Source organism: Polistes dominula, unplaced genomic scaffold (assembly GCF_049000335.1).
Source record: "Polistes dominula isolate Pdom_NZ unplaced genomic scaffold, Pdom_raw_medaka contig_24, whole genome shotgun sequence".
NCBI classification, from domain to species: domain Eukaryota; kingdom Metazoa; phylum Arthropoda; class Insecta; order Hymenoptera; family Vespidae; genus Polistes; species Polistes dominula.
The window spans coordinates 1,808,234-1,861,768 of NW_028301150.1; the positions used below are offsets into that span (position 1 = coordinate 1,808,234).

Below are 53,535 nucleotides of genomic sequence, written 5' to 3' on the forward strand. Positions count from 1 at the left end.
GGGATGACCTAGGTCTAACATTCGCATAACGCATGCAAACTATCTTTCTATCTTTCTCTCTCTCTCTCTCTTTCTTTCTGGTTTTATTTTTTTTTCCATAGAAGGAACTAGACTACGTCACGTATCGTAAAGAAACACGCACGCGTCCTTTCTAATTTAATAATAATTTCAAATGGTACTAGTTTGTAAAAAGGGGGTAAAAGTCATATATACATATACATATATATCATATCATATCATATATGTATTATACATATATATATATATATATATATATATATATATATATATATATATATATATGTATATATTATATACGTTACCATTTCGAGTTTTGCACGCTCTGATTGCACTGGAACATGTTGAAAGAAATACCGGCATTCTACGGCTGCATACTGACCGCTACTTCCGCGTACACTGAAAGAAAGAGATAGAACGATAGGATAGACTATAGAAATTACGTGTTGCAAACGTAATCGTCATAGTTATCATCATCCTTTCTTCATATTCGTCGTCTTTGTCCTATCCACCATCTGTGAGAATTTGATACTATTCAAACATGAAATTAACGAAATATTTCTCTTTTACTCATGCGTGCAAATGTTAAGTATTCGATATATTCGATTAAAAGGTACTATGATTAAATTGGAATATGATAGAACGAATAGACTAATGTAAGAGGCAAGGGAATAGATGGAAAACTCTATTCGTGAGGGTACAGAGGGAAAGGAGGAGGAGGAGGAGGAGGAGAAGGGGAGGGGGTATGAGGGGGGAGAGATTACGCGTGACCTAGGACAACATACCGCGCGACCTGCATGCCAATCGGTTCTCTTACTCTCGCGCGTGCACTCCACAGCTCGTTCTCTCTTTCTTTCTTTCTCTCCTTTCTTCTTCTTCTTCTTCTTCTTCTTCTTCTTCTTCTTCTTCTTCATCTTCTTCTTCTTCTTCTTCTTCTTCTTCTTCTTCTTCTCTTTCACTTCTTTCTCTATCTCTCATTGGTTCTCCTTCTTGGGGTTCTCTACCGGCAATAGACGACGTATCGAATGAAATTCTCGTTCCTTGATCGTGACGCATCGTCGTGATTTTAGAACGATGAGAGAAAGAGAAAGAAAGATAAGGAAAAAGAAAGAGAGAAAGAGTGAGTGTGTGTGTCGTACGAGTAACGTTTGATGGCTATCGAACCCGGGGCCGGCAGATTTTGGCAGGCAGGCATCTACCGGGGCACGTACCTTGCATAACAATTGACCTCCACGAATTTGAATTTGGTTACGTTAGCCACGAGTAGCGAGACTACTATTCGCTAAAATGTCCCTGTCCTCATCATCCTTTCTTCTCATCGAACGTATCGTCATTCTAATAAGCTACTTCGAAAATATCGATACTAACTTTTTTATTTCTCTTCTTCTTCTTCTACTTCTACTTCTTCTTTCTTCTTTTTTTTTCGAAGTATATATATATATATTGGTGGATTAATAGAAAAAAAAAGAAGAACGAAATACGAACGTCCTTGAAATACGAAGATCGAACTAGCAAGAACAGAACGATCGATACTTCCTACGATACGAATATGTTTTTATAACGAAGGTTTTTTTCTTTTTTTTCTTTTCATCTTCATCCACGTATCTCTATTTTGATATAAAAAAAAAAAAAATATTGATATTACTTTTTATTTTATCAGTTTTTCTCTCTCTCTCTCTCTATTTCTTTCTTCCTATTGCTGTCGCATTTACGCGAGTACATGCTTACACTTACATGCATACACGTACGTGTTTGTAATTGTGTATACTTATATTTACGTTTATTGAGCTCATCTTTCTCTCTCTCTCTCTCTTTATCTCTCTTTCTCTCATCGTTTTCAACAACCAACCACTACATTTGCAACATATCTTACGTAGGATGGACCAAGTGTGTTACATTGTAGCACGTCGGCAGAATAATAATAGCCGAGCAGTATATAGACAAGCAAAATAATACTACCGCGATTAAACGTTAAAACCCGTGAGATCGTACGATCTTGATAAATGCATACATACGTGTTGTAATGGTTAAACGTTGTAGATCGATTTGTCGCATAATAATTTTTATTTAATTTCCTCCTTTTTTTTCTATTTTCCTTCTTTTTTTTTTTTTTTTTTTTTTTTTTATTCATTCTGATTTTCTCATTCGATATCAACGATAAACGTTACAGCATACTAATCGATACGAATAGATAATCTCATTCGGAAAAAGATCAGATGAAATTATTAATTGTAATTTAAGTATTTTTTTTTTTCTTTCAAATTAATGATATTCAACGAGCTTCATCGCAATTTATACAAAGAAAAAAAAAATAATAATTTCGAAGATAGTAAGGTGGATGAACATAATGGACTCACCAAATGTACCGGAAACGTATTTAATCCCTCGTTATTTATCATCATTCTTATTTAACGAAACGATTATAAAAATCCTATGCCTTTAACTAACCATCAGTTTATAAATTTCTTCAATAATTTTTCTCTACCCGTTCTTTCTTTTCTTTCTTTATTTCATTCTTCCTTTCTTTCTTACTTAATTCTCGGACGTAGAAAGAGTCTGAGGGAGACTCATCTCCTTTTTTTTTTTTCTTTTTTCATTCTCTCTCCTTCTACTTCTTCTTCTTCTTCTTCTTCTTCTTCTTCTTCTTTTTTTATCTTCTTTTTTCAATTTTATTTCAACTCCTCTTCTTCTTCTTCTTCTTCTTCTTCCTCCTCCTTCTTTTTATTTTCTTTTTCTCAATCCTTTCGGTGGAGGAACAGAGATTCGGAAGTTCGTTCACCTCGTTTGGTTCCCTCTCCTATGGGAGCTGCTTATATATAATAGAGTATATATACTTCAGCATATATATATGTATATATAAATACATATATATATATATACACATACATATATAAATACATATATATATAGTTGTCTAGAATAACGCGTAGCCTGTCCTATCCAAGATCACGCTCGACCGAGGCTTGCACGTCGTCCTCGTCGTTGCTGGACCGACCGGAGTTTAATTCGACATTCCTTGGATGATATTCCTTTACCACACCGCACCACCCCACCCCACCACAACCCCAAGCCCACCTCACCCTACCTCACCAACCCCAGTCCAACTTTTACCATCGTTTTCTTGCACTTCGTTACTTTGCTGTGTTTGTCTCTCGACCCTCGAAAAATCCTCGTAGAAATGTCCTATGTCTCTCTCTCTCTCTCTCACTCACTCTCACTCTCTCTCTCACACATTCATTCATTCTCTCTCGCTTACTCTTTCATTCTCTTTTTTCTCTGTCTTTCTGTCTCTCGTCGATCGAGTTCCGCGCTGTAGACTCTTGATGTCCTTGTACAGTCGCCCGCGAGATTCCTTCTCACCGTGGTCCCAAAGATATACGTACGATCTTCCCAAAATTCCTAATTTGTAAATCAAAAAATAATAGGAAAAAAGAATGAGGAATAATCGTTAAAAAATCGAAGATAAATCGATAGATAAATCGATAATTTATTTTTACTATACCACACTAAATAACCATCGTTGCAATAAGTATGATGATAATAATATTTACGATCTTCCCAAAAATTTTTCATAATAATAATAATAATAATAAAATTGAAGATAGATCGATAGATTGATAATTTATTTTTACTATACCCCACAATATAACATCGTTGCAATAAGTATGATGATGATGATGATAACAACGACAATAAAGATCGTTTTAAATCGTCCTTCGAATTAAATGTGTTAACCTTTCGTGTCGTGCTCACTACGTTCATGTGGATTTGTCAGGAAAATGGTATATATATATATATATAAAAAATAAAAAAATAAAAAAATTTTGAAAGGCCAATATCGACGACAACTACTACTACTACTACTACAACGACAAATTACAGATTAAAATGAGATATCGTGTAAATAATCATATATACGAAGTTTACATTTGCTCAAGGATTAATAAGAACTATAATTCAGTGATTGTTAAATATATTGAACATAACACGTAAGAAATTTCATTGAAGTTGTAATCCTCTACCATCATCACTACCATCATCATCATCATCATCATCATCTTTGGCAGAGTATTTTAAATTCGTCTAACTTAGGTGAAACGATATCACGATTATTATATCGAGAGTCAGTCATCAACGGAGGGACCGGTGGTATATCTCAGGATGTGTTCGATGCATCGAAGGTCTGGCCGGGCAAGCGGCATAATGCCAACCAGTGGCATTTACGCCGGTTAGACCTCCTTTGCCTGAGTTCTCCCTCTCTCTCTCTCTCTCTCTCTCTCTCTCTCTGTCTCTATCTCTTTCTCTTTTTCCTTTTCTCTCTCAGTGTTTCTTTCTCTCTCCGCGAACGTCTCAACCACTCTTTCTCTTTCTCTTTTCCTTCAGTTCTTCTTCTTCTTCTTCTTCTTCTCTTCTTCTTCTTCTTCTTCTTTCGTTCTATCTATCTTTCTCTCTTTCTCTTTTACTCGTGGTAGCAACGCCAGCAGCACCAGCACCAGCACCAGTACCAGTACCAGCAGCAGTAACAGCAGCAGCAGCTTCTTTAGCGTTCCATTACCGGCGTTCCGTGGAATGCATCGGTCTCTCGCAACACCTACGAACATTGCACGATACTTTCGCGAAATCCTTCTTTCAAATCTTTCCCTTTTTCCTCCTTCTTACCTTCTCTTTTTTTGGGGTGGAGGGGAGGAAGGGGAGAACCTACTTTTGTAATTGATTTTAAATCTTGAAATGAACAATTTCTGTGGTACAACATTTACATTAAATGTAAATTCATGTTGATGAATTAAGATACAATTTAATTTGTACATTTTATTCTTCCTTTTTTTTTTTATAAATGAACTCGTTGATCAATTGATATTAATAAAGTTGTCATTTTGCGTGTTAGATATATGTAATTACTGTTGAGTAAATTGAATTTCGTTTATGAGTTTACAACGATAGTACGTCGTGAGGTAGTTTTCGATGCAATTAAATTGCAACGCTTATTATATACTATATACGTATGTATATATATATATATACACGTATGCAGAAGGTATAATAAAAACTTACAAAGTGTGTTACCTTTAAGAAAAATGTATTGGATTTGATATGATTTTATTTTTTATTTTAAATATATAAAACCCTTAAAAAGAAAAACAATAACAACGATAAGAGAGTGTTAATACCGTAACCGTGTGATTTTGGAAAAAGAATTGTGAAAAAACATAAAAATTTAGGGAATGCACCATCACCTTTCCTTCTGGTCTTATTTTTTTTTTTTTTTTTTTTCATGAAATTGTCCGATTACAATAATCCAGTCGTTTGTAGTATCGATGTGTAATGCCCTTGTTGTTCGAAGTTACTTTTACCCCATGAAATTCGTTCGATCCAATCCAACGACAGTAGTCAGACGATGAAAAAAAAAAAAAAAACAGAGGCCAAAAAAATTTTTTTTTTCTTTTTTTTTTTTTTTTAACAATTCTGTACAGACGAAAATTGTGATCAACCTCGAGGTGAATTTTCTTGATCGCGAGTTACGCGTAGAAATTAATTGGGAGCCGTGTATTACTCTCGTCAAACCGGATAGTGGATACCCTCGACGACGCGTGGCACACTTATCACTACGATGTGAAGTAAAGGTAAAAAGAGAAAGAGATAGAGATACATATATATATATATATATAGATAGATATCGTTTGTCGTTCTTGCTATTGATACAGGATCCAATAACGGGAATTATGTTCGCGGGAATAGGAACCTTCTATTGAGATTAAGATTTGTTTCCCCTTGCAAGGACGTTTCTTCGTACGAAGTAAAACAATCCGATACCTTTTAAGGGTATATATATTCATACGACTAATGATAGATAGAAAAAAGAAACAATTATAATAATAATCATAATGATAATGGTAATCGACTTGTAGATATTAAAATAAAACGTTTTTCCCCGTTCATTCGAGATCAGAATGCACAACAAAACATATCTACCGCATATCTTGACATATCGAATGAAAATAAAAAAAAAAGAGATAGATAGATAGATAGATAGATAAAGAGAGAAGAAAAAAGAAGAAAAAAGAAAAAATATAGGTGAACGAGGAAAAGAAGGCAAGGCGTCTAGGTGGTTGTACCAGTGACCGTTAGTGGCCTAAGGTGGTAGAAGTGTTGTCGGTGGTGCGTCGGTGGTCGTGAGCGGATCGCCTTGACAAGAGAATCACGTGGACGCGGGAAATGACTCGTTATATAAACGCGATTATCCTAGTACACGCATACACGCACACGTACACGAGTGAACACATTGCCACGTCCAATCGCCACGCGTCCTGTGACTTTACTACGAACCTACCAACATATCCTGGTCTCTCTCTCTCTCTCTCTCTTTTTTTTCTCTGTCAAAGGATTAAAAATAGAAAATATATTGTCAATTGAATTTCTACGGAAATTGTTGACAACAACAATAAATTTATTATCTTTAGTAATAATCATTTGAAGATATATTTTTCAATTACAAATATGCAAAATATTTCGTATTTAATATATTTATTTGAATTGTTTATTTTGTCATTAATTATATACCGTGTGTTTGAATAAATTAATCACTATTGTCATGTCATATATGCTAAATATGTTTTTGGGAATATAAATACAAATATTCAATGAACTTAATCTAACGAAGTATTGGTATAATAGTAATAGTATTTATGTGAACGTTAATCATTAGTAAAAATATACATATATATATATATATATATAGATCAATTTTTTTTGTATCATGTCAGTACACGAGAGTTCTCTCAATTACAAGTATATATGAAACTCGTTTATACGATTGTGTGAAATCTCTCTTACTATTTATTTATTTCTTTCTTTAGCTAAGGAACTCAAGAGGGAAAATATGTGAGAGTAAGAGAGAGAGAGAGAGAGAGAGAGAGAGAGAGAGAGAGAGAGAGAGAAAGAGAGATAGCGGATAACGCCCCCGAGACGTCGTTTTCTCGCGATAAATGAATGCACTCATGGTTAAAGTCTCCGTTAATAGACTCAACAAGTCTGTCGAGACTCAACAACTCTTCTTTATTTCTTTGTAGTTGTGTTGTTTTTCTAATAGGAAAACTCGCGTCGTTAAACTGTACGTCGGGAAGGAAGAAAAAAGATGAAGAAAAAAAAAAGATAGAAAAAAAAAGAAAAAAAGAAAAAACGAAGCAGCCCAAGGAAAACGGGAAACGACAATGAAATTTCAATCAAGATTCATCGTCTTCGTCTGTTCTCGTGTCGTTTGTAAATCGTTATGAAATCAACTTATACGATAATACCAATGATTTCTTCCATCTTAACTAATGAGTCTAATAATTGTTTTCTTTTCTTTTTTTTTTTTTTTTTTTATTATAGTTTTTCCTCTTTTATTTCTTTTTTTTTTTTCTATATTCGATTGAAGAATGAACTTTCTATTAGAATGAAACAAATGTTTAACCGCATGTATATTGGATTATTTGGTTATATTTGGGTTATAATTTTTTATTTACATTACACGTAAATAAAATATTAATTTGAAATAAATATTTTTTGTGAGGGAAGGGGGGTGGGTGGGAATATAAATATTAATTCACGTTAATAAATTTAAAAGGGGATATATTACCGATTATAACTTCGTTGATGTTAATTTTGTTCATGTCACTGTAAAAATTCACTTTCACTATTTTTTTTTGTTTTGTTCCTAACGCAGTAAAGGAATTTCAAATAAATTTACTATAATTAGGTTTAAAAATATTTTCCAAAAATTATTCGTTCATCCTAAAATAGAATTCATTTGCAGTAACCAATCAACGAAAGGAAAGTTAACACTTGAAAAATATTATTTAATTAATATTTAATAAAACCATTTACTATAACTAAGTTGTATATGTATATATATATATTTGATAAATAATGCAGATGCAAATGAAAAAATAAAAAAAATCAAATATAGAAAATGAAACAACATTTGGATAAGGGGGGGAAAAAAAAGGATAAAGTTAATAAATAATTCGTTTAGAATGACTTGATCTTGTATGGCTCGTGGAAAAGGTTGGGGAATAACATATCGGTAGGGCAAGAAAGTGGGTCAGCTAAGAGCGGCCAGCCAAGAGACGGAGAAGCAAGTTCAGGGGCAAACTGCAGCACGCCGTGGCTCCGTCTCGAAGCCACGGACTATCTCGTGCCTTAGGTTAGGTATATCTTACTCTTTCTTTCTTTCTCATCTTTCTTTTTCTTCTTCCCTTTTTTTTATCCCCCACTTGCCTTCTCATTCTTTTTTTATCTCTCCCTTTGAGAAAAAGAGAGAGAAAGAAAGAAAGAGAAAGAGAGAAAGAGAGAGACTAACCGATCTAACGGTTTTACTCTCCTCTGGTTGCCTAGTTTTACTTTTTTTTTTTATATCTTTCTTTCTTCCTTTCTTCCTTGTCTTGTCTTGTTTTATTCTTTTTTTAACCAGACCCAAACGACCATTCGTGTCCTCCCCCCTGTTCCTCTTCCTCCTCCTCCTCCATCTCTTCTTCTTCTTCTTCTTCTTCTTCTTCTTCTTAGCTCGCGCGTGCACTCGCGTGACGTCCGTAGCAAAAGGGGAGAAAAGAAAAAGAAGAAGAAGAAGAAAAAAAAATTAGAAAGAGAAAGAGAAAGAGGATGAAGGTGGTATCCTATCTCCCTCTCTCTCTCTCTCTCTCTCTCTTTCTTTTCTCATCTTCTTTAACTCTTTCTTCTTTTTATTCTTCTTATTCTTTTTGTTTTTCTTCATCGTAAATGAAACTAGTGAAAGAGGAAATATAGAATGAGATGTTCTAACGGCATTAGAACCTAGGTACACACCTTTAACCACTTTTTCCATCTATATTTAAAAGAGAGAGTAGATTGGTAAAAGTTTCTTTCATCGTGACACATTTTCGGCCGAACTTGGCCCAGAAATAAATACCACACTTACACACACATACACATATATAGATATATATTTAAGAAAGGTGGTGTTGATGGTGGTGATGGTGGTGGAAAGTGTAAGTGAACTTTCTTCCTCTCTAACATTCACCGTTCTACAACTCTAACGATCGTTTTCTATGTGGCACACGACGGCTCAACGATCTTAGCAAGTTTCACGTTCTTCCAACATTTTCATTCTTCAACAGAATAATAATAAGAAGAAGAAAGGAAGAAGGAAGACCTTTCTTAGATATTTTGAAAATTTCCAACACTTTTTTTCTTTTTACCATCTATCGTTTCGTTTGATGAACAAAAATTGTTGTCTTAATTGATGGTGAAAAGGTAGAATCATCGTCAACAAAAATGTAAGAAAATGCAAACATTGATTTGATTTGATCGTAAATGAATTTATTTCGTGAACAAAAATTGTTGTTTCTATGGGGTGGTGAAGAATTTGGGGAGGGGAGGGGGGAAGGAAGATGAGGAATGAAATCATCGTGAACAAAAATGTAAAAAATTTATTTGATTTGATCGTAAATCAATTGCAACATTCACAATAATGAAACGTTCATTGCAAAACAAGTAAGTAGAAGTAAAGAAATAAGGAAGTTACGCGCGTTTAATAAATGATAATAAAAAAAATATAATAAGATAACTAATATCATTTGTTATTAACAAAAAGATGTAAGAGTTATCTACCGACCTAACCGAAGCGACCTCGATGAAATCGTCGCGAAGGACGCCGAGCGAACGAGCAAACGAATGATCGAGAGAATGAAAGAACATTATAGCAAGACTATATGTCAGTACGAGAATCAAAGAGTTATATATTATATCGATTAGCGGATATAAAGTGTACCGGAATAGACATGGGCAGACAGGTAGGTCGGTGGGTTGGTCGTTGGTTTATTGGGTAGGTGGTTTAAAGTAGGTAGAATTACGTGGGTCGTTTTGTGTTGTGTGCAATTTTATATCCGTGTAGATTTTAATACTGATTGATCGATTATTCAAAAATAATCAGAACAATAATCGTCAGCATTATCATAATCATCATCAATAGAAAAATCAACAGACACATACACATACAAATACACATGCACAGAGATTGGTGATTTATTTAGATGCAATTTTTTGGTAGCAAAGATCTCGTTTTAAATATCGAAGGTCGTTGACTGGTCAACTAAGGGAAATTTGAGATTAAAAAATTCATGAGACGAACTTCCCAATGGAGAAATGTGTCCCTGACGGGGACACGCGATCTCTCGTAGTCTTAGTTTGCCATGCTAGGGCGTGGTTTTCTCTATGCACTTTTTATATATATATTTTTTTTTGCTCGCGCCTAGAATGCACCTAGGCGGCCTTCGCTAAGATCAGGATATATTCCTCCGCTCTTACCCCGCATACTTTTGCGTTACCCACCCTCCTCCTCCTCCTCCTACTTTGCTTTTACACACCTCCCCGCCTACACCTAGCGGAACGTTTTCAGTACCGTAGGAGAGAAACCTTTCGGCATTTGACTAAAATCTTTTTAGATATGTTGTTTGTTCGTTTGTTTATAATTACTATGAACTTTAAGATTGAATCTTGCACTCTTGAGATCATTTGTTCAAAAAAATAAGTGGGGATGGTTTTTACAATTCTAACAGGTGAACCAATCGCAAAAATATATTAGGGTGAATCTTATTATTATTATTATTATTAATCTTTGCAAAATAATAAATTTAATATAATACAATTCATTGTACAGTTGTTAACACAATAATATTATACAAATCTAATATTTATGTGAATGTTACGCGAATTCCTTATAAAAACTTTTCCTCGAACAAACTTATCTCATAAATGTCATAGTACTTGATAAATTCATATCATTAATTAAATCTTTTTATGATTATTTTCAGAAGCCAACCAGCGACAACCAGCACTGCCAATGATGGTAACGCAGCCTCGGATTTATTGGTTTACTATCACGATGAGATTTATTTTCATCTAACATCGAGAAGAAAAATTTCATCGGATATATATATATATATATATATATTAGGATAAACGGAATCCCTTCGGCTATAAAATGAAACGGAAAAAAAAAAAACCAAAAAAAGAAAAGGAAAATATAAAATAAAAAATCAAGGAAATGAAAGGAGGAAAAAATAAAAAAAAACAACAAAAGCCATTCGCACTGCCATTCGAATGAAATATATCGGCTAATTATTCTAGTCGTTTCTTCTCGATTATGTTCGACACGAGGAATGTTATGCCTACCTGCGATCATGTGTGTTCCTGCCCTAACTAAGAGCTCGTCGTTACTCGTCGTCGTCAATTATGAGTTCACCATTCATCAACCACGTGCTTCTAATCGGACGTATTGAGGATCGACATGTGTTACTATTCTTTTTTTTCTCTTTCTATTATTATTATTTTTATTATTATTATTATTATTATTATTATTATTATTATTTTTAATAATATTAATATTATTATTATTATTATTATTATTATTATTATTATTATTATTTTTAATAATATTAATATTATTATTATTATTATTATTATTATTATTATTAATATTATTTAAATGATAGTTAAATACCATCGTAAATAGGATTTTTCGTTGTATAGATCTTAGTCGTGTTTTATTAGGCAAGATCGTATCTCTCCTGATAGATAAAAACAAGGTGAGGAGAGATAGGGAGTGAGGAGAGGGGAGAGTTTAGAGAGAGGGGGAAATGTCGCGAGCAGTTACGTGCGATGCTTTTATTAACCTGCAACCAAGAAGCTGCCGGGTGTGAGAGAAGCCTCGTCCTTAACCTTTTCCCTGCTACTTTGTTTTACAACCGTTATTGCGGTCTCTGTAAGCACCTAAGCGCCGTTGTTTCGTTATGTATATGTGTGTATGTGTGTGTGTGTTATGTTATGTTATTGCGCCTGTATTCACTTTACTATTCTCTTACTACTGGAATGAGTGGTACACGCACACACATACGCTAGTAAAAACGACACAACGCGATCGGCAAGCGATTCGAGAAATACTATAACATACAATATATATATATATATATAGATATATATATGTATACATACATGCATACACATACAAAGGATACATACATGTGAACCCTTTTAACTTATAGCTCATACCTGTCACATTATACATAAACATATTATACGCACACATACACTCATACATGTGCACAATAATTATATAGAAATATCAATTAATTTGTCATATTTTTTTTATCATACATCTTCCTTTTTGTATTTTTTATTTTATTCAATCGAATCGAAGAAAATGATTCATCGTAATTATTCAATAATATTCTCGTCGTATGTTTTACGATTCAAACAAAATTGTGTTCCATTTCATTGTTATTATTGAATACTTTTTCATATGAGTTATTTCATTTGATTCTTCCTTATTTTTTTATTTTTATTTATTTTCTTATTTTTTTAATAAATAAAACGTAAGAATCGCGCTTGAGAAGTGTTGTTCATTGACCCGTTCGTTCGTACTCTTCCGATCGCGAAAGCGTACGCGATAGAACACGCGAGAGGATTTATACACCGGCACGAACGTACAACTCACACGCATCTACTCACGCATGCACACACACATACTCAAAGTTCTCATCCCTGAGATGGAAAGAAAAAAGGAGTAAAGAAAAAGAGTTCACGCACACAACACGCATATTTGCATACTTACATACATACATACATACATACATACACACATCACACATCATACATACATACGTAAATACAGGTAAACGCGTGGTCGCACGCGCATAAGATATACGCATACGTATACGTATAAATACATGTTTATAGGTATTTATATATGTATATATTCGTATATACAGGTAAAGGCCGTACGGCAGTACTTCTCGCGTCGTCAGGAAGCAGTTAACCGTGCACCCGTGCATTGTTACACATAACTTCTTTACATCGCGTCTCGCGGTGTGTTGTAACGTGCGATCCACGCGTTTTAAAACCACGACGACCGCGTACTTTGCATTCTTCTCGCAATACGAACATCTTCGCCAAGTAAAAGGCTGCCGCTGTTGCTGTTGCTGCTGCTGCTGCTGCTGCTACTGCTACTCTTTCTGTCTCTTCTTACTTACGCACATTTGTTTATACATTAAACATACGTGTTCGCGAGCTCACACGTATAAATACATCATCGTGTATCTCTATTCGTTGCATTCGAGGTTTTTTCTATCTCTCTCTCTCTCTCACACACACACACTCATTTTTTTTTCTTTTCTAGTAAGAAATTGCGAGAACGATTTTCCATTGGTTTATTATTTTTTTGTTGTTGTTACTATCCTCATGTTTATGTATATTTATATACGTATACGTATGCATATATGATCATCAGACACATACATCTACACACACATACATACATACATATACGAGCAGGTTTGCACGTGACACCACGCACGAATATATACATAGAGGAAAAACACGACAATGTGTACGAGTTACCGTAATTTTTTTTTTTGTTTATATTTTTAAATGACCGGAACGATAAACTTTAATACTTCGGTCTAATAATTTGTAATATTCCTTCCTATCGTTTTATTATTTCCCGTTTTCTTATTCTCTTTGAAATCCCTCTTTATTTTCCTTATCAGTTTTTCTTATTTTATAATCTTTATTATTATTATTATTATTATTATTTTATTATTATTATTTTATTATTATTTTTATTATATATTATATATATATATATATATTATATTATTATTATATGATATATGTATATATATATATCATTGCTATTTGTATATTATTACGCATAATCCATCAATCAGTTTTATCTCTACCATCATTTGTAATCATTTGAACAGAAAAAAAAAAACAAAAAACAAAAAACAAAGAAAAACACAAATCATTCATTTCGAATTAAATTGAAATTTTTTTTGAAAATAATCTAAGAACACAAAAATGATGATGATTTTTGGATGAAAGTGTTAATCTATGTTACTACCTGTGTGTGTAATTTCTAAGCGTAATAATGTTTTGCGCCTGATGACGTTTAATTGTAATTATTATTATTATTTTTTTTTAATGTTTTTTTTTTTTTTTTTTTTTTTTATTAGAAAGAGAAAGAAAGAAAGAAAGTAAAAAAAGAAAAAGAAATGAAGAAAAGAAAAGAAAAGAAAAGAAAGATAGAAAGATGTGTAGTATTTTAAATGTTACTACACACGTTCTAATATAAGAAAAAAAAAAAAAAAAAGACAAAAAATAAAGAATTTTAATAAACAAACACGTATGCATTCAAAAACAATGGTAATATATATATATTTTTATACCCTATGTTTTTTTAATTATTATTTAAATAATAGAGAGAGAGAGAGAGAGAGAGAGACGAACGATCGGCAAAAGATCGCGAGCTAAGATCGTTAGCCGATGATGCGAGGTCAAATTCATTGTATTTATATATATATATATATATACGTATATAAGTGTGTATAAATTTATATGTACATATGTACATGTATATGTGTGTAGTATAAATTTATATGTACATATGTACGTGTATATATAAATGTATATGTATCTTTCTTCTACTTCTCTCTCTCTCTGTTTTCTCTCTCTCTCTCTCTCTCTCTCTCTCTCTGTCTCTCTCTCTTTCTCTTTTTATCTCTGTGTTTCTTGTAGAACGGAGTCGTGTTATATTCGCGGAGTCTGCAAAGTCTTCGAACGTTAATTCCGCCGTGTCACGATTCTTTCGACTCAACAGCGTGACCTTTCTATCTCGCAGCAAACTTGCGCGCGTGCTAGCTCAACGTGGTTCGCGTGTGTGTTAGAGTTTGTTACCTGAGGTTACGTTAAAGAACGAGAACCGCCAAGTCGTTGTTTCTATTATTGACTCGTCCTTTCGCAGTCGTCTTCTTCTTATTCTTCTTCTTCTTCTTTTTGTTCCTTTTATTCTTGGTAGTTGTTGCAAGGTGTGTCTTAAAATTTTTTACTCTGTATAAGATACACACACTGTTAAAGGACTTATCATTATCTGCACTCTTTTCCTTTTTTATTTTTTTTATTTTTATTTTTAATTCATTTCAATCTTAAATGAAATTATTTTTAATTCAATTATTATTAATGTTTTTTAATAAAGTGATATTCAACGTTTACTATTATATAAATGGTAAGTGTATTTATATATATATATATATATATATATATATATATATATATATATATATATATAATAGGAGATAAAAATTAAATATATAAAAAAGATACAAATTTTATTTTTCTATTTGAACGATTATTGTTAGACCAACCTTCCATTGTTTAGTCCTTCAAGGATAACTTAGCGACTTGTCGTGTAATGTCCTCCTATTTCGTTGTCCATGAACGACATCTCGACTTTCTACGATACTAGAAACATTTTCAGTTGGTCTCTAGAGGCCGTACGTTTTAAATTTAAACGTAAAACGCATTGGACATGTTGCACGTACTATAGAAATATGAATAGAAAGGTTAATCTACTCGTTGCAGAAGTAACTTCGCTTACTTTTGCGTTCCGTTAGATCCTTGAAGATTTTACAGTTCTTTCATTCTACTAATACGACGAATATTGAATATCTAAGTTTTTAAATAATCTCGATTTAGAATTATCTTGAAAAATATCATTCACATTGAACTATCGTGTAACATATTTTGGGTAGAACAGAAAATGATTCGTGCACTTATCGTGTCGAAATTTTACTTTGAAATTGCATAATGAATTGATTATTGTTTTCTTTTTTTTTTTATGAAATTTACTTTGGAAATATATAAAAAAATGCACGAACTTTTGATTCATTTCAATAAATATATTTCATATTATTTATAAAAGTCACACGCACCGATGCAAGTTAAGAAGGTCATAATGAAAACAACTTCTTCGAATCGTTTTCGTATAAGTAAACACATGTTAGGATATTTAATTAAATATTCGTACAAAAACAACTGACAAGTATACTTCGAAGAAGACGTGTTTTTCGATGATACTTCATAACCAAGGTAACTCAATGGTAAGTAAATGCATTTCATATTTTTATTTTATTCGTTCAATAAAATTAACTTAAATCGAATTTGAAAAGAATAATTGTATAAACGATATTATTTGCTAGTAAACCAAATTGAATACAAAAACAAAGTAACAGGGGTTATACTCTGCAAAGGAAAAGTGGTTCTTAAAATTTATTTGTACAATAAAATTAATTTTAAATCAACATTTTCTTTCAAATATTAATCTTTAGTAAAAAATCAAATATTCAAAGATAGTAATGGAATTATATAGCAAAAAAATATTCATCGTCAAGGTTACTCAATTTTAATTAATTTATTTAATAAACATTTAGAAATATAAAAATACTATTGTTTGAAATATGATTCTTTAGTTTAACCGAGTGGAGTATCCAAAGAAGGTAATAGAGAGGGGTATACCCTGAAGAGGAAAAGGTTCTTCTTCAAGGTGGTAGGGAACGTCGCGCTACTAATCACGACGTATCGGCGCCGATCGGGCAACGGGGCCCACCACGTGCCATACACTTCTTCTCTTTTGTTTTTGCAGAGACCTGCAGGCATCTCCTCTTCTCGGCACTAGGTTACTAGGTTCTCTTCTCTCTTCTCGAGTTGCTTGCTTGCTTACTTGCTTGGTTCTCTTTTCCCCTACTGCTCCTGCTGCAACTGCTATCCCCACTTATCTCATCACTCCCCACCACCCCCTACTCGTTCTCTCTCTCCTCTCTTTTTCTCTCTTTTCTACTCTTCTTCTCCCTTATCTCACATATTCCGAACCTCTTCCTTTACCTCCTGGTTTGTCTCTTTTACTATACTCTTGTCATCATTATGAACCAAGGATCCTGAAAGGATTCAATCAAACAAACATTATTACTTTATTTCAATACTTCGAATAATCAAACACTATTATTTCATTTTTTATTACTTTATTAATATTTTATATCGATTTTGATTTCGTTAACAAATTGTTTAATAAATTTATCACGAGCATGATTATTGTATGCAATTACTATTATTATTATTACTGTGTATTGATAAAACATTATTATTTTATTTCAAAATTGATATTTTATAATATTATTTTATTAATATTTTGATTTCTATTTTGATTTCTTTTAAAAATTGTTCGATAAATTTACCACGAGCACGATTATTGTATCCATACTGTTACTACTGTGCATTGATTGATTAAGTTAAGAAAGACACGTAATTCTAGATTCTATCAAGAAATTGCGATGATGTTTTTCATTCGATTATCGTTTGATCAAAGGATAGGGGAAAGAAGGGTAAAAATGGGGCCTTACATTTTTCTCATTACATCGTTAAATTGTTCAAGTTAATCTATCCGATCAGACAAAGGTTCTTACAAAATATATAACAACAACAATAACTATAACAAAATTCTATTATTATTTTCTATAGAAACTAAATGGACATACATTTTACGAATGATTGACGAAAGCCTTTAACATTTTCGTTTTTCTTTTTGTTTTTTTATTTTTTTTTATTTTTTTTTTTTTTACGTTCCTCTCGAAGAATTAAGTCCTTGTTTCTCACGTTGCAACCTTCGCGCATCATTGACCAGTATTTTTATCATATAACATTTTAGATATATTCGACAATTATACAACTAACAAAAGTTTTTTCGAAAGTTGCAACAAAATGCACTACCCCCCACCTTCCGTGTAAATTGATTTAAACAGGTCAGTTTGAAATTTACTAAAAAGTTTCTTTGATATATATATATAAATCATTGCATACAACAACGACCTTGCATTCTTTCACATTCATTTCCTTGTTATATATATATATATTTTTTTTTTATATTCTTCCTTCTTTTTATACTTCCTTTTTGTATTTTCTTTTTTTTTTTTTTTTGTACTTTTTATCAAACTTTTCTTTTTTTTCTTCTCTTTCTTCCATTACTTTTCCTATATATATTCACATTGTTGAAAATAAAATTATTACGAATTTATAGGTGTGTTTCTTCTCTTCTTAACTTTCACACGTAAACCGATATAGATCACGAATTCGTCACGGTGTGCCAGTTTACTGGTATTCAACATTCACCGACAGAAAAAAAGAGAGAAAAAACATTTTTTTAAACATTTATTCCTTAGACGCATATATCCTAGATGTTTTCTTCACTAGCTCAAATGTATAGGATTTTTTTTTAACGTGAACCATGGTTTAATGTTGAATAAGCATGACTATGAAACCACATGACCATGGTATATTAATTTTTTTTTTTTTATTATTATTATTCTTGTCAAAACCACATATTCATTATCTTTAAACATTATTCCATGAAATATTCAGATTTCTACTAACTCGTTGAAAAATCTTTAAAAATGTTTGTTCAAGACTGTAATTAAATGATCAATCAATTTTAATGAACATTCTCGTAACATTCGTTTAAATAAAAACAAATCGTCTGTTTTTTTTTTTTTTTTTTTTTTTTTTTTTATATATGAGAACACTTTCCATTAAAATAGAACATAAATTAAACAAAAAATAATAATAATTTATAGTGTTAATGAATCACGTTTATTTCCCATAGAGAAATTTCATCTAGCGGTACTTGTAAAAAAGAAATGAAAAAAAAAAGAGGAAAGGTTCAATTTCGATGGTTGGTTTTTAACGTAATTCCTTACCGTAGTGGGCCCGACCGACCCACTTCTTATGAGTACTATGAAAAAGGAAAAAGAAAAAAAGAAAAAGAAGAAGAACCGAATAGGTTTGTAGAGAACGGTGGTCCCCGAAACGCGGAAGCTGCGCGTAGATTACATGGACCACAGTTAGATGAAGATGAGGGTCTTCAGGAAATGCCAGGAAAAATAAGAAGAGGAAGAAGAGAAAGGTAGAGGAAGAAAAAAATAGATGAAAAAAAGAAAAAACGGTGTACCACCACCATTACCATCACCAGTACTACCAACAGAAGGAGGAGGTGGAACAGAAGCAACGGACAAGATCTTAAGGGCAGCTTGCGAACGAACTTGGCTGACCTAACGGTATTCCGGTAACCGCCCTTATTTAGAGTAAAAGGGGGATGGGATTAAAAACGCGAATGAAAAAAAAAAACTAGAACCCTCAACCCTTCCGTATACTAGGAGTATATTCAATATATTCGATGGAAAAAGAATAAAAAAACCCATCTACCTTTCCCGACCTATCATTCATTTCACCTATACCAATCGTAAAAAGACCCCTTTTTTCTCAAACTATCTTCCAGATTACGTTGGCGTTTAACTCACGGATAAAGGTGAAATTTTTTCAACTTTTTTTTTTTACCAGCTGCTTATAAATTTGCCAGCTGTCTTTTTCGTTTTCCTTTAACTTCCGGCTTTTGGAAACTACGGCTTGTTTCTTTTTTTTCTTCTTCTTCTTCTTTTTTTTTTTAACGATACGATTATTTCATTTTTCTTACATCATACGTTTAACACTAACACGGAAATTTATATATATTTGAATGTTACATTGTAACACAAGAGAATAAGTTTTATAGCTTTGTATATATAATTAAAATTTATTTCGTAGTTGGTTGGAATAAACGAATGGCAAAAAGAGATGACGATGACGACTACTACTTTCAAGGATGAACGTCATTTTTTTTATTGTCTCAATCTTTTTAGTTTTTAATCCTAAAGATTTCCTATATATATATAGATATCTACTAAATGTTGTAAACCCATGAGAAACGAAAATTTCTATGTGTAAGTAAGGTGATAATATAATTGATTAGAATGTCAAAAGATATTTTAAATCGTTAATGATTGTTTTTTTTGCTTTTTCTTCTTCTTCTTCTTCTTTCCCCCAGACCCCCTCCTTCACGTGCCACTTCATCAGTTTACTAGAACATCTTCCTCGAGTTATCACTTTCGGTTTTTAAGGTAGTTTTCTTAACTACCTCCCCTCCCCCTGTCAGTAACGTCCAAGCTACGTAGGAATGCATAAAATCCGTGACGACACCACGAAGGAATCTCCTTTCGAATCCTCGAGGAGCGAGGACGTCGAAGGCTCAAAGGTTCGCTGCTCGTTTCGTTGTAGTAGTAGTAGTAGTAGTAGCTGTTGTTTTTTGTTGTAACACGTTTTATCCAATGAGAATAACGATAAGATTGTTCTCTTTTAATTATTATTATTATCATTATTATTATTATTGACAAAGTAAACTTCGTTTATTTAAAGCATTTCTTCGAGTATTCGGTCATCGATTGGCCTTTGTGTGAAAACAAAACCAAAAAAATAATACGGTTTTAAATTTATTGTTATGTGTGTCGTACGTGTAGGTAGATCAAAAATTAATTAACTTAAGTTAAACATTAAATTACTAAATTATTACTCGTTGAATTTTTTTCTTTATATATATATATGAAAGAAAATTAGATTTTTCTTGTTAATCTATTAAGGTCAATTATAAGTTCCTGCTTTTATTTTTATTTGTATTTTTTTTTTTAAATAATATTCTCAAAATATGTTGTAACAAAAAAGTAAAAATTCCAAGTTAATTTCAACGCAATAAATTAAAGGTAACTTTTGATAATATTGACTTAGGTTAGTATATTAATGCTACTACCATTTACGGTGTAATCGTTTAGAAGAAAATGTTCATTATAATAAGTAATTTAATTAATTAAAAGCTTATTAATTAATTAATTAATTAATTACTCATACCACAACTGATAGATAACATTTAACATAATTCTCTCGTTGATTGGTTATAATCAGAAAAGTAAATTAGAAATTGACAATAATATTCTTAAACTCGGATTATAATAATACTATGTCGTGTTTGTTAAATATTATCAGGATGAGAAGGGGGAGAAGTGGGGGGGGGGAAGTATATAATAAGCGACGATTATTATTTTAATATTATTTCCTTTTAATTATAGATATGTCCTTTTTTTTCTCTTTCTGGTTACTATACTAATGGAAGTGTGGGGGGATGGGGGAGGGGTGATTGGGGAGGGGGGGGGGGGGTTGAGGGAGACTCGTTTAAGTATCATAAAATTAGTCTCTGTTTCGCAGTTTCCTTTATTTTCTAGTTCTACGAAGTAAGAATGCATCGTAAGACGGCGATTGGATGCTCCTCTGCAACCGAGGAGCTCACTGACCCTTGAAAACATGTGGATAAGGAGAAGATTCCACCGGTGTTCTTCTAAGCACTTCTTCGTGCTAGGCCGGCCGATGCCCGAGAGAAGAAACGGCGCGGAAGTTAACGAAGGAAGATATGAGAAGGAGGAGGAGGAGGAGGAGGATGAGGAGGGGGAGGTAAGGTAGGGAGAGAAGGGGGGCGGGGTTGGCTAAGGTGTTAGTACGAAGAGTGAAAAAAAAAGCAAATCCTATCGATGACTGGGTCGAAACTATAATTTCAAATGCTCAATGTGTTTTTACCGATTCATACTAATTTTATTCCGTTTTTTTGTTTTTTTTTTTTTTTTGTTTAGTTCAATCAATCCTTATAGAGACGAAGACGAAATGGTAAAAAATGAAAAAGAAAAAAAAAATTCTTCGATCAATTGCAACGATTGCTTTATGGGACTGTAGGGTGGTGTGGGGTTGGTGGAGTTTCGCTTTATTGGTGGTCTCGTTCTCGAATCGTCCTGAACGAAAAAAAAATAATAATAAATCGAGTAACATATGAGAGGAATCTTTGGTCGAAAATATATGAATTGATTTAATCGTTAGAAAACACGAGGTTCCATTGATCGGTGGCGTAAATATGGCGTCCCATTTTGTAAATCGGCCGTATAGCCGTCTCGACGTTTCGAGATTAGAGTTGCGGCAAGAAAAAGAAGAAACAAAAAGAAAAAAACAAAAACGAAACAAATTCTTTAATGGCGTCTTAACTTTTCGTCATTCATTTGCATTTATTTCCTTTCTTTCTTTCTTTCTTTCTTTTATTTATTTATTTATTTATTTATTTCTTCTACTTCTGCAATATATAATACGTTCGTTTATTTAATTATTTCAATCTCAGTGAATTATTTCTCAAAGTCATTGATATTTATCTGTTAATTTATAGAAAAACTCAGATATTTTTGATTTACCATGGTAAAGAATATTTGTTTGTTTTATCTGAATCGAAATAAATTGTGATTTTACAACTACAACGCGTGTTACATAAAAAAACACTTTATTCTTATTTACATTAGTAGAAATGTAGTAGAAAGAAAAAAAAACAATCAGAGCAATATGGAAGGAAGGGGAAGGTCAGATTAATCTCAAGACACCAACGAGACCAACTAGACCAACGAAAATAAGTTGGTTGACCACTAAAACCTAGCGAAATATAAATTCATGTTATTCGTTTCTTTCCTAAGATTGACGATGATAACCTTCGATATGAATCGGTGTGACACTTTTTGATAATTTGTTGCTTTCTCTCTCTCTCTCTCTCTCTCTCTCTCTCTGTTAATAAAAAAAAACAATGGTGCTCTTAGGAATATTTTTTGTTGTTGGCTCGTTTTAAAATTCGTAACAGCACTACGTGAAAGAAATGTCCAACTATCGCGATCCCCTGTCAGAGATAAAAGGCAAATGATGATCTGCCCTTTTCCATTTGTTTTCTTCTTCTTCTACTCTCGTTGACGATTTACGTTCTGTTCTTTTACCCCCCGCCCCCGCCCCCGACCTCCCCCTCCCTCCCTCTCGTCTAATCGCAAATTTGTTAAATATGGGAAAGTTAAGTGGACTGTTCTTGTTTTGTCTTTTTTTTTTATTGTTGTATTAGTTTACGAGCAACCCATCGGATTTTATAAATGATTGGGGTTGTTAGATTTTGAAAATATTTGTCGGCATATAATGAAGTGGTTAGCCCTTTTGACAAATAGAAATGTTTTTGCACTTGAATGCTTTAGGGTCTTGGCCCACCCCAATTCACCTTACCCCATAAAGATCCTTCTGTATGCGTTGTGTGACTTTCGAAGCACCGTCCTTTTCCTTTTCCTTTCATCCATCCATCCATCCATTTTCGGTATCGTTCAACTTTCTTTACTTTCTCTTCTCTTTCTCTCTCTCTCTCTCGCATTTCTCATGGGACATTATTCTTATTTTCACCATTCTATATATTATTGTGTGTGTGTGTGTATGTGTGTGAAAAGAGAGTCGTTTTCTTTCTTATCGAATTATCGGATCTTTTTTCTTTATCCCCGACACGAGAGGATATAATTTACTATAAAGATATGGTGCTTTCTTTTTTCCTTTCTTTTTTTTTTTTGGATACTTTTGACCACTTATTCTATTTCTCGCTTTTCAGGTAAATAAGCTTTGAATATTTTGCCTTTTGCCGCCTTTTAAATAACGTTATGGTTATGATGATGATGATGATGATAATAATGATGATGAGAAATAGATAATCACGTTAGTTATGTCTCATGTTTAGATATAACTATACTAATGTTCTTAAATGTTCATTTTTATATGAAATATTTTTCTTCATTTTGTTGTTGTTATTGTTGTTGTTGTTTTATTTTGTTTGAAAGGTCACCCGATTGATTCATTCCAATTGTTAAAGTTACGAGATAGGATTAGTATGATAGGATATAAGGTAAGATTTTGATTATCGACAATTCATCGTCGTTCAATTCCTTTCTCCGGGATGTTAGAAGTTAGAAATGTTAACGGATGGCCGCAAGGGAGTAACGTAAACGATCCACACCGTTGCTGAAGAAAAAGACAAGATTAGAAAAATAAAAAAATAAAAAATACTATATAAAAAAGAAAAGGACAAATCAACGGGATATGCAATTCAACGAAGAAGAAGAAGAAGAAGAAGAAGAGTAGAATAAAAAAAAAAAAAAAAAGGAATGAAAATTAAATGTCACAGCGTATCGCGATCGAAGCGGTCAGTCGTTAGCAACAAAATAGCCACACATTTCTCTCTCTCTCTCTCTCTCTATTTCTTGTTTTATTTTATTTTATAACCGAGACTTTTAGAGATGTATATTTATATAAACTTTATTAGATATACTTTATTGCTTGGAATTGTTATCAAGGTGGGTGTTGATATAAGAACTATGTTTATTTTATAAAATAAATTTATATAAAAGAGAGAGAGAGAGAGAGGGAGAGAAAGAAGGAGGAAGAATATTGGTATTACGTTATCATCAAAAAACACATTGAAACGGAGTTGTTTTTTGTTATAACAATTTAATAGTTCATAATGCAACAAGTGCAACAAGTATGAGCAACTACAAAGAGATAACAATATTAATTATTGAAATATATATTAATATAAATTAAATTATAAAATATATATCACCATAAATAAAATTGTAAAATATATATATTAATATAAATTAAAATATAAAATATATATATAAATATAAATTAAATTGTAAAATATATATATTACCATAAAATAAATGATAAAATATATATTAATTTATATTGTTCAAAATATATGTTATTATATTATATTAATAAATATGCTATTATATTATATTAATAATATAATTATAAATATATGAAATAAACTAATATTTCGATTTTTTTATTATCAAGAAAAAAACTAAATAAATTAATTTAATACTAAAACCATTCACTGATCTAAAAAATCATAGTTCAGGTAAATTATATTATCATATATATAATAATTATAATAAAAATAAAATTCGAAATATTAATTATTACCTATTTAATTAAACTCCATGAAATACACTTTGTGCTACTTTCTAATAAATATAATTAATTCTCATAAAAATGATTAAAAAAAAAAAAAATAAGAAAATAAAGTTTTACAAATCCCCTTACTATTAAAATACTATTACACATTTCAATATGATTTATTATCTCGCGATGAAAAAAAAAAAACAAAAAAAAAAAAAAACAAAAAAAAAAGAATTAAAAAAAACCAGGTAAAAAAAAAAATGTAAACAAAAAAAATGTAGCGGTTCTATGTAATACACGAACGAAGAAACGAACAGCTTACGTGATATGTATCGAGAACACATAAAAAAAAAAAAAAAGAAAAAAAAGTGGCAGAGTAGTGTGTAAGTAAAAGGGGGGAATCACATTGGTGAAACGGATTTTGGTTCACGATGAAGAACTTTCTTTTCCATCCCCCTCACCCCGGTAGAGAGAAGAAGTACTTCCGGTTGTGTAACAGGCACCTACACTCATCCTCGTAGCATACGTTGCACCCCCGGGACAGTTTCCTTACTCCCTTCCAACCCCCTCTGTCTCTTTATGCACCTTTTTCTCTTCCTCTTCCTGTCTCTTTCTTTCTTTATTTATTTATTTCTGTTCTCTGTGTTTTTTTTTCTTTCTTTCTTTCTTTCTTTCTTTCATTCTTTCATTCTTTTTCATTTTCTCGATCAGAACCAGTAGCTTACGCCCTGCTTTATACGAATAAACGTGTACAAAGGAACTGCAGTTTTTTGAAGAAGAATTTTTTTTTTCTCTCTTTTTTTTTTTTAATCTTCTCTGAACGAAAGAGAGATAGAGAGGGAGAGAGAGAGAGAGAGAGAGAAAGAGAAGGAAAAGGACAAATCAAACAAATAAAAAAATGAACGGTTCAACTTGGATCGAGAAAAGTGTAAAACGTTTATTTATTTCTATTTGTTTGTTTTCTTTTTTTTTTTTTTTTGGATTCAATAATTTTGTTGTTTTTTTTTTTTTTTTGGTTTATTTTATTTGACTTGTTGCATTCACCCTTTTCCATGTTTGAGTATAAGTATATGTATACGTATACGTAACTGTTGATGAAAGTATCAGTAGGAGAAGAGTAATACAGGAAACGCAGTGGGTTTTCTGAAGAAATCGATAGATTCGATTCTATCGATCGATCGATAGATTCTTTAACCCTATCATCGTAATTATCTGCTCAAGCGAAGTTTAATTATTATTACGATGAAAAAAAGAAAATAAATAAATAAAAATTATTTTCCACATATAATCGTTGGGTTTGAATAAAATAATTGATTGAATTTTAATGAATTTAATAAAAATATTTTCTTATAGAAAATTTAATAAAAAAAAAAGAAAATCTTTACGCCGTAAGGGAAACGAAAGATGTTTAAATTAATTGATTGGAAATAAATCAAAAAAAAAAAAAAAAACATAAAATAAAATAAAATGGGTGAAGTAATAATCTAATGATTTTTGTATTTTTTCGAATTAATTGAATCTTAGAGTTTTTCGAAAGAAAGTACGAAAGCCGATGAACTCGAAAGAAAGTGCATGAAGGATAAGAATCAGGTATAAATATAACGCAACAAGACGTTCCTTGTATATATATATATATATATATGTATTCACACATATATGTATGTGTATGTGTATCTACTATGCGCGAAGTGAATGCCATCGTTAAAGCGTATATATACATTGCGTCACACGCAAAGGTCTTCTTCTTCTTCTTCTTCTTGTTCTTCTTCTTCTTTTCTTCGTTCGAGGTGCGTGACTGGCGCGACCATAAATTTTTGTCTAACAAATGTGGAACGTTTACCTTAACTTTGACTATATATATAATTATTAACTCTTTTTTAGGATTTTTAATTTATTGTCAAACAATCGATCTATATATATATATTTTATACAATAAATTAAATTTTATTATTTTATATATTAAATTTTACATATTAAATTTTATTATTTTAAATATTATCTTATATATCATTTTATATATTAAATTTTATTATTTTAAATATTATCTTATATATCATTTTATATATATATTAAATTTTATATGTATTAAATTTTATATATTAAATATTATATATATTAAATTTTAATAATTTTATATATTAAATTTTACTATTTTGTATATTAAATTTTACATATTAAATTTTATGTGTGTTAAATTTTATATATTAAATTTTATTATTTTTATATATTATATATATATATTTTATCAATTTTATATTTTATAAAACATCACCTAAAATGTTTCCTCCTTTTTTTTAAATATATATTTTTTTCCATACTAATTCATTAAGTTTTGTATTTTATTTTGTATTATTTTGTACAGAATTATATTACTCATTATATTATATTTCGTCGAACGTAATGACGAATATTTTATTTTCTTTCTTTTTTATTTTCTTCTTTTCTCATATAAGATTGTCAAATTGTACTCGTTATTTTCCTATTTTATTACATATATATATATATATATATATATATTTTTTTTTCAACCAAACATAATTTGCAAATCCTTTTCACGGTTAGTAAGAAACGTCAAGTGGCATTACAATGACGAAACTACTTGAAAGATAGACGTTGTAGTTTGTTTTCTATCTCTGTTTCACTTCTTATTTCTTTCTATCTCGTGTCCTGAGAAAGGTCGATATCCTTAGAGTAGAAAATCCTGTGGTCAAGCGGTTAAAGGGACGAGGGCTCCAAAGCGGATTATGTCGATTTCCTTGTGGGGCATTGGAACTTCTCTACCACCATATAGCAATGAAATCTATCAACATTGAAACCCTTTTTCGATTATTATAATATGAATCTCATATGATCCTTCAAATTACCTGGATTATACTTGCAAATCTATTTTATTATTCCTTTCCCCCCCCCCCCCAATCATTCTGAAACTTGTTTCTCTTTCTCTTTCTTTCTTTTTTTTTATATTTGTAATAATAAATTTATAGCAAAAAATATTGCAATGTAAACAAATAAAAAAAAAAATAGTACAAAAAATTTTAGATTTGAGCATCGTTGACGTCACTCGTTTGTGTTTGACTTATTTGTTTTTTTTTTATCGTAATAGAAAAATTTATGAATTATTTGTTTTATTATGTCAGTGAATTAGGTTGCAAATTAATGTACAATTTTTATACTAATTTTACGATAAGTTTTATATCATTGCAATGTTTGCTTTAATAAACATCATCGGGATGCAATTTTAATAAATTGTATATTTAATTTTATTTAATTTAATTAATTAATGGTAGAATTTGGTTTTGTTTTTGTATTAAAATTTCTTCAATCTATGACAGTAAATAATAATTGTTTTATTTTGTTATATAAATAAATAATGTAATAATTATTTATAAATTGTAAAGATTTGCACATGAATATCTTCGCGTATCGAAAACGACATCTGTGCAAACTTGAATTCTACTCATCGACCGTCAACAATGTAGCTATTAACAATTATTTAATAAATCGTAACATCATTATTATTAAAAAGTATAAATATTGTGAGGAAAAATGAAATTTTAAAAATAATTAATAAAATTATTCCAATTCTTTCTTTTGAGAGATTCTTTTGAAAATCATTTATCGATCATTTATCATTTCCTACGTTGCCGACGAACAATAATTTATAAATTACATTAAATTAATTCACGATTATGCGAATATACGTCGCATGGTATTTAAATATAACAAAATTCAATTCATCTAATCATTTTATTCAACGAAAAAAAAAAAATATTTCTTATTACAATAAATCATTGCAATTAACATATGTAATTATAATTAAAAATAATAATAATAATTATTATAATTTATCGCAAGAAATATAAAATTAAATAAACAATAATTTTATTCTAAAAATGTATTCCAACATTTTATACAAAAAAACAAAAACAAAATCTTTACTTTTATATTTTTATTTTTTTTTTGTATAAAAATATTTGTTGTTTTTTTTTGATACAAATAAAACTGTATGAATTTAAGTATATAAATGAATTGATAAAAATGTATTTGGGCCTAACTTGTGAAATTTTTTTCTACAGTCAAATTAATTTATATTAAAATACAAAAAAAAATTAGAAGTATTTTTTTTTTTTCAAGTTCACAATTTTTTAATCAACTTAATATATTATGTTCAATTAATTAACGTAATTTTTGATTATTTGATATCTTTACAGTTTGTAGATTTTGACTAAACTATGATAACCCTAAATACTTGTTGCAAGTATAGTAACATAGGTACAGGCGTTCCATTTCAAAGAACGTTGAATGATTATTTAAAAAGGACACTCAATATTTCATACTACAAACTTGTAAATTAAACAACAAACAAAGAAGCAAATTAAACATAAATTTTTCAACTAAACACATAATACAATTATATTATAAAATTGCATTTAGGATTAAAAAAATGAAAAGAGGACAAGAAATTTTACTGGAGAAATGCATTTTTATTAACAAATGTGATAATAATAATAATAATAATAAATAATTAATGTCACACACGCTGATAACAATAAATATAAGTCATGGTGTAAATCGTACTGTATGATCCATCGAATTTCATTAAAAAAAAAAAAAAAAAAAAAACATTCTATCAAAATTATCAATCGGTTACATTTACCGATCAAAGTTTATCTGACAGATCAAACTAAGTTGATGATCATCGATGATCGAGAGTAATAAAATCTTCGAAGATTTTATTGTGTTTCAAGGAAGTCAAAGAAATAAACAAAAAGTTAATCGATGAGAAAGAGAGAAGAGAATAGAAAAAAAAAATAAAAAAAAAATAAAACCAGAAAATTGAGTGAGCAAAATGTTGAAACACTTATCGAAAAATATGAATTATCATCGTATCGATTAGCGAATGTCAATTGTCAATTGTGATTATTTTGTTATACAAAAAAACATCTTTGGTCTAAACGAATGATGATCGATACGGCCATTGAGCCTAATTAATGAGCTATCAATTATTATCCCTTTTCTTTTTTTAATTTCTTTTTCGTTTAATAATTCGACGAGCTTGCAGCATTCGATGATGAAGAAGATGACAAAGAAGAAGAAACAGAAGACGATGAACCGGAAGAACCAAGAGAACTATAAGAATTGGAACCACTGCTAGGTGAGTAATAACTGTATGCTAGATTTTGTGACTCCACACCATTGGTCGGCGTCCAAACGCGGGAATAAGGGCCAGTTCCTTCCCATGTGTTCGCCGGATCGTAACTCGACGTGGTCGAGGGCATAGGTGGAGCACCGTATGCGGGAGTAGCTGGTTCCATTGACATACCTGAAACGCGAAACAATAAATAATTATTTATAACACCAATTACTTTTCAATGTTATTTTGACGTTTCACATTTACCCATGGGCATCATCATGCCACCCTTCTTTAAAAATTGTACAGCGAGGAATCCAATGACCAACAATATTGCGAGTTTTGATAGAACTAAAGCCTTCAATGCTTTCAATCCAATAATAGCAACGAATATTGGCATAAGTGCTTTTAGTTTCAATTTTAATAACAACAAAAATGGCAATAACAATTTTTTCTTGAGTAATCCACGTGCTTGATTGTTAACAACGTCGTTCCCTTTAAATTCTATATCAAGATCCGCCAAACTTCTGCTAGGTCTATATTTCAAACTGGCATCCACGAAGGGTAAATCCATCCCATAGTCGAAACTCTTGAAATATTTGAAAGTCCTAGCTACAATGGCTTCGTCTATGGTATCGAGAGACCTTGCCTCGGTTATAGTTCCCAACTTTTCGTCGAGGTATTCAAGAATCTCGTGTTTTAAACAACTCGACCAAGATTCCGCTGGTATGCAATGATTCAAAGAATTCGTCAGAAGATCCTGATTGGTTGATCCTAACGTGACAATTCCTGCCACCAAGAAAATCGGTAATATTGCTCTCGTGATCGTCATTTTTTCTTTTTTGTTAAATTCGCGCACCAACTTTGCTAATTAAACAAAAATTTCACTTTCGACGTTGCACACTTGAAAAAAAATTTTCTTTTTTTTAATTGATATGACGAATCGTAAGGAAGAAAAAAAAAATATATATATGTATTTATAATTGTGGGTAATTAAAAAAAAAAAAAGGTTAAAAAATGAAATGTTTTTGTACTACTCGCGTGCGTACGAACGATCGACGATCGAACTGCGACTGACGGAGGAGTGGCCCGCCCCTTTTATTTAATTTGCCCCCCGTGAATCTATGTTATTCGGTCGCGCATGCCAGGAATCAACGATGGAAGGAAAATTATTCAAATTTCACTGGCATAGACCAACCAGTATACCCTATACGTACACGAATAACGCTCCTACTACGTTTGTCGGAATTGTCATCGTCTTCGTCTTCGTCTTCGTTCTTTCTTCTCGCTTCCAATGTCGCGTACGTCGTACACTATGGCATGCGATACCTGCTAGGTGATACACGGGAAACGGAACTTACCCCCTTCATCTTTCTTTCTCTTTTTCTCTTTCTCTTTCTCTTTCTCTTTAACATATGCATTTTCTTTCATCAAGTGTTCTTACTTCAACTTCAGTTGTACCAGCTGACAATAAAACTTCCATCATTATCACTTTAACAAAGTCCGGTTTATTTATTTTTTTTTTTATTCATTTATTTCTTGAAATTTTCTTTAAAAAAAAAAAAAAAAGAAAAAAGAAAATAAAAACAAAGGTTTTCCTTCTACTTTCCCTCCAATCAAATTTTACCTGTCGCATTCGTTTGAGGTTTTTTTTCTTTCGTTTTAAATCATAAATTTCACTAGTTTCGTTAAATTACCAATTATTTCGTCGAGTTTAACAAAGTAACACGAATTGTTCTCATTCATTCGTACGTTCATTCATCGTCACGATGTGAGGTTTGTTTTCGTTAGATGAATTTTATATTACACAAATGTATTATGTTCTCGTTACTTGTACAATACATTCGACTTGTTCTACTTGTTTCATGATGTTTTTAAAATTTTGTATTTTTTTTTTTTATTTTCTTGTAAATTTGTTTGTTTTTTTTTTTTTTTTTTTTTTATTCGACGGGTATTCAGCTTATTGTCAGTTTTCGTGGACACAACGGTGAAAGTGAATTTATATTTGAAAGTGTATTTATAACAACGCGTTGACAACTTTCTCACGTGTAGTAGTGTAGTATGTAGTTCAAGTAAATAGAATTTTATTTTATTTTTATTTTTTTTTTTATTAGATTAGGTATTATTTTATATTTTGTAAAAAAATGAATATATACAGAAAGTGTTTGACGTGAGATATTTATAAAACCTGTTCCACTCAATTCAAATTTATGTAGAAATCAACATAGTTTATTCCATAGAAAAAAAAGTATTATATTTCATATAATTATTAACATATTTTTTATTATTATTTTTAATCACACTTTTCAAGCTTCTTATATATATATTAATCAATACTGTATAATTATTATTTTATCACATATCATAATAAATTGTAACAATAATTCATCATTAAGATATTCATTTAATCAATACGTTTAATACAATATTTTTATTTTTATATGACATCAAAAATAATTCGAAATATTCAATATCAATTGTTTAATTAACATGTGAGTATTACATTCATTAAATTAATTTTCAATTGAATAAAATAATAGCTACAACATATAATTATTGTATATAATATTCTTTATTTCATTTAATAGTGGTAGTATTCGTAAAAATGGTAAAATAAATGATTACAAATAACATGATCTCTGTGCAATGATAATAACAATTTATTAAATAAATTACATCAATAGAAAAGTCACACTTTTGCAAATGTCAAAATTATTTTTTAAAAAATGTGTAAAATAAAATCTCAAAAATAATGTGATTGCAATAATATTACTACTACTAATAATAATAATAATAATAAATAAAATAAAACACATAGAAACAAGAAAGTAGGAAATTTGATAAAAATATAAATAGTCAAAAGTATTCAGCCATAATATAAAGGATGAAAAATAAAATGAAACATATTCAAAAATAACATCACATAAGTTTGCAATAATAATAATAATAATTTATTAAATAAATTCTACAACATAAAAAAAAAAAAAAGGAAAGTAGCTATTTTACAAAAGTCGAGTCGTGTGTGCAGCTAAAATTATTTTGACAAATAATTTAATTTTATTTCTCTTTCTATTTTACGATTGGGCGTATCCCGAGTACGCAAGATTTTGTGCGTATTGCGACGATGGTACTTCTTGTTCTTGATTGGAAAATGATCTGTATTGAGCTTGGTATTCCCAAGGACCATGAGCTGCAAGTGGTGCAGCGTGACTATCGGCAGCTATCTTTTTGCAAAGTTGAAAGATGGCCATGCCGACTGAAATGATGAAACTGAAGAAAGACAATTGTAAAGCGTTCCATGCTTTTAATCCAAGAACACCAATGGCCAAAGGTATAAGTGTCATGGCCTTCAACAGGACGAACACGAGAATAGGTATGACGACTTTCTTCAATTTAGATCTGCGAGCTTCTTCAACGGCACGACCTTGACCGAACTGTACGTCAAAAGTAATCCTATCGTCGTCGATGTTTCTTGAGCTAACTTTAACGGTAGATTCTAATGGCAGTTTGAAGGTTACGTCGTGAGTGGTCAAATACGATTGTACGGTATCGATGAATGATCCTTCACCACGTGCAGACACATCTTCGGCGGGATACGAGTTACGTGTTACCTCCACTGACTCGGATACCTTAATAAAAAATAAAATAAAATATATCAATGGAATGTGATGATGAAAACTAAATCCAAATTGATACAATTATTTGATCGTTAAATGAATTCTTTTTTAAATTACCTTGAAGCTGTCCTTGCGGAACAATTGATCGAGTAAATTGAGAACCTTGAACTTCATGCAGGATACCTCGTCGTTTTTCTGCGTGCACTCAGATTTCGTTTGATCAACCATTTGATCCAAATTGGTACCCTTCCAGAGTTCATTTTTCGCTGGCTGAGCCACGGCCAATGCTATGAACGAACAGATGATTAAGAACTTCATGATGATGATAAGGAATTATTATAAATATATAATATATCCCAAAAGATATAAAAGTTATTAAAAAAAAAGGACGATAGGCTCGCGTTAATTCTCGTCCTCGAAGTGTCTTAGAAAGACGTTTATACCACGACTGATGCCAATGGGTTGGGCATGTCGCTATTTATACGACAGGCCTTTCGTCGAATCGTAACATGGGCAAGTCCAGGATGCACGATGCGTACGTACACTCACTAAACCCCCCCCCCTCCCCACACACACACACCCCACAACCCCACTCCCAACCCCCGCTACCAATTCATTCGGCATGACCACGAATTTTCTTTTCGTTCAGTATGGTCTTCGATTATCGAGGCCTCGGTTTCTATCGTGATTGGAATAAACGATTAACCAATGAGAATTCTCTCTCACTATGGACACTATATCGATAATACATTGATATACTTACGATTTATTTCTACACCCTCCTTGCGATGATACAAATTTGTCTGGGCCAATGGGACAGAACAAAGGGGGAGACCCATTTTTTTTTTAATACACGAATTATATACGCCATGGAATTTGAAACCTATTAAATATAACCCCCCTCATCACTTAAAATCAATTTGCTTTCTATCAACGAACGTCATACCTGATTGAAGAAACCACCCGGAGACCCTCCCCTTCCCTCCCAACCCTGTATTATTCGATTTTCTTTCCTACTTACTTCGTCGATTGACTACTTAATTAAGATTTTTTGTCTGTTAAACCCTTTCTTCGATTTCTAACGAAAGTTTACTCTCGTCTACGTGACAAGATATTCGAAATTTTAATTTTGACATGAGTTTCAACTTTGTTTTTTTAATTCATTCCAATCAAGAATATATTAATTATTATTATCTTTTACCTTTTTGTTGACCTAGATAGGTACGATTATTTAAATATAACACAATTAATTGTAATCGATGTATTAATGTGTTTTATTTTGAATTAATTACAAATAGTTTATATATATATATATATACATATACACTTTTAAATAATTTTGTTCTAATTTTCATCTCTCGTAAATGTTTATTATATATTATTATATTTTATGATTATTAAATTAGTGAAATTTTGTTGATTAAATGTTAATGAAATCATCATCATAAATATATATATATATATATATATATATATATATATATATATATATATATATATATATATATATATATATATGACTATGTATAAAAATATTCGAAACGGAACAATTGAGAACGGAAATATAATCGGGTTTCCGTGTGTTGCAAGGGTAGGAAAATAAATACTCTTGTAACTTGTAGTAAAGAACACCGTTGTAACATTGGCATTGAAGCATCAACGATCATTTTTTATTATTCTCAACACGAGCACGACTTTCCACGCGTCTGCTCCGTTAAAACAACGTTCCTATCTTTCCTTCCCTCTCTACTCCCCCATTCGGTTTTGCCTACGCGTGACAATCCGTCATAGTTGTGTTAATTTCACACCCCCGCCCCCGTTCTAAAAGCATAATTAAAACGTCACTTCACGTCGGTCACGCGGTGAAACAACTTAAAAAAGAAATAGAAAGACCGATGGAATGACCTAACTATCGTAAATGCATGTCGCGCATGAATTTCTCGTACGAGAGACACTTTTGTTTCTTTCTTTTTATTTTATTTAATTTCTTTTTTTTTTACTATCTCTCTGTCCCTTTTGTTTTTTATTTCTATTTCTACTTATTTTATTTTTATTACTTTGAAATAATTAATAATTTCATTATCAACAAATGAACTGACAATTAGAACATTTCGTTCGTTTTTTTTTTTTCATACAAATGACAATTGTTTCAACAAATTTTAATATTCATTTTTCTGCAAAAGTTTGATCAAAATTCTACTCGGTGTTATAGTAGAAAGCAAAAAGAAAACTTATTCATACTTTATTCAATAATTTATATTTTTATTTCACAAGTTTCTTTTTATAAAACCCGACAAAATGGTGTAAAGTAACTTTCTACGATCACGTTCGAACATCATTATAATTTATTATTAACCTTTTTTTTTTTTTTATATTAGTCGAACTTATTCACTTCACTGTATCGTTCCAAATTGTTATATCGTATCAAGGTTAGTTAAAATCACGTTTAGAATCACGTTTTTCAAGTGTGTGCATGCGTGTACACGTATTTTAAAAGGGATTCAACAAAACTTTCTTGACAGAAAGAACAATAATGTGAGCTTTCGCTAGCAATTGTTGTGGAAGGGACGTGTGATTTCGCTTTTTAGTTTCACCTAATCTCGAATTATACATACGTAATACTAAATACATTCTCAAAAAAACAAAACAAAAATTTATTTTTAATTTCTTTGTAGAAAACCATACGTACATTCAAGGTGGAAGAAAAATTGTACGGACGATGAAAAAATGTAACATTTTTTTTTTTTAGGTCTTTTTTTTTTTATTCAATTTTTATAAATAAAAAAATGTAAGAGGACAGGTGAGTCGCATGAATAAATAATATTAAATAAACGATCTAATGAGGTCAAGAGAAAACAAATCAAATAATGTGAATTCCTATTTCCTATAGGCTCTGTATGGACCATGTGCTGAAGTATCCCAATGAGGTGGATGTTCAACAGGTGGATGTCCATAATGAACAACTTCGTATGCAACTTTAGGTTTGGTCAACTTGAATATCATCATTGCACCGCTCAAAACCATTGATAGAAGACCGAGAGTAAGAGCTTTCCACGTTTTCATTGCGATCAATGCTAATGCCAGGGGCACCAATGCGGTGGCCTTGAACTTCAGACCCAAAAGGAAAGGAATCATAACTTTCTTCACGAAACCACGTCCTGAAACATTCATTAAAATTAACGTTAAACAATTTTTCATCGTCATTTTTCAAATCATTGTGAATTTTATTTAATATTTTTACCTTGTCCATTTGATGAATCACTGAGTGGTACAGTTAAAGATTTAGGTACATTTTCGACCAATGATCTTGGTACGATATTTGATCCAACAATTGCTTCGGGTAATTTAGCCTCGAGCGTATGACTGGACAAATAAGCATCAACCTTTTCTAACATCAATGATCGTAGAAGTTCTTTTCTAGCTGGATCAACTATGTCATATTTCGTTGGATAATATTCGTCAGGATTTTCTTCCTTTATATCTCTTGATTTAATTATCGATAAATCATCAGTGATAGCAAGTTTGTCTTGTTTAGCAGCGTCACTCAGGTATGATAATACTTTTGGTTTTACACATGACAACATTGATTTACTATCAGCACACCTGTAACAAATATAAGATAGTTAAATTATTGTGTGGTGTTTGTTTTTTTCTTTTTTTTGTTCAAATGTACTTATTCGATGATTTATTTTCTTTTTTTTTTTCTTATATACTTACCTGTAATAAATATTCGTAAGAACTTCAGCCGTGGTGGGAACATTTTGTGCTTGCGCCAATGCGACAAGTAGGGTTAAGGTATAAGCAAATGTGATCAGGATCCTCATGGTTGATACTAACGATTCGCGAGACTAAACACCGAATGCCACTTCGACACGAAGACAACGCGGTTTTATAGCCGATGGTAGCATACGAACGAACAATGAATTTTGATCAGGAAACAACGACGACAACCATGACGATGACGACGACGTGTTGCTTGCCGAAAGGAAAGAAGAAAGCTTCGTTATCTAGGGTGCCAATGTTTTCACGATTCTCGATTAATTCCTTCCCTCTGAAATAAATTCGTTCTTTTTATTCCTTTTTATGTTTTTATTTTTTTTTTTTATTTAAATATTCGTTGATTCAAGTTTTCAATTTTACGTATGGTTTTAAACAAATTTGATTTTTGTGATGTCTGATGTCAAATTTGTTTGCAAGTATACGTTAATAATATTTTGGGGATAATAATATTTTTTGTTTATATTATTAGCAACAATTGTTTATTTAATTTACTTAAAATTGTATTTTATCTAATTAAAATTAATAAAATTTAGATTTTATATTAATATTTAATTATATTTTATATAATTTTATATTATAAAATGAAGTTTAGTAAAAAATTATTAGTGAAGAATATTTTAGAATATTTTTACTCGTTAATCATACAATTTAATAATAAAATATTAGTGTCAAAGTTTAATATAAAAACGATACGATTTTATTACCAGTGTTGTTTGACCAAGTTATTTTATAGCAGGTGTATTATTATGCTCCTGTTTGAATGCTAATAAAAATACTAATAAATCTACTTTTATTTTTTTTTTCTAATTTCTAACTATTTTTTCTTTTACGACTTCCTGCATTCTAAGATTGTATTATGTATATATATATATTAAATTTATTTAGGTTCATGGTTAAGAATTTGTTAACAAGATCTTAACAATAATTAAAATTCTATCTTCGTCATTCATACTTACATTCATACGATCCCATTCATTAATATTTAGGCTAACTGACCATCATTGCTGCTTTCGATTATTCCATTTAATTGTTACTATACTCAATACCCTTCTTTTTATTTATAATATATATATATATATATATAAAAATAAACCAATTATGAGAAAATATTTGTGTTCAATCATTTATGGATAAAATAAAAATAAAGAAAACTCAAATGAAAACTCAGATATTTGATTAATAATTTATTGTACAAAATGAAATAACAATTCGTATAATTTTCATTTAGAATATCATGTAGGATTATTTATATAATATAACAATTAACAATGTACAACACAAATTGGACAAATAAAACCTGCAAATGTCGAGTGTTCAGAAACATTTTGGGTATGGCACCCGAATACGTAAATGCTAATTTATTTAAATAAGTACTTAAATTAAAATATTTATCAAAATTATATTATAAAAACAATTATAGGAATAAATATTTAAAAAAAAAATTAAAAATAAAACAACATTAAATAAATAATATAATTTACTTATAATTTACTTAATTTATTATCAAAATCACATAATATATCTAATGTATTAGCGATATCTTGTCAAGGCTAAATATTTTTCAATTCATACATTTAACAAACAAATAACGATGATGACGATGATAACGATGATGATGATGATGATGACGACGGTGAAATTAATCATACTCGGCATTGACAGTATTATTATAAACAAATAACGTGAGACATCGCTATAATAACAGTTTAAAATCTAAATATTATTAGATTCTATTGAAACTGATATGTCATTTTTTTTATACATGAATATTTTCACACTTAACATTAATCATGGCAAATATTATTATAATATAAAAAGTTGTGTATCGAGGAACGAGCTTATAACACTTCACTGATAAACACGTCGTGTTTTAACTTTATAAAAAAGTTAATTGGCACGCATGTAAGTTTCTTATGTAAATTATCTAATTACAGTTGAATGATACACACACACACACACACACACACATGCACACCTTTTCATTTATTGCATCATAATAAATAACCACATATGTTATAAAAAAAAAAAAATCAAATAAAAAAAAAATAACAATTTTATTCTGTATTTATGTGACAGGGATACGTTCGTACGCAATCACCATGATCTTGACCTATTCTAGCTGCGCTCAAATATTTATGAAACTTTTGACTTGAAGCACTCTCCAACGTTCCACGTTTCAATTCTTGAGGATCTCTGTAAAAAAAAAAAACCAAAAAAATACACAAAAAATACAAAATGGTAATAATATGATTTTATAAAATATTTCTATTAATTACTCGTAGTATTTAAAAATCAAAATAATACGATGATGAATTATTTTTGTAATTTATTTAAATACAAGCAATTAGCATTGACAAAAGTAATCAATAAAACAAAATATAGATAAGAAAGAAATATAAATGAAGAAGCAATGATTTCTTATGAACGGAACGTGATTATCTACCAATCTCGATGACCCGATTAACGTTATTTCGATTACAGCCTTTCTCCAAACTATACTTATTAACAATCGATATGAAAGAAAATGAAATAAATTTGAAACGTATTATATCAAAATATTTACCTGGATAATTCGTTCGAGACTAGATTACTGTGAGGTGAGTAAACTGTTGGATTTTTGTACATGCTGCAAATGAGCCTCTCACGGCAAGATTCATCGAAGAATCTCAACTGTGCAAAAATCTCTTCCAAACGATTCATAATAGGTCCATAATAATCATCGTCATAGGTTTGTACGTTTGACGATGACGAGACGATTGAATTCTTTGAAGTGGCAACGGACTTATTTATCCTTGGTATAGTTGTTTGTCTAACATTTGCTTGATTTAAAATACCGTAAGTATTTTTCTTGATATTATTTATTGGTTGTTTTAGTTGAACACCCGGTAGATTGTTGACAGACTTAACGGAAGTAGATATACCATTGGGTTCGACAACACGACGATTGTATTTATCGTCGAGGTATCCCGAGTAGGCCAAATTGTGTGCGTGAGCTGAGATTGAAATAGGATATTTGTCGTTGTAGGTGGTGGAAGGTGAAACTACAACTGGTCTGACGTTTGCAGCATATTGGGGAATACCATAAGGATTATTGTAATTAGTTCCTGTTGCATATTCAGTAGAAATTGGATTATTCATTAATGATGCTGGTAAAACACCAGGAACGTGTTTATTAGTTGTATCATCGTATAAATCATCGTAAGGTTCGATACCCCATTCTTTTAATTCTTCAACATCTTTACGATATTGTATATGGGGATGGGAGTAATCATAACCATTCAAATCATCGTCGTGGTGATGATGATGGTGATCATAGTAAGCTGGTACCGGTACCGGAACGGGAACGTGATGATGATGATGGGCAATCTGATAAAAATATAGAGACATTATAGTTTACTTAATAAAGTTATAAAATAATAATAATAATAATTCAAGATTGTCATACCTGATGATGATGATGATGATATTTCGGTCCATGAGACGTATAGAAACTCGAGCATAATTTAAATATATGAGCAAACGGTGGTATTAGGAAGAGTAATAATTTTAAAAACAATTTCTTAGCAGCACCTACTCCAAATAGGAACGGTATTACGAATAAAAATTTCACTTTGATTAATTTGATGATCAATATCAATGCTATAAAACTAAATAACAATTTGTTCTGTATGAATTTTTCTGAAATGAAAAAGTATGTCGATATTATTATTTGCATTTGCATAATAACCTAGATTACAGGTATAATATACTGATGTAATACTTTCTTATACTCACTTATTTTCTTAAATATTCTTCCTTCGTTACTGACACCTCTAACCTCGGTGAAATCTAATCTAATTAATGCACCTGTATCATCGATTTGTCGTGGACTTATCTTCATCGTTGTACCTTCGAACAACATTTCAGGCAATTGAATCTCGTAATCTCTCGTAACTAAAAATTTCATAGCCTTATGCCTAAGTGCATCGGTTATTTCTTCCAAAGGTGATTTAGGTTGTTGTTCATCCATCATTATTCTACCACGTCTTCTCGTACCACTATTAGCATCATTTTGTTGCTTATCATCGCCATCTTCGTCATCTTTAAATTCGCAATTTGTCTTAATAGAATCATCTATCAAATTGTCATCGATACTTTTTCGTTTATTTTCCATTTTACACGTGCCATAATTTAAATTATTTTTCGTAAGCGTTAAACCATCGAATATCGTGATATTATTATACTTATCACTGAAAGTATCGTCCAAATAACTGTAAGCATTCTTTTGAATACACGAAAAGGTCACTTTCTTTTTACAATCCTTCAACAAACCATGCCAAAGTTCGTTATCAGTCGTATTAGTTGATATCAATTGATCCAAATGAAATGTTTTAGCGAATGAATATAATTTATCATAATTGAATAATTCAATTGATCTAGTTGTATCGATTAATATTAAAATAGTTACGAACCAGATTACATTTCCCAACATTATTGATTTCTTAATATGCATTTTTCTAAAATATATTACCTACTTTCTATGTGTAATAATATTCTATAGAAATTCAATGTAATCTCTTTCTCTCAACACTTTTCATTGAAACGATAAAACACACTGTTCACGTTACTTTGCCTTTTTTTTTATTTGAATACTCAAGCAAGTAGGTACAGATCCGTGTATTTGTGTCAATATAATTCCAATAAAAAATATTTAATCAAAATATATAAAATTACACCATAGGTATAGATTAAAATCGTATTAGTGATTATCCATAGTAATAATGAAGTTTCATAATAAACGTGAATCGGCACACTACTTAACATTCTTATCACTTTCGAGACACATATATACTTATTCGGTTTGACTATTACTCAAGTAACTCGGACATCTTCTTTATTACTCTCTCTTTCTTTTTCTTTAGAAATCTTATCAAAAATCTTGCCGATCTCACGAAGACGCGTTCCGTTCAATCTCCCGGTTAAAACTAACCACGAGCTACTACACCGTTCTTGGTTACAATTCACCTGGAGCGTCAAGTATGTCAAAGGCCCTCCTACTCCGTCTACGTACAGCTCCGTGGAAGGTCATTATCGTCTTTCCTCTCCCAACAGACAGACTCCTCTTACGTTCACCTGTATTTTCACGTTAGTTTAATTCAATCGAATTCATTTTATTCTCTTTTATTCTTATGCTCATTATCTTGTCATTATTATTATTTCATATTACATACATTTATTCGAATGTATTGACATTAATCATAATTAATTTATATCAATACTGTATCAATTTTAACAAACATTATTTTATTGTACAATTTTTTTCTCAAACAAAATTTTCATTCATTATGTATGTATCATAAATTTTGTCAATTTTAATGGGTTCAGTTTTACTATATTCATCGTATTCAATTTTTATTATCAATGTAATTTTTTTGAATTACGATGAATATTATGAATTACTTCATCGGTTTATCGTGCTTTTATTGTTTCGTACAATGTGTACATTAATTAAGAACGATCATTTTCTTCATTCCACGCTTACTGGACCCGCGTGTTGCATCAGACCGTTGTACGATACAGTTTTAAACATTTATAAGGGCATAGACCGGTTACCATCTTCTTCAACTAACTATAGTACTCATATCATCTTCTATACTTTTCATTAAATCCTTATTTGTTTTATTAAAAGTCGTCATATCCGTTTGTAATTACAAAATAATTAAGTTTAATTGAGAAAAGTTAGTTTGTATTCTAATAATATAAAATAATAATAAAATTAAATAATTAAAAAAAATAACATAATTAATTAAATAAATAGAAATGAATTTTGTATTTTGAATAAGATTCTTCTCACACATTTTTTTTTGTTTTCTTGAGGAGAAGCAGAGATTTCTCATTTAAAAATTCTAAGAATTTTTAATGGAAATCGTTTGACACAGTTTTTTTTTGGGGGGGGGAGGGGGAGGGGGAAATAAAAAAATTATTAAATGTCATAATCATCGTAAATGATTGATATTATTCTTGAAGGATGTGTCACAGTTTACACGACTCAATTTTGTTTTCCCTAAATTTACAGTTATATCACACGAATAAGAATACACACACTAACATTCTATTAACGTTTAAATGGATGGCTTCCGGAGGTCGGAAGAAGCTTTTCACTAATATAATCGCGGTGAAGGTGTTCTCATTCATCGGATGAATGGCTACGGTACACGACTAGACGTTTAAATTTGTTACGTTATCTCATAGCATGTTGAAGTTGAATCTTTAATCAAATCAGATCAAGTTGCTAAAACAGGTATTCGTTTTATAAAGTGAATTTATACTATTAAAATCTCGTCACTTAATGTAATACCACTTTCAATTTTAATTGTAAAATCATTATACAACGTTCAACTTTAATTATATTTATACATAATAGGAATAATATTGTTGATTTTTTAATTGAACCGCGTAATCAAACAGTCGATCGATATTACTTTCATTTGATTATTATTTAAAAAAAAAAAAAGGAAACTTTTAAACATAATTGTCATCGTATATTTTAACTAATGAACTACATATAATTATTAAACGAGAAAATCATAACACGTGAATGATAATATTGTTGTTGTGAGAAATATTTCGATGAATTTTTACTGAACGAAAATGTTTTCAACAGAATTTTAAGGTGAGATAGGGTGGGCCAACAACCGGTCCCGAGTGTTCATTCTGACCGGATGAATTCCATTGACCTACTTTATCAGTTAAGTTGTTAGGTATGTAGGTAACCTCGGCCCCATGTTTACTTCCTCGTTCGGTTCGGTTTGGTTTAACGTTGGAATATTAACCAAAAATATGTATATATATACATATACATATACATATACATATACATATATAATCACGTAAACTTTCCATCTTACCATTAGCGTGAAAAAGATCGTCTTGTATTTATTCTTTGGAAAATTTGTTTGCCGAAAAAAAGAAAAAAGAAAAAAAAAGAAAATACTTCATAGAAGAAACATAACCTTATTCTTATTTATCTTCTTTTAAAGATATTTTTTTATTCTCGTTACCCATGAAAGAGTAAGAAGTACGTTACGTTCAAACGTAGCCTGAATACCATATTTGCGAGAAAACTTAGCAAAAGGTGAGAGATGATTTTTGAAAGAAATGACAGAATACCTTTTTGTCTCCCTCTTAAGTTTGTTTCTCATGGTTAAAAATAATTTAAGTGTGTAAAATGGTCTAATTAATTTTAAATGTCCTTAAATTATATCCCTTACCTTTCTTTTGTTCTTTAACCTCGTTATTAACAACCGTGAGTATTTTTTTTTTTTTTGCTTTTTTTTTGTTAATAATAAAATGGATTTATAATTCTAACGGTTACCCCTTCCCATCTCTTACAATGCAATTGAAATGTTTAATCGAAAGTAAATAGTAAAAAACAATCGATGACATGTCAAAGTATAAGTTTGAAAGTAAATTTGATTATTTTTATAAATGTTGTGTGTGTGTGTGTTTTTTTTTATTTTTATTTTGTTTCAAATATGACAAGTAATGTGAGAACATGTTGATCGTATTATAAAATGGACCAAGTAACTGGAACGTAAATATTATATGGTGAAAGGAAAAATAATTCATTTTTGAATAAATTAATCAATCATAAAATGAAGAATTGGGACGTGTAACATTTTTTTTCTCTCTTTTTTCGAAATATTGATGAACATTATTTTTTTTTTCTTTTTTCATAATGAGAAGAAAGAACAAACGTATGTGTGTGTGTGTGTGTGTGTGTGTTATACATGCATATAAATTATTGTTCGTCTTGTTTTATTTATATTTTTTTTTTCAATAGTATGGAAGAAATCTTTTCAGAAGATTTAACTCATCTCCACCTGTAAACCGGTTGTTAATCTTACAGTAAAATATTATATGTCAATTTTTGTTTTTGTTTTTATCGTTCGAAGCATTAAGTCACCTGTAATTTCAAGGAAGTTGTCAAAAAGAAAAGAAAAGAAAAAAATGCATTACTAATTCGTATTTGAAATTAAAATGAAGATGAATATTGAAAATTAATTATTATTTCAATTTGAAATTAATTAATCTTGCAAATAATTAATATATAATCAAAACAATTGAATTATTATATTTCAATTAGTATTAAGTAAGTCGCATAATAATTGACGATTATTATACGTTTAGATGCAATCAACATTTCCCCCTTCTCCCCCTCCCCTCCCCCTCCCCCTCCCCCTCCCCATCACCACCCCCTCCCCTCCTTTCCCATTCTCTGATGCATTCCAAGTTAAAGAGGAAAGTGAACACCTATTTTAAAACGCGAGAATGCATTTATTTCTGGAACATCGATCGGTGTGTTACTATCTTTTTGTTTTTTTTTTTTTTTTGTTAAACGACAGGTAAAAACTTTCACCGATTTTCCTTGACCAATCCAGTATAAGTAACCAATCATGATTCCTCGATCCTTTCTCGATCGCGATCCAATCATTGGGTTGTCTAACGGTGATACGAATACTATAACTTGCAAGGAGAACATAGACGAAAAAGTAATATGCGTGGCCATACTCACGCACACTGATAATAAAGTAGTAGACTCTCTCTCTCTCTCTCTCTCTCTCTCTCGTACCTAGATCTTCTTTCACGCTTTGCTCGTTCGAAAAATTGGCATGCCGTTACTCTTTTCAAATTCAATAGCGTTGTGGACACCGAAAAGCTTAACGCGTTTTGAATTTTAAAAACTTGTAACATCTGCCACGCGACTATTTATGTATGTATGTATGTAGGTCATATCTACTTGTTAAAAGAAAATTCAAATAGAATACGATTTATACTAATGATTCATTTTTCCAATCGTTAGAATTAAATTGAAAACACATTTATATTAAAACAGATGAATTCTTTATTATTATCTTTAAAATGAAATATTATAAAATCATGTAATTAGAATTGACTTAAATTCTTTCTTTGACTACTTGATCGACTAAGTAGTAGTAGCCTACCAAGCATTGAAATCACCCAATCGGTATTCCTCATGAATTCGTGAAGGCTATGGCACAATGCCAAGGTTCTTGGTGAAAGGATTTCAATAATTCTATTTAACAAGACAAATAAATATAACGAATAATAAAATATTTGATATAAGAACATTTTATTAAAAATAATATTCGTAAAAAATAATTACAAGTATATTAAAATACTTATCTTAATATTAAGTAGATTGCAACCTAACCATCAATAAATGAAACAAAATGGTGCCTAGAAAGTTCAAGCGTTGTGCAATAGATAGCGCTTTTACTCGACTCTCTATCATTTTTTAACTTTATCATAATAATAATTAAAACAATCTATTGTTATTCTTAATTAACAATTAATGTATATAAGTGTGTATATTTTATATATAATTTTGTCCTTAATATTCTAATTCTATATTAATTAAAATTACAAATTTTGTATTAAGTAGTATACCCTGTGTTTAATAAATTTACTTTTGTTCCTTCGTATTGATTATCATTTAATTTCTGATTGGTTGTATTAATCTTTTTCGCATTTTCTAAAGATTGCCACTCGTTAGTATAAACAGGTCGCAATACATTGAAATTATAAGATGAATCAGCTTGCTCGACTTTCCTATCGATCGAAGTTGTATTCAAATTATTATTATTATTATTATTAACATTAACAGATCTATTAATATTTAAAAAATTCGGTAATGTGGTGTAATTGTAATTATTTAAATAAGTTCGTATCGTGGTAAGATTATCATTCGAATCTTGAAAATCTTCGTAATCCAAACTCTCTTTATGGTCGATTGATTCACCAATCATCAAAGTAGGATTGGAAGTATGTTTCTTTGATTTTATATTATTACGACTCGTTTGAAGTTGCGGTAATACGATAGCAGAATTAAAACTACGACCCCAACCACCTCCGTAACCACCACCACCACCAGTCGGTACACCATAGACGGGTGCTGGTAGACTATAACTATCACCACATCCTCCTCCTCCTCCCCCATTACCATTACAACCACCACCTCCTCCTCCGTAACCTCCGTTTCCTCCACCATAACCTCCACCTCCACCATTTCCACCGTATCCTCCACCATTTCCACCGTATCCTCCACCATTTCCACCATTTCCACCGTATCCTCCACCATTTCCACCGTATCCACCACCTCCACCATTTCCACCGTATCCTCCACCATTTCCACCGTATCCACCACCTCCACCATTTCCTCCGCTTGGTACTTTTGTCAGTAGAATTATTTCTTTGATATCTGTAAATGATTATAATTGAATTAAAATTAGGTTTCATATTTTTTTTTTTTTATATAAACATTTGAATGTTAAATAAATTGGAAAAATAATGTATTACTTCCACCTCCTCCACCGCCGCCACCACCACCTCCTCCTTTTCCTCCGTCATCGCCACCGCTTTTCCATGGACCACCACCACCACCACCTCCACCTTTCAAAAATTTCATCATTAACATCACGGTTGATATCATCAATGACATTGCTCCCATTATCATTCCTTTCATTGCCATCATTCCTATCACACCTGTACAAAATATTTAAACAATGTATTTATTAAGTAACAATTTATATATTCAACTACTACTTCATGAAAATGTCTAATTTTTTTTTGAACGTTACCTATGATCTTCATTTTAGCAAGCATAAGCATTGCCATCATCATCATTTTGCATCTTCCTCCACCACCACCACCTTTAAGACCTCCACCTCCTCCACCTTTGCCACCTCCACCACCTTTTCCACCTCCTCCTCCTCCTATTATTCCTCTTCCTGAAACGATTTCAAAAATGTTATCTTTTATCTTGATTAAAAAGAACAATTATCATTAACATTAAATTTAGGTGACTGAACTAATTTGATTTGTTTAAATTTTTTTTTTTTGGCTACTGTATATAAAAATTTAAATAATAAAAATATATGTTGACTTTTAATGCAGTGATGAAATATATTTAAATGTTAATTTATCCATCTTCTATCAACTTCTTCATTCAAACAATATTTGTAAAAATAATAAACGAAATATGAATATAAATTGAATGTTAATAAATTATTTTTAGAAGAACCTTCGATAATTGGTCCACCTGATGTTTCATCAAACATCAAATCGATTTGACTCCTCTCACGTTTTCCATTCCATCTTGGCAAAGTTATACGTAAAACAAAACTATCGAAAAAATCATCAATACTACGACGAATTTCATCCGTTCCATAATTGTTTATTGATCTACGATCATCAAGTGGTTTTCTAATTTTAACCAATTTAACATTTTGTCCAATCAACGTGATCTCATTCAAATCACCAATACTATCGAATAATTTGGCAAAACGTTTCTTAATGCAACTCAATGACAGATCTAAAACACATTGACCTATATCCTTGGTTGGAAAATCTGGAAAATTGTCAATCTTGCGTTTAAATGTATTTGTAAAATTTGTCGTAGGATTTGTAATTATTTTAATATCCAATCGTAAACCCGCTCTTCGATAATTAAAAATAGATCTTTCGTTCGTACGATTATCATTGTAAGATTCAACGTCGTAATTTTTAATTCGATTAATTTTATCATCGTACAACGCGTTAATGCAAATAACGTTGACGATTAAAAACCATAGAACGAACATTCGTTCTAATTTATTCCAATTGTTCTTCGTTGTTGTTGTTGTTAACATTGATCCGATGATAAACACTTTTTTTGTTAACACGAAGATAACGATGACGATTATTACTGTGACGATGAATACACGTCGTCGTCGTCGTCACTAACTAAATGACACTTTCAAGTCAATCCACGACTGACTCTGATGCTTTTGAATATTTCGAAAACGTTGATCTCTTATATACAACGATATTTATGTCACCAGTTGTTATTTTTTCAACAGTCTGTCACGATTGTCATTTACCTTATTCGCGACAATAGCGTAATGATAAGTTTCATGACCTTTAAGATCGACGGATCCTTCTTTAAGTGATCATTCGTTTGGTTTTATTCTAAGTTTGTTTTTAATATTTCGAACAAAAATCAGAAAATCTGACCTCGTTTTATCTATTCAAATTGTTATCTCTTCCCCAATATTTATATATCCATATCCTTTTTATTTTGTTAATATTTAAATTATTATATTTCGATTAAACAAATATTTCTAATCAACGTGTTAAGTTTTATTCCAAAAAAAAAAATATATATATATACTCAACTCAACTCATAACTCAACAAATAAACAAAGGTTATTGAAAAATTATTTATTTATACGAAATAAAATAATAATTTATTTTGCAATTTAATATCGATAGATAAAACAAATTATTATGTATTATACATTATGCATTTTATTTTTATTATTTTGTTAACAAGATACATATAGTATATGGTATCCTATGGGAAAAGAAAACACCTGAGAGATGTTGACCACGCGTTCACGGTTGCATATCAAATTGCTCTACGTTGGTGTCGAAGAAAAAATAATGTTCGCATTCGAGATTATTATTTAAACAAAATCGAATTATTGAACACATCGTCCAGGATATAAAACTTTATTTACTTCCATTTTTATATATGTATGTATATATTACTTATAATATTATAATTAATTGAAATATTATATATAGTAGGTCACACAACCGCAAAAGTTATTAGATTCACATCTTACATTCGATACTTTCATTCACATCAATGCCAATGAGGTTGTTTCAAATGATTTGCAAATAAATGCGGCATGAATGAAATTACGAATCAAACAAACAAAATTTCTAATGACTCGTTAGAAATTTATTTAAATAAAATAAAGAGGTATAGTAATAATAATAATAATAATAAAACGATTATTAGACATTATCACAAATAAATTTTATTAAGAAATTATGAATGAAATAAATATATAAATATATATATATATATGTATATATATATATTTATAACAATTATTTTTTTATAATAATTAATAACAGTCATATACGCATTGCCGCTCCGTAAGAGGAGCATTGTTCTCAATAAATATTCTAAATAATTTAAAAAAAAAAAAAAATATAACAACAACAATGAACTATGATAATCAGTGATGCAGTGACTTAGGGTAAAGAAAAATGAGACCGTGCCAATGACGAGGGAGTAGATGGTTTTAAGAAAAAAGAAAAAAAAAGGATAGAACGATTAGTTGAAAATTTATGAGCGAATGGTTAGAAAACGAGGTCGGAGAAAGGATTGAAGAAGGAGAAAAAGAAGTAAATGATGCAAAAGGATATCAACGAAGTATGATTAACTGATATAAATAAGAACGGTTTAGTTTTAACGTGAATAAGAAACTAAAAGAATAGAAAAGGAATAAAAAAAAAAAGGGTTTGTTGAATGATCTCGTGTCAATGGTGAGTCCAGGTACTACTCGTTGATGAAAAAATAAAATGAAATGAATGATATTAATTAATTCTTATAGCACGACGATCACGCGCATTCCCATATTTTCGTACAGCTTCCTGAATGGTATCTTGTACCAAATCGAGAGATCTTCCGTATCCCGAATGTCCGTAACCGTGTCCGTGATGTTCCTCAGAACTATGAGTATGTGAACTCGAGTAAACCGGCTTGCTAACAATCTCATATGTTGTCTTTTTTTCTCCACCGCTTGCTAGTGATTTCAATCCAACGATCGCAGATAACATGAGTGCCATCAAACCAGTCATCAGAGCTTTACCAGCTAAAAGTGCTAACGCACCAAAACCAACAGCACCTAGTGTACCTTTCATCATCATCAGACCTGCCATCATACCACCGTTTCCACCTTTTCTTTTACGTCCTGTAAAAAGAAACAAAAGATCATTCAAATGAGAATAAAGAAAAGAAAAATACATTTTTAACACGATTAACAGAAAAAATACAATTAAAAGGACAACATTTATTAACCTGTTTCAGCATTTTGATTTCCGTTCAAACCCAATTGAGCCAATGCGTCCTCGTTGAAACTTCTGGCAGCCTCGAACATCTTAGGATCGAATAATTTGATCGATATCGAATGAGACTTCAAATAAGTACCAATTTTGTGTACGAGATATGCGTCCAATCTTTTTTCAACGTCATTAGGAAAATCTCTGGCAAGTGTTGCAACGATTTCGGGATCAGATAAAGCATTATCCGATACATTTTCCTTGACCACAACTAATCCAGGTAATAGTGAAAATTCATCTTGTTCCGCCAATCTTTCAAGTAATGTTTGAACGTCCAATTTGAGACAAGTTATACTGTAAGATTTTCCACAATCCTTTTTCAAAGTTGATGACAAAGTTTCAGATGATTCCTCAACCATTTGTCTCGAACTATGTCTTTCGATTTCCCCATTGATGCATCCTAGTAGCAAAAATATCACCAAGATCCGATAATAACCGATCGAACTTTCGTATGGTATCTTGGCAAAACCCTTCATATTGAATCGATATTAATTCACTTTTATTCAATTTATTTAATTTTGTTGTTGTTAGAAATTTAAAAAAAAATAAAACAATTATTTGATTCGTTTTGGTGAATTATTTATGTTATTAAATTAAAAAAAAAAAATTGTTTCCTGTATCCTTCTTCTAATTTTATAATGAAATTTGTTGATGTTGAATATTAAAATAGAAGAAGGACCTCTCGAAGTTGACGAACGAGGCGCGTATACTGCACTGGTTATGGCATCGGATAGTTGCAGTTTATATAGAGCGACTTACCACCAATGTTACTACAGTCCTTTTTCCTTTTTGCCTTTCGGTCGTTTCCATACATTCTCTTAAGTGGAGAGTAGCATCAACTAACATCCTAACTCTTTTCATCTTTTTCTTCTTTAACATCATCATCATCACCATCATCAGCCTCCTCATAGACATCAAAGAACGTGGTGGTGGAGGTGGTGGAGGTGGAGTTATTTTTCCTCTCTTTCTTTCATTTATTTCCTAGTGTTGGCTACTTACTGTCTGCTATCGCCCGGTGAGAGGAAGCGTCAAATAGAGCGGAGAATTCGTATCTCTCAGTCGAATTTACGGGTAGAAAGAAAGAAAGAAAAAAAAAACACACACACACATACACAAAGGAGATCGCAAAGTTATGACTAACCCATAGTGAATGTTTCGATTTCGATTTTAGGTCGATATTATTGAAAATTATCCGATTTTCTAATCAATTTTGATCATTTGCTTTTTCAACTGACACCCCCTCATTTGTAGAACACTTGATAATAAAAATATAGTTAAATGTATTTTTCTATTATTTTCTAATTCGTTCAATTTAATTAAACAATTTAATGAAATACGAAATTATGATATCACCCCCTCCCATCCTATTTTTTTTTTTTTTTTTTTAATATAAATTGAAACAGACAAAAATTCGTTTCAAATTGTTAACTTTCAATCGAGAAACATATTCCAATCATCTAACGTATCCTGTTTTATTTCCATCGCATGGACGATTTTCTCTCTACGCTGCATGATGTTTATAAAATCTTAGAAAACTTTCTCGTAGATGCCCCAACAATCACGGATTATCACGGATTGAATGTTTTCTCAAAGAAACCCAATTCATATTTCCAATCCCCACTACTAATGTGAGAATTTTCTTAAACTCATCGTTTTCATTTAATCAACTTTCCATTAAGATTAATACAATTAATAATATTTATTATTTTTAATTTGTGAATTGTAATTTCATTAGGTCATTACGATTAAACTCAAATGACTTATATTACTTTCAATCTCAACGTAACGAGATCAAAAGGACAATCTATCGCAAATCGATACAGAAAAATGAATAGGAGGAGGGTGAGTTAGGGATGTTAAGTTGAAAGAAAAGAAATGATCGGTTATAATTTAACGATTTCTCGATTAATAAATTTGTCGAATGAAAAAGAGATGTGTTAAATCGTGCTTGTAAAATGAAATCTACTTTAAAATGGGTTGTGCCCGATCTCTAGATTTTCGTTCTCCTCATACTCGAGATAATACGCAGCAGTAAAAGCAACAGCAATGGAAGCCAGTTCAAACGGATATATCGGCTACGAGAAAGTATGGTAGTTGATTTTCACGAGGATCTTGGGTGGTTCCTTTTATCATCCTTTTTATCTCATTCATACACTCTAACGTGTATCGGTTAAGTTGTACGCATCGTAGATTTTCATGATTCCGGATTAACATAACACAGTTGTATGTGTGTATGTGGGTGTGTACCTAGATTCTAGTTAATCGTAGGTAATGTATTTTATTCCATGCATGAATATAATATATATGTTATGCATTTCGTTGAAAAGTCCCTTTCCTTTTGTCTCACAGTAGCCCACGTTCACGCTAATGATTGTCGGATCTCGAACGGATGGAGAACACCGGTTTGTTCTTCTTTCTAGTCGCTGCTTCGGTGACTCTTAACTATTCGCCTCTATCATTTAGGTTATTAACAGAATTTCATCA

At 30.8% G+C, this 53,535-nt stretch overlaps 5 protein-coding genes across 5 annotated transcripts; all 5 read right to left on the minus strand.

Moving 5' to 3' along the window:
* Positions 1-29,156: 29,156 nt before the first annotated feature.
* Osi20 (DUF1676 domain-containing protein Osi20) lies at positions 29,157-30,720 on the minus strand. Its single transcript, XM_015317737.2, has 2 exons — positions 29,966-30,720; positions 29,157-29,890 (listed from the first exon to the last, which is right to left on the minus strand). Exons 1-2 carry the CDS (start codon positions 30,528-30,530, stop codon positions 29,607-29,609), a joined length of 849 nt encoding a protein of 282 aa, XP_015173223.1. The 5' UTR covers positions 30,531-30,720; the 3' UTR covers positions 29,157-29,606.
* A 2,052-nt stretch (positions 30,721-32,772) lies between these two features.
* Osi19 (DUF1676 domain-containing protein Osi19) lies at positions 32,773-33,633 on the minus strand. The gene is made up of 2 exons (XM_015317790.2): positions 33,433-33,633; positions 32,773-33,327 (listed from the first exon to the last, which is right to left on the minus strand). The coding sequence occupies exons 1-2, from the start codon at positions 33,631-33,633 to the stop codon at positions 32,773-32,775; spliced, it is 756 nt and encodes a 251-aa protein (XP_015173276.1).
* Positions 33,634-36,125: 2,492 nt separating this feature from the next.
* Osi18 (DUF1676 domain-containing protein Osi18) lies at positions 36,126-37,237 on the minus strand. The gene is made up of 3 exons (XM_015317738.2): positions 37,033-37,237; positions 36,557-36,918; positions 36,126-36,473 (listed from the first exon to the last, which is right to left on the minus strand). Exons 1-3 carry the CDS (start codon positions 37,137-37,139, stop codon positions 36,193-36,195), a joined length of 750 nt encoding a protein of 249 aa, XP_015173224.1. The 5' UTR covers positions 37,140-37,237; the 3' UTR covers positions 36,126-36,192.
* Positions 37,238-38,318: 1,081 nt separating this feature from the next.
* Osi17 (DUF1676 domain-containing protein Osi17) lies at positions 38,319-42,156 on the minus strand. The gene is made up of 4 exons (XM_015317739.2): positions 40,870-42,156; positions 40,541-40,773; positions 39,659-40,461; positions 38,319-39,288 (listed from the first exon to the last, which is right to left on the minus strand). The coding sequence occupies exons 1-4, from the start codon at positions 41,585-41,587 to the stop codon at positions 39,150-39,152; spliced, it is 1,893 nt and encodes a 630-aa protein (XP_015173225.2). The 5' UTR covers positions 41,588-42,156; the 3' UTR covers positions 38,319-39,149.
* Positions 42,157-50,486: 8,330 nt separating this feature from the next.
* Positions 50,487-51,527, minus strand: Osi16 (DUF1676 domain-containing protein Osi16). The gene is made up of 2 exons (XM_015317898.2): positions 51,011-51,527; positions 50,487-50,903 (listed from the first exon to the last, which is right to left on the minus strand). The coding sequence occupies exons 1-2, from the start codon at positions 51,525-51,527 to the stop codon at positions 50,527-50,529; spliced, it is 894 nt and encodes a 297-aa protein (XP_015173384.1). The 3' UTR covers positions 50,487-50,526.
* Positions 51,528-53,535: the final 2,008 nt, after the last annotated feature.

Excerpts from the sequence above, each read along its gene's own strand:
- Osi19 (XM_015317790.2), bottom strand. The coding sequence starts at position 33,633 with ATGAAGTTCTTAATCATCTGTTCGTTCATAGCATTGGCCGTGGCTCAG. Across the intron at positions 33,328-33,432 it reads TCCGCAAGGACAGCTTCAAG|GTATCCGAGTCAGTGGAGGT; the intron begins GTAATTTAAAAA and ends TTTTTTATTAAG.
- Osi17 (XM_015317739.2), bottom strand. The coding sequence starts at position 41,587 with ATGCATATTAAGAAATCAATAATGTTGGGAAATGTAATCTGGTTCGTA. Across the intron at positions 40,774-40,869 it reads AAGAATATTTAAGAAAATAA|AAAAATTCATACAGAACAAA; the intron begins GTGAGTATAAGA and ends TTTTCATTTCAG. Across the intron at positions 40,462-40,540 it reads ATCATCATCATCATCATCAG|ATTGCCCATCATCATCATCA; the intron begins GTATGACAATCT and ends TATTTTTATCAG.
- Osi20 (XM_015317737.2), bottom strand. The coding sequence starts at position 30,530 with ATGACGATCACGAGAGCAATATTACCGATTTTCTTGGTGGCAGGAATT. Across the intron at positions 29,891-29,965 it reads TGGCATGATGATGCCCATGG|GTATGTCAATGGAACCAGCT; the intron begins GTAAATGTGAAA and ends TTCGCGTTTCAG.
- Osi18 (XM_015317738.2), bottom strand. The coding sequence starts at position 37,139 with ATGAGGATCCTGATCACATTTGCTTATACCTTAACCCTACTTGTCGCA. Across the intron at positions 36,919-37,032 it reads CTTACGAATATTTATTACAG|GTGTGCTGATAGTAAATCAA; the intron begins GTAAGTATATAA and ends TATTTGTTACAG. Across the intron at positions 36,474-36,556 it reads TGATTCATCAAATGGACAAG|GACGTGGTTTCGTGAAGAAA; the intron begins GTAAAAATATTA and ends TGAATGTTTCAG.
- Osi16 (XM_015317898.2), bottom strand. The coding sequence starts at position 51,527 with ATGAAGGGTTTTGCCAAGATACCATACGAAAGTTCGATCGGTTATTAT. Across the intron at positions 50,904-51,010 it reads AAATCAAAATGCTGAAACAG|GACGTAAAAGAAAAGGTGGA; the intron begins GTTAATAAATGT and ends TTCTTTTTACAG.